This window comes from Triticum urartu, chromosome 4 (genome assembly GCF_003073215.2).
Source record: "Triticum urartu cultivar G1812 chromosome 4, Tu2.1, whole genome shotgun sequence".
Lineage (NCBI taxonomy): Eukaryota > Viridiplantae > Streptophyta > Magnoliopsida > Poales > Poaceae > Triticum > Triticum urartu.
The window spans coordinates 527,816,535-527,888,424 of NC_053025.1; the positions used below are offsets into that span (position 1 = coordinate 527,816,535).

Consider the following 71,890-nt stretch of genomic DNA (forward strand, 5'->3'; position numbering starts at 1 on the left):
CATACATTAACAGGTTCAAACAAGCATGGAAAAAATGCATATGGTAAACAGATTTCAGACTTAGCGAAATTAACACTTGTCTGGAATTTCAGATCAGGTAGCACACTTCAGAGCATGAAAACTATATGCTACAGGACCTGAACATGGCAAAGTAAAGCATGGCATGGAGCTACTCAAAGATCTTAACAAAAGTCCCTTAGTGACCTTGATCCAAAAGGGATCAGAAAATACAATTGCAAGCATGTGAACATGGCAAAAACATAATCAGTTCTCAGACTTGGTGAAAACTGGAGCATGCTGAAACAGATATCAAGTAGGCATGTTTACGAGCTCGATGCACTCACTACAGAGCAAGGCATGACAATCTAAGCATACACCCATCAAGAATACACAAAATGCAAGCTAGACATGGCAAGAACAATAGCATAGCATGCACGGATCAACTACAACATTCTCGGCAAAATCGCTAACAAGTAGACAATCTGCCCAGATTCACGAAATGACAAAAGTAGAGCTCGATTGACTCAAGCTAGGGTGCTCCATAATTGCAAACAAAGGCATGGATGGAAAGAGCACTACAAGATTAACAAAACATACTTACTGATCATCCTCAAAAGAGGCACGGATCACTAGGAAACAACATGAACATATGGCATCATGAAATGAACAGATCAAGGACTTAGTGAAATGCTAAGTCCCTGAAATCAGCATTACCAAGTGCCTCACTTTGCAAGCTTGTGCTAGCCACCACACACATCACAAAAATACATGGGTTTCACCTCTGGATAGATGGCAAAACCCTTAACAAAACATATGTAGAGCTCAAGGGCATATCATGCACACAATAATCATGGCAAAAATGACAAATATCTAAATGGAGCAGCAGATCTGACAATTAACTCAAGTAGCACTCTTCTAACAGCATTTCGGGCATCAATATGAGCTCAAATGAAAATGATGCAATGGAATGAAATGATGTACTCTCTGAGATGAACATTTTGATATGCTATATGCACAAATCGGAGCTACGGATCCAGAGTTACGGCACGATGAACAAGGGCATATGAATCTGAGAATTTCGGGGACTTAGTAGAAATTACCACTCCGAGACAGATCTAGGGTTTGACCCGGGTGCACGCAGATCGAGGCAGGGCCGGGCCTGCGCCGGAGTAGTGGTCGTCGGTGCTTGAGCTCATCGGAGGAGAGGGCTCGCCGGCCGGGGAGGAAAGAGGTGGCGAGGGACGGCGAGGTGGCGGTGGTCGGCGCCGTAGAGGGCGCCCGGAGCATCGACGAGGCGGGGCGGCGCTCGCCGGCACGGGGCGGCGCGACAGTTGAGAGAGGCGGCGCGGGTGGAGATCCGGGCGGCGAGGCAGGTGCGCGAAGCGCTTGGGCGGCGGCGGCCCGATCTGGCCCGGGGCGGGCCCGATCTGGGCTCCCTCGGGCCCGGTGGCAGGGAGGAGAGAGGAGGAGCGGCGTGCTGACGTGGCAGGCGGGGATTGGTCCGGCGCGGCGCGCGGACATGTCCGACGAGAGGGTGGACGTGTCCGTCGGCGGGAGGAGGAAGAAGCTAGGGTTTCGGGGAAAGATCCGAAAACGAAAAAGAAGGGTCTATTTATAGAGGTAGAGGGAGCTAGGAGAGTCCAAATGAGGTGCGGTTTTCGGCCACACGATCGTGATCGAACGACCGAGAAGATGGAGGAGGTTTAGGTGGGTTTTGGGCCAAAATGGAGGGGTGTTGGGCTGCAACACACACGAGGCCTTTTTGGTCCCTCGGTTAACCGTTGGAGTATCAAACGAAGTCCAAATGGTACGAAACTTGACAGGCGGTCTACCGGTAGTAAACCAAGGCCGCATGGCAAGTCTCGGTCCTATCCGGAAATGTTTAATCCCCACACACGAAAGAAAGGTAGAAATGACCACCGGAGGAGAACAGAGCGCCGGATTGCAAAACGGACAACGGGAAAAATGCTCGGATGCATGAGACGAACACGTATGCAAATGAAATGCACATGATGACATGATATGCAATGCATGACACGCAAGCAATGACAAGGCAACAACAACGAATAACTAGAGGACACCTGGCACATCGGTCTCGGGGCGTTACACATTCATAGCTTAGGATTCCCTTCGTGCCTACATGAGGGGGCTGCTAGCTACTTCTTACTTTGCTAGGTGAACCTCGATTGGGGGGGAGGGGGCATTGCATTCATAGCTTAGGATTCCCTTCGTGCTGACACGAGGGGGGGTTGCTAGCTACTTCACACTAGGTGAACCTCGTTTGGGGGAGGAGGGGGCATGCATTCATAGCTTAGGGTTCCCTTCGTGCCGACACGAGGGGGGTGGGGGCAAGCAATACCGTGCGCTTTGCGAGATAGGTGCCACATCGAAGTTGCATTTGGTATTTTAAGATCAAACCACCCTTTTCATACATAAATTTGGTCCACATGCAAGTGTGTTCGTGTTCTGACCCTCTCCCGCATTATTTTTCGCCAAATTTATGAACATTAGACAAGTCAGATGACGCAACAGACATGATTTACTCAAACTAACCGTGTGGATTGGGCTCCACGAGGCTTCCCCTCTCAAAAATATCTACCTGCCTGCACCTTTTTTCTATTTGACGACACACGGTTATTGTGTTCTGACCGTGTGTGATGTTTCTTGTTCTCAATCCCGCCCGCATCCCTCGAAAATATCTGCCCGCCTCTAGGGTTTTTGTGTTTCATAACACATGGTTGTTATCTCCGGACCGTGTGCGTTGCACCATCATCAAAATTTTCAATATCCCCGGCATTTCACTCCCGCATTTGACTCTCACGTAGTAAAATTTTCAGTACCCGCGTCATTTCCTCAAACACAACCCCCCCCCCCCCCCCGCCCCTCCCCTCCACACACACACACCAAAACCTCCTTGAGCGTGCGCGCACACACACACCCTCCCTTGATCAAAACCCTAGCAAGGTCCCCGCCACCGCCGCCGCAAGGCCTCCATTGTCAACATCTGCCGATTTGCCCGTGCAGCTTACCCGCCGATCTTCATACCCAGGTCGCCCTGAGTTTCTTAGATGACACCTGCCAAACGCCCCCTTTCCCACAGATCCCCATCCGCTACTCCAGAGCATCACAGCCTAAGCCTGGCTACGCTTCCCGTGGAGCTCGAGGAACGACTGGCCCAAAAGAGGCGTATCGCGGCCTCTTCGCCCGACGTTGCCGAGGAAGGTGACGACTATTACTGGTGGCAGGCACTCAAGCAGCGGGCTAGAGTATGCGGGCATGTCTCGGCCACCGGCTACGACAGCGAGGTCATCAACAGCAACGGCCTGAGGCGGGCTATGTCACAGGTTAAGTGGCCCACCCCCAAACCCTCGGGTTCAACCACCGTCGATCTCATCCATGGCCCCGCCGCTAATCTCCTCTGGCTTGCTGTCAACAATTTGCCATCCTAAATCGCCATCGAGCCCCTTTTGTCATTTATGAAGAACACGTTCTGCGAGGCTGGCTTGGGATCCACAGCTTCCAAGTCAGACCTCATCAACGGCGACAACGAGGAGGGCACCCTCTCCAGCTCTTCCAAGGGGAAAGAGCCAATCTGCTCTTCCAAGAGGAAAGCGGCCGTCCGCGACGTCAGGGAGGACACCCTACAGTCGTGCTCTTCCAAGGGGAAGGAGCCCATTTGTGACAACATGGAGCGCATCCAGGGCCCATGCTCTTCCCACGGGAACAGGCCCATCTGTGACAAGTGAGGAAACCCATTATTTGTTTTGTCGTGCCTCTTCACAGGGGGAAACCCATCATTTGTTTTGTCGAGTCCCTTTTGTAGTGTAGTGAGAATATGTCCAGTTTTAATTGCTATATCTGGTTGTTTGCAGTATGCCTTGTTTATTTCAGTTGTTCACAATGTGATGCTCTATATGTGCAATTATTTATTGTGTAGTACATTTCATCAATCCAGTTTTAAACATACCGATAGGAATGCATATATTTGCTTGCTGTTAAACCTGTTATAGCTAGCATATGTCTCTTTTAAAAAAAATGATTGTTCAGTTGTTCGTAGTTAGCATATGTCCAGTTTCAAATGCTAACTTTGGTTGTTCATATTATGCCTTGTTTATTCCAGTTATTCACAACGTGATGTTCTATATGTGCAAGTATGAACTATGCAGTTCAATTTCATCAGTGCCAGTTTCAACAATACCACTATGAATGACTACATTTAGTTGCTGCATCTGGTAGTTAACATGCCTTTCCATTTTTATTTAACTATAACCAGTATACTTAGACCGGCACAATACCAGTTTGAATGACTATGTTTGCTTCTTGTTAAATGTTAGGCATGTTGCAGTTAACACACCTTTCCACTTGTTTTGCTTTACTAGCGTGCTTAAACCTGTACACTGAAGCTATCTTTTGGAGATTATTTTGTCTGCCATGGATAATTTTGGTTGATGTTTAGCCTGTTGTGCTTAATATGCTTCTCGATGTACCTACACAGGATAATTTTGAGAACGACTGTTGTTTTCCATCGAGGTTAGTTTCATCCCATGGCTTATATATGCTCACTGTTCAGGATATCGGTAGCTGGTACCATATAGGCCGGGGGCTGATAAGGGACTAATCGGTGAATCAGACTTTTAACTGAATATATCTACAACCCATTTATCGTTAGGTTAACTAGGGACATATGTAATATATCTGAGGCTACACAGCAACATGCACTATACTTAATGTCTAAACATGCAATCCTAGGCTACATAGCAACAAGGAAGAGTGTTACATTAATATTCTGATGATGTCTAGATATACATAGAAGGGCAGCAACAACAACAACATAGCCCTGTTTGGATACTCAACTTAGCTAGAGGTTAGAGTTAGTTTCTAGCTCATGACTAACCCTGAACTAACTCCATCCAAAGAGTTGTTTGGATGGCAGAGTTAGATTGACAATAAATGCACTAGGAGAACTAACTCCAATTGGCACCTCTTGGGTTGGATAGTTTTTTTGGGTGGGTTATAGATGCAACTAGATCAAACTAGCTCTCATGTTTAGATATACTTTAGGGTTATTTGAGCCCAAACTAGCTCAAACTAACTGTAACCCATGGATACAGCAGCAGTTAATCAGCCGATAATTTGTAAGAATGCACTAAACTCCTTCCGTCCCATAATATATATAAGATGTTAATTCATCTAATATGTGAGTATATTGGATGTTATAAGATATTATAAAAGAGTAGTGTACTACATCATTGTGCAATTGTTGTTTAGCTTCTAATATTAACTTGATGCTTTTAGGTACATATGTCATTGGTAAATATCCGCGCTTCGACCCTTTCTGCGTATGGGGCAATGAGATATCGATGAACCTGCATCAAGTGAGGAAGTTGATAAAGATTGTTAGTAAAATAGGTCCAAAGATGGCAATTAAACTATTTGTTTACACTTTATCCAAGACAACAGCGAACTGCAGGATGGTAAGTAAGAACTTTGTAGCCTTCTTTTTACTGCCCATAATGAGTTGTGTTAGATGACAATGTCTGAATCTTTTCCTTTGCAGTGGTTGCCAAAGCAGTTTACTCAAGATTACCTCTCAAACTACATGATTGTTGGGCAGGCAAATGTTAAAGTATTTCTACTAGAATACGATGATTATCTAGATATTTTCATGAAGACCGTGAAGGATGGGCGGTCGGCCATCACAAAGGGTTGGACTAGAGTCGTGCGTACCTTCTGCATGGAGGAGGGCACAATATGGGCATTCCGCTTCACCTTGTCCAGCAATCAGAATGTATTTCGCCTCTTTCTTTATCGTCTTTAATAGTACAAGTATACAACAGTGGTTCATCATTTTTTTATTTGGTTCTTATGTAATTCTTGAACATATGTACCTATGAATCGAATAATGCATTGATTGTTTGAATCTGATGGATATGAATAAAGCTATAACATACATTCAAATTCAAATCCGGTACAATTTGAAATAGTAGCAATTAAATTACGGTGAAATTACGCTCTCCAGGTCGTTATGGCACACATAGTTGGTAAAATACAAACGTTTGTGATATACACCATAATCCGAGACGGTTCACAGAGAGGAAACGTGTGCAAGCATGCACACAGTTGCCGTTGGCAAAGCGTGTGCGATGTCAGACAATATCACAAATGGTGCGGGCAAACTAAACGTTTGCGTTAGTTGTCTTATCATACATGATTCGCAACCATGAATTGTTTTTGATGAAGTATGCATCTTAAACATTGCACCACAGAATAGCGTGTGCGGTAGTTCTCGTGTATGACGATGTTATGACGATTCGACGTTTCGTAATCCTATCCGACACTCGTACGACGATTAGCTAATCTTCTTAATTAATTATTGCATATGATTTGATAAAAGCGAATGTGTGTGATTGTATGCTTATGATACACGTTCTATCATAGTGAACCGTTTGTGATGGGTCGTGCATCGTAAACGTAGCACCACAGAATACCGAGTGCGATGGCAATGCGAGCACAAACGAGTAGGAGTATTGTATATGCATCTTGGCTCCCTATCCCCGACAGTTTCTGGGTCGTGTGGGAAGGACCCCCTGTCGCCGTCACTCACTAGGCGAAGGTTCCAAATGTCGTCGCGGAAAGGGGTTAGAAACCGTTTGTATAACATCGACGCATACCAGTGTGTTAAGCAATTTTAAGGACCTACTACAAGTTGCCCTAAAACTACCAAATCTTAAATCTCAAACATAATTTTGCTAGGTTAATCCAATCCCCTTTGGACCATAACCATGATCCCTTGCACTTCCATAAGAACACACTAGTGATATTAAATACCACCAAATCATACATTTTTCCACGTTAAGTGCTTTTTTACTTCTTGTGGTGTCGCATATGCTCTGGAACCAACAGATGTGGTACTAGGATCCTTTTTTTTACACTTAACACACACATTAGCCCCTAATGGTTTGTTACTCGATACCAAAAAATCATGTAGGGACCTCAATGTTCTTTCAGTTCTAGCACAAACTTTGATGTTTATAAAAAGATACCCTATATGATATTAAGGTTATATGAGATATTAACTACCTAGTTTTATTTAAGACACCGGGTTTAATCATGAATACACATTCCTTTTCATTTTAATCCATTAGCTCAACCTCATACACTATTGTAGTTTTAAATTGCAAGGAAAAACGTTGTATCATGTCATTTGGGAAATTAACACATATTGCTCAAATACGTGTGTATCTCATGGTGTGATGTAACTTACTACCCCCTTTATGTTCCTAAAAGTTGGCGTTTTGAACACACCGTGGTCTCCAAAAGCAGGAGTTCGGCCATTAATCTATTCTATGAAGTTTTCAAAACATTACAAAATTAAAGTACCCACCGAGAATAATTTAAAGACGCTATTTTGAAGTATAAACCCTAGATCATTTTCAAGATATATCTAGTAAAAAAATCAAAATCTAAAACTACTTCCATTTGAAGATACATTATCTTATAGCGGGAGTACATTTACAGTCATGCGCGTGAGACTCTAGAATAAGCTAAAGAAGCACACTCAAACGTCGCATTGCTTTCAACAAATCCCTACAAGGATTGAAACTGGGTCATGCCTTCGAGTCATGACTTCAACTATGACGTCCACGTGTTGTAGAAAAATGTGTCCACAAAGATGACATGAAACTAGAAGCAATAATAACCTATAACATTGACATCTGGAAGCTTGCAGAGAGGGTCAAAGGACAATGCATCAACTTAGCAAAGTGGAAACTTGAAAACTTGCTGCAAAGCACTATCATTCAAAATTAAAGTCACAATACTTTCTCAAAGGATTGGAGGAAATATGTATCAATGGAGAAAAAAGGGGTGAAAACTCGTTTTAGAGCACTATCAGTCAAAATTCAAGTCATGGCACTTCCTAAGACTTGATCTTATTCCAGCTTCTATCAAGTGTCAAGATACGTGTTACATGTATTGTGATGTGAGGGTCAAGTTTATATAGGTGTGAACCAATCCAAGACGTAGAGGGTCTTAATGGCCATATTAGGTCGTGCCTCAGGGGCATCAACATATTTTTGCCTATGAAAAAGGCCCATTACCTGGCCCGTTACAACAATGCGAGTGTGATGCATCACTTGCAATGTCCATCTGGTCCCCATTTTTCTTAGGGTTTTTTTACATCTGTGCCCCTGGTTCCTTACCTTTACTCATTCATCCCCGCGCTCTTAACTTTTGCTCAGTTTTCCCCACTCCCTTGCCAGAAACCCTCAGAACTGGTCACAACGGACGTTGCCGTCGGGTCGATGGCTTGATCGTTAACTCTGACGAGTGGGGCCACCCTGGACTGTGTCATCTGTTGGACTTGACAAGTGGGGCCGCGTTGGGCAGTGTTGTTGTTCGACCGTTGGGTCGTGGTTTCGTTGGGCCGTCCCTTGCATTACACGCATGCACACGCCGCCAGGACAGAAACCTGTTATGCATGCACCCAGCAAAGCCTGCCTGCATGCGTCAATGTGCGCCGCCACGATGCGTCGACTGAGCCTGCATGCACCGATGCGTCCGCCACGATGCACTGACCGAGCAACTTTCTTGCACGCCAGCCGCCACGGATGCAGCGACGACCACTACTGCTGGTTCCTCTCTTCTAGCTAGGTGGCTACATATTTGTGGCTTGTGTAAAAAAAAAGTGTTCGTTGTGGCTGCATGCACTAGGTGGTTACTAACAAGGGAACTCTACTAACAAAGCGAGCTCTCTAAGAAAACAATCAACAAATATGTAGTCCCAATATGTAGATAGGGCCAACAAGCCCATAGCACGATCACATAATTCAAACTAGGAAGAACTTAATAATATAATAGATAGAAAACTTAATAATAGAACTTAATAAAAGGGACAACAAGCCCAGAGCAACTCCAACATAGTTCAATTACAACTTAACATAACATAGACTAAAAAAAGATAGATGGTTTAGAACCCTAGCCGCCGCCTTCTCCACCTCGCTCCTCCTCCGGACGCCCTTTTCACTGCTCCTCCGGGGTGTTGTCAATGGGTTACGGAAGAGTGTGCATGCGTGTCGCGGTGGGGAAGATGTTGGTGTACTCCGTGAACCTGTTGTGGGTGGTGAAAGCGATGAACTCGCAGCCACACCAAAACACCCGGCCGAGGAGGTAGAAGGCGTCGAATGTGTTGGTGAAGTGGGCAAGGAGAGCAACCACCACCCTGTTTTGGATGACCTCCTCGATGCGGAACATCGTTGGAGATCCCCGCGGGAGGTGGTGGTAGCCGGACGCAAGGAAGAACTCGATGAAGTTCCTTGTGGTCCTCAACTTTGATATCGCCCACACACGTAGTGTGCGATCAACGTACACGCCGATAGGGGAGAGCCTCTCCGGCACGGTGGGTGGGAAGCGGTGGGTTGGTTCGGTGTACTGCATTGCTGAGGGATGTGCAGAAGAAGGAGGAGGGGTCGAAGAGCAGATGGCAGAGGATGGGAGATGGATGAGGGATGGCAGAGGCAGAGGGTGGCTTAAATAGTCGTAGTGCTACGTGTTATTTGGCCGTGGCAATAACAGGGTCAAATGTGAAGTAGCTTGTTTGCAAACCCACCGCAGCATCGGGAGTGTACAAGTGTGGGAAACTGTGGTTTGAAAAGAAGAAGAAAAAAGCTATTGCACACGTGGGAATCCGTGGTCATATATATTATATGAATAAAAAGAGACAATTTTTGAATAGTTTGTGGCCATTTAGCATGATAAAAATAAATTTGGCCCTTATAAATTTGGTCATTTTGCATTTGTATAGAACAAAAAGAACTAGATTTTCTACGCATTATCAATTGTTGTGTAATTTCAAACGATTTAAAAAAACAAAGCCAACACGTTCACAAAAAATAGAGCAAACGATGCAAAAAAGACGCAATTCGACGGCCCAACCAGAGCTTGGTTTTCTTTTGGGCCCAATAACAATGTTTTTTTGCGGAGTCAGTGGTGGGCAAGCAGCCGAGCACAACTAACAGGATTGCCTCTCGCGGATCGCCCCACGATCCAACGACGCCGAGCCGTCCTTGTGATCCAACGGCGCGGAGCCTGCACGCAGCTTGCCCACCGAATTCCTTATAGAAGACCACATATGAGGGCTATCGCTTGGCGCCAGGGTATGATCAGACGGCTGACGTTGGGAGCTAGAGTTAGGCGAAACCTCGCGGGGTTTAGAGGGGTTTTGAGCGGGTCAACAGGGTTTCCAAGGCTTTGACTGAGCATAACTAATTTAAAAAAATCAAAAAAATATGAAACCTTCACCGTTCGTCGTTTTATAAGACACACTAACGAGGAAAAAAAATACTAAACTTGGTCTATGGTCATTTTCATGAAAAAACCCTAGCTGGCACGATTGAGGTCAAATGAGCATCATTATTTTTTAAAAAATAAATCAATAAAATATAAAACCTGCGCACAATGTTGTCTTATGTGACATGTTACCAACCAAAAATCATAAACCTAGTCTATGGTCATTTTCATGAAAAAACTTTCACACATATGAGCTATCACGTACAAGATTTGATAGAGTTCAAGGAGAGGAGGTAGGGTTACCTTCTGTTTTTGAAAAAAAATAAAAAAAATAAAAAATCACCAAAGCTTTATTTCAAAATGAATAAGAAGGATCTGAACTCAGTTTTCCATTTTCATATTTTAAACGTGTTTTTGATAGTTTTATATTAAAGCATATTTTTCCAAAAGAAAATGTAAAAACATGAAGATTAATTCAAAAAATAGTGAGACTTCGAATCTACACTATATAGATTGAATATGTGTTAATAAAAAACATTTGGCTCATTTAGAGTAGGTCCAAAAAAACTTGATTACAAATGGGCTGTTTACCCTAGCCCGGGAGCTCATTTGGAGCACATTTCTAAAATTCAAATTTCTTTGACCTCCTCTAAATCATCTCAAATTTTGCACACATGATCTCCTACACAAATATAGATAGTTTGCCAATTTTTTTGCATTTTTTTGAATTTATACTGTCCTATCAAATGTCAGTTCAAAATATTGGATAATAAAACATGCTGGTGGGAAAAGGCATGCATTTGATTTGATTAATAAATAGTGAAAAAGCAGCATGTCTGATCAGTGAAGCAACACTGAAACAACATGTGTGATCATTGCAACACCTAAACTCATATTTCACAACATCTAAACATAACTAACCATACACCACAGGAAAATTGAAGGACAAACAAATATAGATAACATAATATATTACTACCATCACCATAGATTCAGCTCATCACACCATAAACAGCCACATTCAGTTTACCAAAAGTAACCCAACTGATAAAGATAAAACATGCTACCACATTCAGTTCATCACATCGTCACATCACACCGGAGTCAGGGCCTTCGCGAGGGCAGCATGCTGCCCCCGGATCATGTAGTCCTCCCCGTGAATCGCTACATCCTCTGCATGAGACACAAGGTGATCAAAATAGGCCATCCTTTGGCTTTGGCTCGGTGGTGCAGTAGGGGCAGTGCCACTTCTTGATCTTGCGTTTGTAGAAGGAAGCAACTCCCTTGGCCTTGATCTTCTCCACCTCCTTCGCTGTGAAGGACGCGACGTTGCCTTTGTACACATCTTCTCCAGAATCATACTGCACACATGAATGAATTATATTAATACATTATAGATTCATATACACCATGTCAAAGAAACTAAATGAACAATCTAAATTTCAAGTAGGCATACCTCATATTCTTCGTCGTCACTAAACTCTGGATCGTACGGGTTGTACTGGGCCAGCTTCCTCTCCCCCAACCATCATCCTCCTGAATATACAATTATATCCATCACTAGTAAATACAGAAGCCAATTGAAAATTTAGATATGCACACATGACACATTGATCATAGGGCTAATATATTCTCAATATACTATGATCCTATTTGCATTTTCCATTGTCATGCACACACATTGAACAACAGAGCTAATATAACCACATGTTGTGGACAAAAATATATACTAATGAATCAAATAACTTCTTAATCAATGGATTCCATTTGGGCATATGACATTCAAAACCCCAATCTGAGTAGCATTCAAAAGCAAATCTAATAGGGACCCAAACTAATAAGCATACATGTCTGTAGCATTAAAAACCCCAATCTGTGAGCATTAAAACAAATCTAATAAGCATACATCTGTGTAGCATTGAAGCACATATATCCCTATCTCTCATACAGATCTATCTAGCATTTTTGCAACGAATGTAATCCAACGAACCCTAGTACAAAACCCCCCATCCCCCCAAAACAGAAAACCCCGGCCCATCCGTCAAACCAACTACTCTAACCATCTGTACTACCGTATGCATCACAATCTAACCAATGCAACTAACTCTACAAACTAATATCCTAAATATTACAACTAACAAGCAAGTGCAAATACCTCCTGCTCCTCGCCAGGCTGCGCATCGGGGGTATTAGGATTGACTGCGCCGCTCGACACCGTCACTTTCTGCTCCGGCAGCGCTGAGGCGGAGCCCGCCACCTCCTTCTCCACATTCGCAGCGGTTGCGAGTTTCCCCGCAATGCCCTGGATGTTGACAACATCCGCGGCCACCGCGCCCTGCAGCTCCACTACATCTCCGGCCGCTGCGCCGGCGTCGCCACGAGCTTCAGCCATTGGATAGATGGAGGCGATGAAGGTGAGGAAGAGGATGCGGTGGGGGAGAGCGAGACGACGTCGGTGGGGGGAGAAAGACGATGCGGCAGGGGGGGGGTTTGGGGGAAAACCCTGGGGGGAAATGGTAGGGATGATGCACCGCGAGGTGGTTCCCCCTCTTTATACGATGGGATGTTTCGGGCATGTTCCATGGACACGTGCTACCCCCTGTTCAAGAATTCATCCGATTAACCAGTTAACTTGCCGATTAATCCCTACTCATAGGGTTCCCGAGTAGCCGATTACCTGATAAATCATCCGATTAATTGATTAAATGGCAGATTAACTTGCCGATTAGCCTATTAATCCCCTACTCACCAGCCGACCGAGCAGCTACCAGTTAATGATTTCCTCAACAATGGTGCTACCTCACGACCGCGGTCAGTTGCATGCGCCCACGTATACGAATACCACTGTACGGTCAGCATACGAAACCACTATGCGGGTAAACGGTCAAAGGTGGACTCGGTCCTATGCGGCCCCACTCGTCAGAGTTAACGGTCAAAGACATTGACCCGAGGGCAACGCCCATTGTAACCCGTTTTGAGGGTTTCGAGCAAGGAAGTGGGGAAAAGTATGCAAAAGTTAACAGAGTGAGGACGAATGAGTACAACTAACGAACCAGGTGCACAGAAATAAAAGTCCATTTTTCTTATGGATCACACTCCACCGATGTAAAGATGGATGGACCAAGGAAAATTAGCCTTATGCAACCGTGCAGGAAAAAAGAAAAAAATGTAGGCAATATCTATCTTACCATAAACTTGTCGGACCATGACATAACAAATTAGGGATTATTAACTTATCTTTGAATTCGAGGCAATACTAAGTAAACATATTAAATATCATAATAATGAGCAGTATCATGAAGTGCCAAAAAAAGATGGCTAACTGCTTGATACTGAGGTGAAAAGGATGACGAGGAAGAACACTAAGGTATCTATTATGTCTGCAACTAGTGACGGTACATCTCGATCGTGGCATAGGGCAAACCCCTACCAAACCGCCAACAACTAGAACATAAGAAACATGGAAAACCGCGAGCTCCGAGCAGTGACATAGTCGACGATGCCAAATGCTGGTATGGTACTTTTGGCATCAAATTACACGTGCACCATGGCAAGCGGCTACCTTGGCGTCTTGGCACCACCATGTTGATTTGCAAGATAACATGTGAAAGATGAAAGTAAGAGATATATGTTACAATGTTGCGTGATGGCTAAAAAGCTATCTCTTTATTAATCCGGAGTGCCAACAAAGCACGGCGAAATGTTAAGACTGAGCTGAAAAGGAAAGAAGAGTGACGAGAAAAGACATCGGGGTGCACGAGATTGGCGACGGCATGTCCGGACCTGCAGCTTAGGACAAAGTCCTCAGCCCCTCACAACCATCAACAAACAAAACCTTAAGTAACACCAAGAAAACACGACTCCATAAGCAGTACCATGACTTATACATTATCAAACCGATAAAATAATTTTGGTGTAGTTTCATACGGCACGTGCAATTGACGTTTTTGATAGGATGTCTCGGCAGGCGCAACCGCACCGCCGGCACCGTGGGTCCGTGACACAAATATGACGATTTGCAAGATAACACATGTGAAAACAAAAGGCAAGAGATAGACGTTACAAAATGGCATGATTTTGATTGATGGCTAAAAAAGCTGCACTACCTCTTTATTAACCGGGAGGATTGCGTTTTTCTCAGCCGCGATCCTCTCGGGCAACCGAAGATGTTCATAACCGGGAAGAAAATCAATTCACACGCCGCATGATCTCCCAACGCTATCACGAACGGACCTGTTGGACCAGAAAGACGGACGATAACATGAGCAGCGTCCCCTTTTTCGTGGAAAGAGACAGGCTGACACGACCGGGGACCCTCCCTCGCCTCACATACACCCAGTCCACGCGCGCCCTCTCCCTGCCCCGTCACCTGCCACCGCACACGGCCTTCCTGGACCGAGACCACCCAGCCCCCAGCACCCAATCCAATTGCCCGCACGAAGACAGCCAGTCCACGGCCTCGCGCGCGGCCTGGACCGAGCCCCCTGCACCGCCCCGACGCCCGTCCCCACCTGGCAGGGTCGGCTCCACGCTGGACCCGCACCCACGGGAAACAGGCGCCGTTAATGGCCGCCACAACGGTAAACGTTACCCCTGGGAAGCGAAGGAGAAGAAGAGAGCGCCCCGATCCCCTCCCCCTCCCCTCCAGATCACACCACCACCGTCTCCGCCCCCAAATCCATTCCCAGGCCCGCGTCTCTGCTGCCGCGCGTTGCGAGCTCGGGAGCTCGGGCTGGGCTCTAGGGCTCCAGGTCCTCGCGTCCCCGCGCGCTCCGCCTCCCCGGGGTTAGGGTTACGCCGCGGTCGTCGGGGGCCGTCTGGCTGCGAGGCGCCGCGGGCCGATGCGGCGATCGCCGGCGATCGAGACGCTCTAGCGGAGGGGATCTGCTGCTGTTGCCGCGGTTTCTCCTGCGATGGCCGCCGACGCGCTCTCCATCATCCCGGGCGCCGTGCTGCGCAACCTCGCCGACAAGCTCTACGAGAAGCGGAAGAACGCCGCGCTCGAGGTGAGGGATTTCGATTGCTTTTGGGGACCCGGGGCGGGGCCTCGTTCGAGCAATCGCGCGCGGGATTTGAGGCGGAATTTCTTGTTGTGGCCGGGTGTGTTGGTGTAGATTGAGGGGATCGTGAAGCAGCTGTCCACGGCGGGGGAGCACGACAAGATTGCGGCCGTGATCGGGCTGCTCACAAACGATTTCACATACTCCCCCCAGGCGAACCACCGGAAGGTTTGCTAGGATCGCTGTGACTCTTGTTTCTGCTGCCGCTGGGCGATCAGATTTGTTAAGTTCTTTGGTGTTTTGTTGTTAGCAGGGCGGATTGATTGGGCTCGCGGCAGTTACTGTAGGGCTCACCAGTGAGGCTGCTCAGCACCTCGAGGTTTGGCAATTCACCTTGTGACCAAATATATATTGAAATTCCGTCTAGTTTGGTCCAATTAATTTTTTGTGTAGAGTGGTCCAGTTAATTTTTTGTGTAGAATTATTCTGTAATGTCTTGAGACTTCTCTGCCTTGATTTTACGAAATGTCATATAAACCGAGCAATCGTGGGACTGGATTGCTATTGGTGGTACCGCAGTAGCCAGTTGGTTTATTTAGGTTCGCTAATGGTCATTGAAGAATATACCTGGCTTCACAGTCGCAGCTGCATTCATGTGATTAATGGTTAATTTTAGTAAAAATACTGGATGCTCTGATGGCTTTGGCTCTTGTAGTTTTCATTAGCTATTGCTTTTCATTTGCATGCTAATATAGTAGTATCATAGTTCAAGTATTGGGACCAAGCTATTTAGGAATGAAAAATTATGGAAAGCTTTTGTGTGTTCCCTAAAAGAAACCCACTTAGGACTCGCTGGATGGGATTTTATAAAACCCTTATTAGTGCTAAAGTCGAAAAATCGTTCAGTGTGTGGATTCACTATGATTGCTGGGAGGGTCTGCCCATTTTCCCTTTGGTATTAGTTCTGTATCTTTTTTTTTGTTCATATTACGACCCACAGGATACGAGGATATTATAGACATATTAGTGCCGTCTCCCAGAGTTGATAGATTGGATTTGGAAAAGATTATTGTTGTTTCTTGACATCGTTCTACCAAATTTAGGCGCATTAATGGGGTTTAATATTGGATCTGGGAACAAAATTGTCACATGGCACTCGCCGATCCATGACAAAATTACCTTATTAAGTACATTATACATTCCATCAATGCTTGCGCTGCTTACACCTGCCCCCTGCCCCCCCCTCCGTTGGTGCTGGTCTCCTGGATAAATACGCTGCTGTTGCTCTGTGTGTGTGTTGTTGGGGATGGGAGTAGCATTCTGATGGTTGTCACATCTCCACAAAGGTGAAACTTGGAATAAATTTGCATAATATGGTTGCTGTCCTGTGATATTGCATGACAGTACAGCTCCTAAGTAACTTTGCTGGTATTCCAGTAAGCACCATGTAATGTTTCACTGCAGAAAACAGTGTTCTTGTCTTTTGAATTATGTACGATCTTACTGCAACTATCATTTGTACTATGGTTCTGGAAAGTAGGGCATCTGGGGTTTATGTGTTAGCTGTGGGCATGAGCCTGCATACAAGACATACGTCATATGTAACATACCAATTTGCTCGAAACTTAATTTAATTTGACTTCTCTAAGTAACAAGACAGGCAATAGTTAATTGTCAATACCTTGTTCCTTCACTTGGATGTCTCAACGTTATATACCAGATAGATGCCTATAATCTTATATGTGCTTTAATACAACATTCATCTGCAAAAGGACTGGGACAATAATTGGTACTCCCTCCGTTCACAAAGTTTTGGTCATTTCAATATGGACTACGTACAGACTGAAATGAGTTAACAAACACACTAAAATACTTCTATATACATCCGAATCAGAAAAAAAAGTTAGAACATCTTATGAAGTTATAATAGTGAACGAAGGGAGTAGTTTTTATCTTGGATGGTAAACCTACCAAACCTCAGTATATGCATTTGCTAATTCCATGGTTTAACCTGAGGTGCAAAGCATATAGCGTGTTTAAGCTGCTCACTAATCCAGCTACGCTAGGACTGTGATCGATCATGTTTCAGCTCTATATTTTTGGGCTGTGCTATTATTCTCTTGCTTTCAATTTGCTTGCATAATGAGCTTCATTGATATGTGCTTCCAGCTAATTGTACCTCCCGTGCTTAATTCTTTCCTGGACCAAGATAGCAGAGTGCGCTACTATGCCTGTGAAGCGCTATATAACATAGCGAAGGTGAACATTTCATTGAGTAACGTGAAGTAAGTGATATATATGCTTTATGCTAATGTGGTATTTGTCTGTAGGTTGTAAGAGGGGATTTTATCATCTACTTCAACAAGATTTTTGATGCGCTATGCAAACTGTCTGCAGACTCTGATGCAAATGTGCAGAGTGCAGCTCATCTTCTTGACAGGCTTGTCAAGGTATGGCTTAGTTTATATAGACCCCATGTTCACTGTCCTATTTTCTTAATTGTCCCTGATAAAATTATTTGTTTATTACCCAGGATATTGTAACTGAGAGTGATCAATTCAGGTATGCCCTACACCTTCATTCTGTTTTCCAATGTCGGATAATTTGCTCATCTTAATCTTAATAATGCCCATTTCTGATTGCTACATTTATCTTAATTTTACTTTTTAGCATAGAAGAATTTATACCACTCTTGAGAGAACGCATGAATGTGCTGAATCCTTATGTGCGGCAATTTTTGGTGGGGTGGATCACGGTTTTAGACAGTGTGCCTGATATTGACATGCTTGGTTTCCTTCCTGATTTTCTTGATGGTAATGGCTCTCTTTTCCCTCAGTACATTACTTATGTTGGCAGTTAAACAAACCTTGTGCTTTGGTGGCCCCCTGCAGGTTTATTTAATATGCTGAGTGATTCCAGTCATGAGATAAGGCAGCAAGCAGATGCAGCACTTTCAGAGTTTCTGCAGGAAATAAAAAATTCACCAGTAAGTCTATACTTAGTAAAACTGCTTATGCATTTTTAATTCTGTACCACTCTGTAAACAGTGTAAATGCGATAGATGTCTTGCCTTATAGTTACGCTTTTTATGTGATGTTGTGATTTTGCCTTTTCATAAACAAGCAAAGTATTGTTTTCATTCTTTACTCTTCCATTGCTGATTGTCCGCCCTTAAATGAGAAGAATGTAGATTATGGTCGTATGGCTGAAATTCTTGTTAGGAGGGCAGGCTCTCCTGATGAATTCACTCGTTTGACATCTATCACATGGGTAATTCCTGTCTTGCAAGTTATCAGGAATTTAATCTTTAGAATCTTATTGCAGTACTATTACATTCTGTATGCTTGAAAGTGCAGATCAATGAGTTCGTGAAGCTTGGTGGGGAACAACTAGTCCCTTACTATGCTGATATCTTGGGAGCTATCTTGCCATGCATCTCTGACGAGGAGGAGAAAATTCGAGTGGTACTTCCTTTTTTCTGCTTATATTCAGACAATTCTTGAGATGTAGACTGCGTGCTTACTATTTACTTCTTTGTTTGCTAGGTTGCACGTGAAACTAATGAGGAACTTCGAGCTATAAAAGCTGATCAAGCCGAGGGATTTGACATTGGAGCGATTCTTGTGATCGCAAAGAGGTTCTCTATTCAAACCATTGAATAGAATTTTTGATTTCTATGTTTAGTTATGTAATAAATGTTGTTTGTGTTATATTACACAGTATCCTTCGTATTGCCATGTCTTAGTAGGTACCTTGCTGTTCAGTGTTGTAAAACACCCTACATGGCTGCCGGTTAGATGGATACGGTAGACAAACCGTCATGCATATGATAATCAGAGTGACGTCATGGTCCATGAATGTCTTTGTTTAATCAGCTGCATAAATCCATTTAATTACCAAAATTCAGTCCAACCTCTCAGTGGCTTTGAACAGCACAGTAAAGCCCAACGGTATGTTAGAGTAAGTTTTATGCTTCTGGAAACTGGCAAAATGCAAATTATAGTCATTTTTTGTTTGGGAAATAGCAAAGTTTTTAAAATAGTGTTTAAATATCATAGTGATTAGCAAATCAGTTACATACTTATGTTAGCTGAAACAAGGATTTGTCAATGAGTTGAGCAGAGTAGTCGGGGTACCGACTCATAGACTAGTCTAGACTACTCGACATGTATTTCAGCAGTAGCTAGTACCAAAACAGCATAGTACTCAACTATTGATACCTAGTATATACTCCATCCATTCCGAATTAGTTGTCTTAGATTTGTCTAGATATGGATGTATCTAGACACGTTTTAGTGTTAGGTACATCCGTATCTAGACAAATCTAAGACAATTAATTTGGGACGGAGGTAATATTATATAGTATAGGATACAATTTTTTTTTTGAAGGCATGGGAAGTGGATGAAAAACCTGAGGCTGTGCCAATTGTATCCAATGGCCAGGCCCTCCAGTTTTCCATGAGTCAGCAACCTACAGAAGATCAAACAACTCAGATTTGCACTATCAACGAACTAGTCGAGTTGAACAAGCTAGTTGACAGTCAGGTTGCGACTCATAGACTAGTCACGCGACTAGTCATTCAACTCTCAATCCATGACCTCGAATCATTAGTCACAGCATAATTCTGATTACTCATGCTTCTTCCAGTTAATCGCTTTGCACTACCCTGTCCAATAGCTGTATTTTGTTTCTTTGCAACACTTATAAATGTGTGAAGTCACTTGTAACTTGAGATGTCTGCCTGCTTGGGATTTGTGATGTGGCTGGCCTTTTCTGTTTCAGAGAATTGAATAGCGAACATGAAGCCACTCGGATTGAGGCATTACACTGGTTTTCCACTTTACTAGTTCGAGGTCGTGCTGAGGTACTAAAAAACTATGCAAATGTTTTGGATTACGTAGCACTATAGTCAACAAGTTGATGCTTGCATAATACTGTATGTCCTAACTTTTGAAGTGCTACTTTTATCTCCTTGAGTCTGGAATCAACATATCTGCAAATCTATTCTATTACAATTGATGTCTTGTATTTATGTGGAACAGTTCTCGGCATACCTCGATGGCATTTTTGAACCACTTCTAAATGCACTCTCCGATCCTTCAGATGCGGTAAGCTGTTCCAAAAAGCCTACCACCTGTGTACTTGTAACTTGAGATTATGATATAACTGTGTCACATTGTGTCTAGCTAATATTACTTTGCTCTATGTATGGTTATCTGTAGTCAAATCTTGGAAACAACTAGCAATGTGCTTGTGCATTGCAACGGATGCAAAGTAGAATAATACATGTTCACAAACTTGAAAGAAAACACTCTAGTTTTGGTATATATATCACTAAAAATATACTCGTATTAGGTTTCACCCAAACTATATTCCTCATGGTTGTTTTGATGAGGTGGGGGAGGGATGTGGTTGGTTTCAAGGTACTAAGGGGTTTCTGCAAATTGGAGCAGAGAAGTGGGGTCTTTGTTGCAAAAATGCCACAGCTTACGTCATAGTTGTTAGATGCAGATCTGATGGTCAGAAATGACGGATGACAGACACACCATCATCACCAATTGAGTCTTTTATAAAAGTATAGATTATTGCACAGTTTGAAACAGTGTAGTGTATAGATTAATTTGTTTCCTGAGTGGAGCTAAATGATGAATCATGGTTCTATGCTTTCTATACTGATATTGTACCAAGGGGACAAAATCACATTTTGATCGATTCTTGACTTCTTGGACTTATAGTCCCCATCTAACTCTCTCAGCCATTTGATTCTCCAAAGCATTTATACATGGGAGTGAGATTATATGCTTGCACTATGGTCACTGTAATGGGATCGCCATCCACTATTATTATGGTTATCATTGCCATTGTGATAGAGTACCCTTGTTGTGATTGCCCTTGGCAAGTCTGAAATGGTGATGTCCTTTGCTCAATGGATCTTGAACTGGATGTCTGGACCCAGTTATCCATTGTTACCTTGAAATGACATAATCAAATATAGCTATATACTCCCTCCGTTCTTAAATATAAGTCTTTTTAGAGATTTTAATACAGACTACATATGGAGCAATATATTTAGGAACGGAGGGAGTATGTGATTGGAACAAATTTCATGCTAATTCATTGTATTGTAAAACAGTCGTTCCATAGAACTAGCTTCCACTAGTGTTTTACTTCTTTGGTAAAAAGAAAACGCTATCGCAGAAGCAAGCTTGGCAGTTTGGTCACAGCATTTTTACTTGTGCAGGTTGTCCTTTTAGTGTTGGAAGTTCATGCACACATAGCTGAAGAGTATCATCACTTCCAACATCTCATGTCTTACTTAATCCATACTTTCCACAACAATCATGTTCTTCTGGAGAAGTACGTACATTTTGCTACTCTAGAGCTGATTCTTTCTTCATGAATTGTTGTGGTTTAGGTTAGATACTTCAATATCTGGTTAATGGCATGCAAATAAATGTTCTATTGCTACTTTGTACAGGCGTGGTGCTTTGATTGTTCGTCGACTTTGTGTTCTTCTGGGTGCTGAAAAAGTTTATCGAGAGTTTTCTACTATTCTTCAGACTGAAGGTGACCTTGATTTTGCCTCCACCATGGTTCAGGTACGTTCAGTTAGCACATCTTTCAACTTGGATGTTTTAAATGCAACATCTGTATAACTAAGCATTTTTGTGTGTAGGCATTGAATTTGATTTTGCTCACATCTACTGAACTTGCGGAGCTGCGGTCTCTTCTTAAAAAGTCATTGGTGGATACTTGTGGGAAGGACTTATTTCTATCTTTATACGCTTCTTGGTGCCACTCTCCAATGGCTACAATCAGCTTGTGCTTACTTGCTCAGGTGGTAATGATGGATTTTATATTTGTGTTGCTTACTTGGACTCTACTGATATTTGATCTTATCCAATGTGTATAGGCATACAATCATGCGAGTTCTGTTATTCAGTCTCTGGGAGAAGAAGACATAAATGTGAAGTTTCTGGTGCAGCTAGATAAATTGATCCGTCTATTAGAGACTCCAGTATTTGCTTACTTGCGTTTACAGGTGAAGTCGCCTTTTATGACTAACTAATCCGTTCCAGCATTTGGATGTGTCTGTTTCTCTTTTTTTGTTCTCCTCTTTTAACGGTTTTGTCATTTAATCATCCTACTTCGACTTCTGGCTTCTGTTAATCTACTTCTGTAACACAACACAATAGGTCCGGATGCATCTTTGTAAATTACTGTATGTCCATGTCTTCTTTTGGTCATACTTTTCCCCAAAGTTTGATGCTCTCTTCTAGGGATTTCACATTCAGATAAAATACTCTTAAGGCCAACACAAAGATAAGCTATGAAAATTGTGATGGCATGCCTTACATTTTGCTTGTTTATACATTTAGACCTAATATGTAAGTTCTGTTGTTTCAATGTTGGTTACTATTTTATATGGTATGCCACTCTGCTGATGTACTATTTTATACATGCAGCTTCTTGAGCCTGGAAAACACACTTGGCTTCTGAAAACACTTTACGGTCTCCTTATGCTCTTGCCTCAGGTATGTTGAAATGTGATTCCTACAGCCTTCTTCAATAGTTCAACAAATATGCTGTTTCCAAATTGTGAACTTGGAGACTTCAGATATTTATAGAAAAAGAAGCCATATAGATAAATATGCAGTGGACCCTATTATCGTTATTGCCTGAAGGCTATATTTTTCCGTAGTTGGAACACGCATGTGTTGTACTAAGGTGCATATTGCTCACACCAGACATGTACCATTATAATCTGCCTCTTTACACAGTTTATTTAGAACTTTTTCTATCAAAGTCCAATTGGAAATCCCTGGATAGCTGCAGCCATCTTGCACTATGATAGGTATCCCATGAATGGCCTTTACCTTTCCACTGGAACAGGATTTTCTACTCGCATAGATATTCTTCCAACTTCTGTGTGGAAATAGGCATGTTGCTTTTGCGCCATCCCTTCGAAGTCTTATATCCATGTCAATTCCCTGAAAGTACTGGTGTTAGCTTATGATGTAAAAAATGTTGCTCTAATGGTTCCTTTGTTAGTTCTGCATTTTGGCATTTTGATCTCCATTTCTTTGAGCCTTGTACTGTTAGGTTCCATGCTAGTTTGGAATGTGGTCTTCCATTTCTTCTAGAACGAGTATTTTTTGGCGCAGGGACTGTTGACCTTTTCACAAGTTCCCCCTTCTGAATTGTTTACTTAAGGGAAGTTTTAACTATTTAAACTGTCTATAATATATTGTTTATGTTCATGCAGCAAAGTGCGGCCTTCAAGATCTTGAGGACTCGACTGAAGACAGTGCCTTTCAGTGAAAATCTCAAGCGCACATCTTCTGCAAATCCATACTCTCAGATTCTACAAGTGACAGAAGATGGCAATCGAAATCAAGATGTGCCAAACTATAGCGCAATCGATTTTTCATCTCGTCTCCAGCAATTTGGGAGCATGCAGCAGCAGCACCGAAACCATTTGAAGAATCAACTGCAATCTCGAAAATCCGCTTCAGCAGCAGTATTATCGCAGGTACTGTTTTGCTTACATTCACGATCTTACCACTATCTTCATTCTTAGGCATCTTGAAGGGCGTGCAATGAAACTAATCTAACTTTGGCTACTAATTAATATATGAACACTATTTTGATCAAAAAGGTGAAAATGATATCATCAGATTCATCCAAATAGTATAACAATTTTGTACTGTATTTGTTATTCAAATTCCTACTATTGGAACTTTTGGCCTTGCTGCTCTTGGAAAATATATCTATTCGAATCCAGAAATGCTGACCCTTGATCACTGACTGGTTTTGCACTGGTGTTCTTAATCACCTTCCTAACAGAATATGACTGCATCTTTATTTAACTATTTATTTGTGTAAACCCGCCTTTCCTCCAAAGGATGATTGCTAGGGTGGTAAGCATTTGTGAATTCCATGCAGGAGATTCAAAGATATGAAGAATCACAATCCTCCTCAACACCAGAGATAAGCAGGCCCCCATCTAGAGCACCCAAAGCCATTTCATGATGCACATATGGTTGCTTGTGATGTATGGTACGTTTGCAGGACGCATCGTCACAAATTTGTTGGGGCTTGGTTGGTCTCCTCTAGTTTTTTCCAAAGGAGGTTGCATAGGGGGGTACATAGAGTGTAATCTTTTTGTTTGGTTCCTAGATTTTGTCATGGGATGGCAATTATTTGTTGGAGAAAGCTCGTTTCCACTCTCCCTTTAGTGATTCTTATTTTTTTTCTTAGATGTTCTACTGCTCATCTGGTTTCTGTAATTTTTCAATTGAAGGCCATATGAGCATAGTAGTATCTGGAGATATGTTACAACTGTTCTGCCTACCAATCTCCAATAAATTTAGCGATATGCGGTGTAAATTTCTGTTTCTACCTTCGTGGCCTGGTATATGTAGCCTTTTGCTGTTAAGCATGCATTTTTTGGACCTTGTCCATACATCGGTTTACATGTTATATTTGGGAGCAAGATCTGCGCTTAACCCTTTGTATCAACATATTAGTTCCAAACTGCTCTCGAAATGATCTGTCCCGTGTGCTGATTAGTGTCTCATGTGGTCACGTGTGGGCGACCTGAGTGGGTTTGGTTTCTCATTGTTGATTTACTATTTGGGACGCCTCTGTGGTCCGGGCGTTTGACTGCCCGCTGAGGCCTGCTTCAACAATCAGATTTCACTGAATTTTTGTTCCGAACACAAAAGCTGTAAACGTACAGGCTCACGAGGACAGATTCAGACAAAAGTAGTAACACAGAAGGAGCCTCGTACTCTAAGAATTCTGATTAGCATATGAAATGAGCCTTCCCGCAAAAAAAAAGAGAGAGAGCATATGACACGAGCCTTGAAAATTTTGAATTTTTCACTTTGGCATCCTCTTTTCTTTACAGGCTCGGTGTGTGTGAGGTGTAACAAAATGACTCGACGTGTGCAGGCTGTGGTTAAGCTTTTGAGGAGTTCGGCCAGAGATGCTCTACGACCCGACGGCCTTGTGCAGCGACCGGTGGTTTCTCATGATACGCAGGGAATATATCCCTGATATCAATTTGCGGACGCTCTACTAGACCAAGTAAGATTATGTACGACTGGTCCTAATCCATCCGGCCATGGGGCACATTTCTATCCAGTCTTGTCAGCAAAATCATGCATTGGGGATCTGGTGGTTCAAATAAGCCAGCTTCCTTTGTGCGCCTATCTTTGCCAATCCTCCTACTCGCTTTACTGTTACGGTGCCCGCTGCCCCTCCTTTCTGCACACTGAAACACACACCAAGGAATTTGTGCCCGATGCCAATTCGATACCAGTTGCTGGTACGCCATGTGTGATTGCCAATGTGTTTGCACATGACTTGGTGGTGTTTCTTGCAGCTGTTTTTTTTTCCAAAGCTGAATTCGATGCCAGTTGCGCTATAAGAGCATGGTTAATAGAATAGCCAATTGCGGGCTATATGATGTTGCCATGTCATATATAGTCATCACTTATAGAAAATATACATTTGGCTCTTGGCCTCCATGGAGGCCTTTTTTGAAAACAAATCAAAATTCAAACTTTTCGGTTTCAAAAAAATCTATAAAAATAATAATGCAAGTAAACAAGGATGTTATGTGTATGTGTGTAAAATTTCAGGATGAAAAACGTTGAAATACGACCTGTAAAAAAGACAAATTCATGGCCTGAGAAGATGAATAGTATCATGTGTTAAAAAACCTAGATTTGTCTTTTTTGCACAACCCTCATTTCAACGTATTTTGCCGTGAAAATTTACACATATGTGTGTTATGCCTTCATGTATATCCGTGTTTTCTTTTTCAAAACTTTTTGAAATGCAGAAAATATAAATTTGACGAAATTCAATTTTTTCAAAACCAAGCTCCATGGAGCTCGGCCTCCAAAGACAATATTCGTCACTTATAGTCACTCATATAACAAGGTTGACTATAAGAGACTACTTTGTTTCACCTTCTTCCTATCTCTTTCTTCATATTTATTATATCTATCTAGGAGCACGCATATAGCTAGACTCTTGCATGAGAGCCCACTCCCCTCACTTTTTCATGTCTCTCTCCTTCACATAAGCAAAATTGCAATGTAAGCGGGTCTGCTATTGTACTTGCTCTAAAGAAGAGATAGAGGATAATAAATCAGACTCTTTCTTGCAACCATACCCAATCCTGAATATATATATATATATATATATATATATATATAGTGTTACTATTCATCACCCAGGTTGCAGAATAAGTTATTCTTCACCCAAGGTAATCTTACGATCATTTCATAATTAAATTATGTTTCGAATTCAAATAGTTACATTCCTATTGATTAATTACGTAAAATTTGACATAAAAATTAAAAATATAGGTCATAAGACAAGAAAATTTGCAGTTTATGTGTATTTTAGACTATGTTTTTACGTTTGTAATTTTACATAACACAAAATATTTTTTACGGCGATTATATATTTTCTTACGGTCCTTTTTTGCGTCGGAAATAAGACAAAATTTATGGAACGTAAAATTATGGTGCATTGATAGTAAAATAGAGGAGGATGAAGAATAACTATTCCTCACCCAGGGTGACGAATAGCGCGACCCTATATATATATATATACATATACATACATATATATATATATATATAGATTTGCAGAGCATAAACTCTAGGAGAACTTTAGGAATAAAGTTATTTACGTTAAAAAAACTCTATATATATATATATATATATATATAGATTTGCAGAGCATAAACTCTAGGAGAACTTTAGGAATAAAGTTATTTACGTTAAAAAAACTCTAGGAGAACTTTCCTGGAAAAGAAAAAAATCTGGGAGAGCTTATGTCAATTTCCCATAATTTATGGGGTTTTTGCTGTAAAACCACATGCGCTCACACACAGACTCAACCCTTTGAAAGCAACACAAACATCCTACCCTTGTGAGCACCTTTGTGACACCGAGTTGACGGATCTTGAGATCAACAAAGTCATCATAGACACCTCATCGTCGACGGGGACGTCGTCTCCCACTGAAGAATACTATCTGCCTTGATTGACACCCACCCAAAACCATCATTTGATGTAAAACTAACCCGGACCTATACTTGTCAGGTCACGTGACGATTTGGACTGAATTTTGTCTGAAAAATGATGGTCACGTGACAATTTGGATCGAAAGTTACCAGAAAATAAGCTGAATTTTTGTCTGATTGGTAATTCAAAATAGAATCGTCCTTTTGAAGATTATTTTCCCCAAATCTGATTGGTAATTCAAAGTTACCAGAAAATCATAAATACTTGATGACTATTTTGAGAAAGTTTTAGCTCATTTGCAATTTTCTTGCATTTTTCTCTAGGGGCCGGACCAGTTAGTTTTGACATCATATGATGATTTCGGGTGTCGTGCAAATCATTAGCACACAAGTTGTGATTTCACAACAAATGATCCAAAGTTGTGCTGAATCGATATAGTATCCCTGACGCTTTCTCGGCGAAATTCAGTCATATATATATATACATACACAAATTACTCTCATGAGGGTGGGTGCTCATATTTCTCAACCACTCTATGAATGATCCAACCTTGAACACGAGTCTCTGAACCACTCTATGAGACATGCTCTCTCCTTCTAAACACCGAGAAATGGGTTTGTCAGGACTTGGTGGTGTTTCCTTGCCGACCAGGTGCGAAATCTGAATTATGGTATCTCATGTTTGTTATGTACTTTAATCAATTAACTTTTCATTGGGCCCTCTCCGGTTGGACTAGTTTTTTTCATTCTCTTATTCAAAACATTCTACATGACTAATTAGTTGTACTGAAGCAAATGGTATATACTTCCACCGATCCAAATTAATTGTCGTGGCTCTAGTACAACTTGTGCCGAAGGGAGTACTTACTACTTCATTTTTTTTTTAACCGAAGGGCCACACCGAAATGTAGTTGAGGTAACATGTACCAGATGCGCGGTAATCTAACAAGTCGGGGCATCTGTGACGCCCCATGACAGTATCACAGGTTGAACGGAAGAGTACAAACATGTTCTTTTATCATATTTTTCAAAAGATGACAGCGGAAGTTGTTGAAAGGCTCATAGTTTTCTCATTAATTGATCAGGATGGAAGAGTTGAGAAACAATGGACACGTTGAATGATGGTTATGTTTACATGGTCTTGATGCGAGAGATAGTACATGATAATGAGTATCTTGGTTGACCTTTCTTCCATAAAACATAATTTTTTCCATCCAGTGTAGTACTACAAGAGAGTTTTTATACTTCCATTGTGCTGAGAATAGATTCGGTGAACAATAGTACAAGCCGGTGATGCGACGGAGATGCAAGATTCTTCACAGAAAAATGGGTACCAAACTACAAATTGAGTTCTTGGAAACAAGTTAAGAAACGTAAACCGGCCAGTCGGTTCTTGGGGGAACAAATGGGACACACTGGCATGACTTTTATGAGCCTAAAGGGACATCATGGTGAGATCGTCTGTCGCACCTCAACCCTCAAGGGTTGCACTTGGACTACCCCTATATATGAACACATGGACGGTCGTTGGTTTGTTGCATACTATAGTGAAGATAAAATAAGAAAATATGCAGCAGGGCATACAGAGGAGTTACCGAGAGAGCATGATATCAAAAATTCAGAATAAAATTAAGACATTGAACCATCTGGCCGGCAAAAAGATTTGATCCTGAAAAGAAAAAGGAAGAATGAAAGTTAAACATTCTAAGGATCCCTGCACAAGAATCCTTCTTCAAGTACACACGTACCTTGAAATCGGCGAAAATGTCACCTGCCTTAACCTCCAATGGTTGGAGACATGCAGAAGACATCAAAACAGGGGGGCAATGTGGTTAAAACACAACGAGTTTGTCAAAAAATGTGTCCATCAAATGACGATCTTCCATGCCATACAAAAGTCAATATCTTACCGCATGAAAAGGACATGAGAGAAAACAAGGCAGAACAATGCAGATGCAAAGTCAACCAACAATGCGGTGAATGGAAGACGTTTAAGATACCAGAGGGGTATGTTCCAACACTGCCTTCAATTGGCCCTTGGTATTCCGTTGTTTAGAATCCAGTAGCTGTAGACAACATTATTAGAATCAACGAGTCCAGGTTAGCTGAATAATTTGGACAAACTAGGGAACAAAAATACGATTGGCGGAGGCGAAAACTATAACGTGGGAATCTTGAAGCAAAGAGAGGGCTCACTTGTTTATCCCTACGAACTTCAATCATGTCATCAAATAACAAATCCATATTGTACACTCGCCCTCCGATCTAAAAAACTTGCAAACTGGCGAATCGTCGTCGAAAACTCAGGAATGCGGCGTAACAGCGGATGCATTGTTCTTGGGATAGCCGGCCCGTTTCTTGTCGGTTTTAGCAAAATGTCATCGTCTATGCTGGAGGATGGGCCAATCCATGGCTTTTGTACCGAAGTAGACGAGCATTTTAAAAGGGCTCCGTGTGGATCAATTTGGCAGTCTTATCCTTGGCTGATGTTTCATATTGAAAGCCTGATGATGGCCTACATGACGCCTTCCCATCGCCATGAACAGAGAAAGGTAACGGCGAGAGAGAGAGAGAAAAAATGTTGCTGTTTTTATGTAGTCCACCCGTTTTGGGTAGATTGATGGCATCCGATGCCTAGCAAAAGTTTTTGCCATGTACTTCCTCTGTTCCCAAATGTAAGTCTTTTTAGCGATTCCAACAAGCGACTACATACAAAGCAAGATGGTGAATCTATACTTTAAAATATGTCTATATACATTCATATATTGTAGTTCATTTGAAATCTCTAAAAAGACATATATTCAGGAACGGAGAGAGTACAAGAAAAGCCAATGCCTTTTTATTTTGTCATGTGCAATACAGGCAATTAACCAGAAGCATGGTTCTTGATTGGTTGTGGAAGTAGAAGCTGACAGCTCACATATAGTTCCGGCAAAAAAAAGAGAAAAGATAAGTCACATATGGGGGAAAAGCCAGAACTTGCACTTCTTATAGGAGGAACTTGTTGTTTACTGGTGATGGCAATTAAAAAAAAAACTTGTTGTTTACTGGTGATGTCAAAAAAAAAACTTGTTGTTTACTGGAGGTGATCGGACCGCAGAAGCAAGGTCACGTCGGTCGCTTACCAATTCCGGCTCCGAACAGTTAACATCCTACGGGACAAGGGCGAGACAGCACGAAAGTGAATTCCCACACGAAATACCCAACTTGGTTCAGTTTAGCAGCTCTACCACCACAGACGTGTGACGCTACCAAAAATCATTGGCAAAATGCACCCTTTTCTGTATTCTTTTTCGTTTCTTTCTCAACAAAATACACTCCAGATATTTTAGCTTAACATCGGAACATATATTTGGCCGATCGACTGACAAATTACAGTCGTACCATGTTTGGCTATATAGAGGATATTCAACACATATTGAGGAATTTTTGCCTCCTAACTGTGACCCTATAATTATGGAATAAAACTTCTATTTTGTGTAGAGCTACCGACAGATCGGACACAATTATTGGGTTGATATGGCTTGGAATGGGACACTACATGCTCTACCCCTTTGTTTCTTAGGTGGTGGTCACATGTGTGTCTCCCACTTCTCATTCAACGTGGAGTCACAAAACTTTGTGCCATGGGCTATTTTTGGGAGGTGCGTTCTACCTCAGGCTCTGCACGATTGCTTAACGTGTAACATAATTTATGACTCCACATGTAAAAACACTCGATGTTAGGGAGAATGCTGCTTAGAGCATGTGAGGGATTGACGTCGCTGCCATGCCACCACACCTCTTTTACTTGGATCCTCACATGGATGATACATTTGTCACTACGTGAACCAGTAAGCACAAGTGGCTCCGACATCAAGGACATCGCCAATTCGCCATCATCTAAGTAGGGTAATGTGGCTACGGTGTGAGTCTGTTCCACCATCCAATTGCAGAGCATATGAGACTCAACGACGTGCAATATTGCTGGAACACCGCTAATATTATTGGTCATAGCTGGCTGAATATGAAGAAATTTAACTACATCATTTGGTTAATGGTAAACTCAAAAGTCCTCTGTGAGAAATGATTGATCTAAAGATGCAAAGCTTTTTTACAGTTGTTTTTTGATATGGTCACCTTTAGCTTAAAGCAAACCTAGACCTCATCCCAGTTATTTGCAAGAATTTATTTTATTTCTCTAGCGACTAGGAAATAATTATGTCCGCTGACAACTATCCAATTTAAACATGATATACATGCAAGTTATAGTTATTCCCAATTCAGAAACCGGTCCCTTACATTTTGCTCCTTTTAGTTAAGGTCATTCTTTTTGGCAATACGATACTCGCACAAGCTGTGTTTTTTGGAATGTCTGACAATAAGTTTTTCTTTCTAAGGCATGGATTGCATAAGTCAATATTTGATTTAAAAAAACTGAACAACATAAAAGTGTAGGGGCAAAATTATACATCCAACTCAAGTTACCATGGCTGATCCTTACCAAAAAAAGGATCTCCTCCAGCTAGACAAAGCACCGACCAACATACAGCCAAACCCATACAACTCGACACCACAAGACACACACTCAAGGCAAGCTCATGGGTGTTGAGAACAACTACATTGCGCCATATAACTCCAAGCCACCTACAGGTACGAAGAAAGGGCACCGCTGAAGTCACTGAAGCCCTCAACCGTGAACGAGTCACAAGGAAGAGTCGAAGTCGTGCACGACGAGCCGGGTAATCCAATATTGTGTCTTCAGAAAGGACCCGACATCGGAGCGCCACCACCACTCGATCCAAGGATCAAGGTTTCCCTAGAACAACAAGGAGGACGAAGAGGAACCGCGACGATGCCTTCAAGAAGGAGACAATCCCATAAGCGATGCCGCCGCCGTCCTGGCAGAGCAGAGAGGTTTTCACCCTCGCAAGCCCTCTCCGACTTCGAGATGTAATGCAACAAGCTGCGGGGACGCCCGTTGTACCACTATTATTGATCATCGCACACTAGCTACCACGTCGCCTACGTGACCATGGTAACCAACCAACATCTGAGCCACGAGGTCCGCCCACAAGCACCATGGATCCCATGACCAAGACGGCCCTCAATCAGCAACACCGTACACGAACACCGTCAACTGGTTAAGGGGTAGAAAAGACCCCTCCTTCTGGCCCAAATGAGCCCCTTTGGTAGGGACGGAGCCGAGCCGGCTAGATCCGGCGAGGGGAAGTTGACGACGATTGCCAGCCACTCGCCACGCCCGATCTGGCACCTTCAGATCCCGACGACGTCGATTTCAGGAGACCCCTGCCTCTTTCCTTGAGGCGCCCCTGCCAACCACTAGCCAGCCATCAACGCATCACACACATCGAACCACCACCTCCAGCCCAAAAAAGGACCGCCACCAGCTGCCGAACGAAGTGCAACCACAAATAGAGAAGAGGAGGTCGAGCCACCACCACCCCCGCCACCATCGCCACGGTAGCGACGGCCGCTGCCACCCGTGTCGCCCGAAGGAAAAGATTGACCGCCCGCCTCCGCCGTCCTAGGAAGCCACCACCATCGCGCCGCCGCTACAGCTACAAGCAGCCACCACACTTGAGTGTCGTCATGTCGTGACGCCTGGCATCCGTGCCACGCCCTGGCCCGGGGGTGTTGGCCCGCGCCAGCCCCGCCACGCTAGAGAACGAAGAGTCCCCGCCACCGCCGACGATGACCGGGCTTCGCCTAGCTGCGCCCCTTGGCGGCGGCGAGGGTGGAGGAGGGAGGAGCCTGGCGGCTTGATCTAGGGTTCCCTCCCCGTCGCCACACGGGAGGGGTGGGGCGAGCTTTTCTCCACAAAGCAAACAAAATCTGGTTGATACCACGGCTGATCCTAACAGTTATAACTTGTAACCAGATAATTTTCCCCATGTTTCTTACACGGCCTCAAAACTTAAGCTAGTTGCCCTCTCAAAAATAAAATAAAATTCAGCCATGTGCTCGGTCAATTTACAACCACGGTCTGGTTACGTGTGAGCCCCCCTCAAGCTGAGATGGTTACTTCAGGCTCTTGCAACACACACACACACACACACACAACCCCTGTGGATCCTTCTTTCTACAATAAAAATAAACAATAAAAATAAGGAGATAGACAGAGTATCTTTTAAACGTCGCAAAACAAGAGAGAGAGAGTATCTTTTGAAACTGAAACAGAAAAACGAATCAATACGGGCAGTTGAGAAGAGAAACTTGGCACCGTAGCCCAGCGAGCTTCGCGCTATAAATACCGGCCGCGCCTCCCGGCTCTCTCCTCATCCCCTGCTTCTCGAGCTGCACACCTCATCTCATATCATTGCCATTCCCTCCTTGCGAGTAGCACCGGCAGCAGCAATGGCCAGCCTCGCCGACCTCGTCAACCTCGACCTCAGCGACTGCACCGACAAGATCATCGTCGAGTACCTCTGGTCAGTTACCTACCAGCCTCCCCTGCTCCCCATCTCCTCCTGATCTTAGGAGGAGGAAGAAGAAGCAAATTCTGCAAGATCGTCTTCTTATGCTACTTGCATTCTGCACCCATCGTTTTTTAATTTCTGCTACAGCTCGAATTTTTCTGTCAAGTTTTTAAAATAAATTCTGACGAATTTTATCTGCGCGATCTCTTTTTTTCTGTCTCTAATAAGTGCTCTGTTTGTTTTGCTCAGGATTGGAGGATCCGGTATCGACATCAGGAGCAAAGCAAGGGTGCGTGCACACACCTCTCAACTCACCGAACTCTCTCGTTCTTGGCTGATGAAGCTCGCTGAATCTCACTGAAATTTTCTGTTTCCCTCTGTTGGATGGAGCAGACGGTGAACGGCCCCATCACGGACGCGAGCCAGCTGCCCAAGTGGAACTACGACGGCTCCAGCACCGGCCAGGCTCCCGGAGAGGACAGCGAAGTCATCCTCTAGTACGATGATCTCGATTCTCTCGCCTTCTCTAATGGTTTTATTTCACTTATTATTACAAGTATTTCTACTTTCCTTGTTTGCTTACAAGCTGTATTTTCTTTCTTTTTGACTCTGATGAAGCCCCCAGGCCATTTTCAAGGACCCGTTCAGGAGGGGCGACAACCTCCTTGTAAGTCCTTGCTGCTTTTTATCCTCCTTGATTCTTTCAAACTTTTTATGCACCAAAGATGCTGGATGCCATAAAGTAGGAAAAGTAAGATGCAGATGGGTCTTTGAAAAAAAAATCACAGGAAACATAGTTTCTGGGCATCACTAAATTTTAAAAATAGAAAAGCTGAATTTTGTGGCTTAATTTTAAAAGTAAAAACTGGATTTTGTGGCTGTTTGATGTGCTTGGACATATGTGTGATTTGGTGGACAAAATAGCCAGGTGTTTGCGCCCTGTTGTATAAACACACTAAAATTGCACTGGTTGACCTGCTTGGCTCATAATTAATTGCTTATGAGACTGTCTCTTCAGAGAAACAACTTGGCCTTTCAGACAACTGTTTGACCAGCACAAATCTTAAATACCTGAACTGAGAAAAGTTCCAGCCAAATCAGAGGCCAAGTTTCTACTGTATTTGGCGCAAAGTCGTCGGTTTGTTGATCTTTTCCTATTTATTACTCCTTGTAGGTTATGTGTGACTGCTACACACCACAAGGTGTGCCAATCCCCACCAACAAGAGGCACAATGCCGCCAAGATCTTCAACACCCCCAAGGTTGCAGCTGAGGAGACATGGTACGAATACCTCCGTCGATGTTTCAAGTTTTTTGTTGCTGCAGTGTTTCATCTAGAGTTGTAGCGCTCTTGCGTAAAAAATACATACACACGTGAGAACACAATAAGTTGTAGTACAATATAGATAAGTACCACACCACACTTTGCATCGGATGGAAAAGAGTTTGGAAAAATAAGTGTAAAATTCATGTTCCTGGAATTACAGATTTATCTACTACTCTAGCAGATACAGACAGAAAAGCTACCAAAATGGGTTGGCGGACCACAAAATTTGGAGGTTTCCACATTTGTATCCTTATCTGCTTACGGTTAGAGCACTGATTAGGCTTATCTCTGAACCCAAACAGGTATGGAATTGAGCAGGAGTACACTCTCCTCCAGAAGGACGTGAACTGGCCTCTTGGCTGGCCCATTGGTGGCTACCCTGGTCCTCAGGCAAGAAAATTCTCAACAAATTTGTTATAGCTTATGCATGTAAAACATAAAAGAAATATGTTTTTGAACTGAAATTTGTCCACAGTCCACTGAAGGTAGTAGGTTTTCAGATGATATTGATTGTGTGAATTTTGTGCAGGGACCATACTACTGCGCCGCCGGCGCCGACAAGGCGTTCGGGCGTGACATCGTGGACGCCCACTACAAGGCGTGCCTCTACGCCGGGATCAACATCAGCGGCATCAACGGGGAGGTCATGCCCGGCCAGGTACACAACTTGGTTCCTCTCTTGTCAAAAGAGCTCTGCTATCTAGGCTTGGGTGTGCGAATTTCTGAACCTGATTCTCATCTTGGTGACATGACACTGACAGTGGGAGTTCCAAGTCGGGCCGTCCGTCGGGATCGCCGCCTCAGACCAGCTGTGGGTGGCGCGCTACATCCTCGAGGTCCCTGCCCTCCCCTGCTGATACCTACTGCAATGTATTATTCGAGCCTCGTATCGCAACTGACTGAATCTGGTTCCAATTCGATCGGTTGATGCTGCAGAGGATCACGGAGGTTGCCGGGGTGGTGCTGTCCCTGGACCCGAAGCCGATCCCGGGCGACTGGAACGGCGCCGGCGCGCACACCAACTACAGCACCAAGTCGATGCGGGAGGCCGGCGGGTACGGCGTGATCAAGACGGCCATCGAGAAGCTGGGCAAGCGGCACGCGCAGCACATCGCCGCCTACGGCGAGGGCAACGAGCGCCGCCTCACGGGCCACCACGAGACCGCCGACATCAACACCTTCAAGTGGGGCGTGGCGGACCGCGGCGCGTCCATCCGCGTGGGCCGCGACACGGAGAAGGACGGCAAGGGCTACTTCGAGGACCGCAGGCCGGCCTCCAACATGGACCCCTACGTCGTCACCTCCATGATCGCCGAGACCACCCTCCTCCTCTGAGCTCTGAGCGACCAGCAGCCAATGCCTACCACACCGCCGGACGACACTTAGGCTCTCGACCTTCTCGATCGAGGGTGGCCATTGATTAATTTCTGCAAAATGTTTCGTGTTTTCCGTTTCTTTTGCAAGGTCTAGTCTGTTTTTGGGGCGTGTCTTTCACTTCACTCGTTCAGATAAGAGTAAGAGTCCTCAGTGTGCTCTGAAAATAATGTTGTTTCCTCATTCCGATAAATGAAATCATGGAACCTTGTGATGTGATTCCGTTCGATCACATGTCATGCATACAGTACACGGTTCCATGTTCTCCACTGCTCTTTCCACGTCACCCTTAGCCTAAGCCCAACAAAATTGACGTTGCAACCAAACCGGCCGTGCTCCGTCCTTGTCCGTCTCTCTGCGTTTTGAGGCAAGCGTCGCTAGCTGCTGCGGCCATACTGTCTTATGTGCTGCAACTTGTTGCGGCCCAAGGCATCTTATCTTATCTTCCCTCGCTCGCTCACGCGACAACTCGACGAATATGATCTCTGGCCCTCTTTGATGTTGGGCCATTCTTTTCTCGCACACCTTTCTCTTTCCGGACGCGGCGTGCCGCCATTCCTGCTTTTTTGAGGCGAAAAGTTGGAATTTCAGCTTCATGGACGGAACAAGGAGCGTTCAGTCTGCTTCCAGCTGATCTGCGGGTAGTGACACTGTGGTCGATGCTTCTCCATCCGGGAATGGGAGAAAAGGGAGGGGAGAAAGCGAAATGCTCACGGCGCATCGACATTGATGGATACATCCACCAAAGTTACCGCCAAAGTGGTGGTCCTGCACCATTGGATTGGATTGGATGATGAAATTTATTTTGTCCGAGCATCTTGTAAAGTTTTCTGTTTGCTAGTTACTACTACTGTGAACCATACTCAGCCTGCTTCAACATACAAAACGTCAACACCAAAATTGTGTCTGGATCAAACTGAAAGCATGTGGCATAGGCAGCAGATCAAATTAACAGTGAAACGATTCAACAGATGCCGGTTGCTCAATGTACTGCGATAACAAAAGTGGACCCAGATTTTGGCTGGTCCTCAAATTTGACAAGGATAAACCATTATTATGGTGAATTCAACCAAAATTAGACGTTTAAAACACACGCTGTGGTTGACAGTTGCAAGATGGCCATATGCACCCTTTACCGCATAAACAATATCAGGGCCACGAAAGAATGGAACATAGAAAATTCTTCATGTTGGCACTTCAAAAGCGCAGAGGGATCCTGTGACAGCAGACGATTTGTATTAGCCAAACCAAATTTCAAATTTTCAATACTCGTAGGTGCAAAGGCTCAAAGGCTATCAAAAAATTCAGGTAGTTCAAACAGTTAAGGATCAGCTTCACAGGTAGGAAAATTGGTTTTGCAATCTACACCACATGGAAAGAATTTCAATCTACTATAGTTTAGGCGAAACTGGACTTAATGAACTAGCACACAGGGAGGGATGCACACCTGGAAAAGTAACTAGGGACAGGAGATGGTAAGAAAATTATTGATTTAGTTGAGAATGCAATAAATAAGCTCCAAATGCATCCATGACAGCTTTCTATACGTCCAAAATGGTGTTAGAGCTCTTCACAGGAAGAAAATCCCGGACATAGCCAGAGCCTTCGACAAATGTCTCCTGGGAATACCTTCTCGAGCTGCTCCAAGCATTAGGTTTTTCTGCTCGATGGAGGGACTGGATCTCTCTGCTCATGTCCACTGCAAGCTCCTCCTTGCTCAACGGTTTTCCCGGACATCAGATCAGACACAGCAGGGGGCTTGGGCAGGGCGACCCACTCTCGCCATTGCTCTTCATCATCGCCGTTGATCCATTGCATCGCCTGCTTCAGAGAGCTGCTGAATTGGACATCATCGCCCCTCTGCCGGGTAGAGAATTATCCATGCGCATCAGTCTCTACACGGATGATGCTGTGATTTTTGCCAATCCGGTGAAGGAAGAAATAGAGACTCTCATGAGCATTTTGCACGATTGTGGTGAGGCATCTGGGCTCAAGGTCAATCCCACGAAATCCACGATGACGGCAATTCGCTGCGACGATGTCGATCTGCAGCATGTCCTTCGGGGTTTTGGTGAACAGACAGCAAACTTCCCACTAAAATACCTCAGGCTCCCGGTCACCATCTCCAGACTATGTCTTGTTCACATCCAATTCATCCTGGACCGCATCAAGGCTACATTAGCAGGCTGGGAAGGCAAACTCATGTCGATCGCTGGTAGAAGGGTGCTCGTCAGAAGTGTTCTCAGCACGCTGCCATTGTTTGCACTGACAGTGCTGAAAGTTCCAAAGAAATTCTTTGCTGAGGTGGACAAGGCTCGACCACGTTTTTTGTGGGCTCAGGAGGAGTAGCTAGCCGGCAAAAAATGCAAGGTCAGCTGTCCAGTTGTGTGCTCACCGATCGACAATGACGGCCTTGGGATCCATGACCTGCAAATGGCTTTGGCACGCCTGGACGAGCCTTGAGAGACCACGGATTGGCACACAGCTGCCGTGAGACACGGCGACAGGGACCTATTCAGCGCGTCCACCACGGTGAACCTTGGAGACAGTGCGACGGCCACCTTCTAGAACTGCTCCTGGACAGACTCTGTCACACTGAGGATGGTCTTCCCCTCGCTGTACAAACACTCCCGAAGGAAAAACAGAACTGCCAAGGCGGACCTCGCAAACAACACTTGGATCACCAACCTCGCGCACGGCAACACACAGCCGCTCTGGTCGGAGGTGCTCAGACTACGGCGATGGCTTCGGTCCAGGAATATTCAGCTTAGCGACCACTGCCGTGACACAATCAAATGGAATCACGAAGCTTCAGGCGTCTACGCTACAAGCTCTGCTTACAACTTTCAGTTTCAGGTTTCGATCAAGTCAAGATTCAGACAACTTTTCTGGCAAGCTTGGGCGCTAGGACGCCTCAATTTTTTTGCCTGGCTCCTGCACAAGAACAGATTGTGGTGACCGTCTGCAAAGAAGAGGATGGTCAAATAGCTACTTCTGCCAGATGTGCCTAAGAAACCCATAATCCTCGGAACACCTCCCACTTCTGACCGCCCTGGCCCACCAAAACCCCTCCTCCCTCAGCCGCACGCGTTCCTGTCCGGCGCCAGCTGCCCGCATTCATGCCGCTGTAGAACGCACCGCTCAACATTGAAGACGGTTCAGGGCGGACGCAACCTCTCACTGCCTCTGCCATTGAAGCGACACGCCGGCCGATGGCGTCGCCTGCGACGCGTCTCCGAGGTCCGTGCCTGTTCAATGCCGGAGATGCATGACTGGACGGGACGGATATCTACCACGCCCGTTCAATGCCGTTGTCCGTCCGTATGCCGCCATTTAAGTAGGCTAGTCGGCCGAGAAACCCACTCCGGCGCCGCGCATTGACGCACCCGGACGCCTCGCCTCACCGAAATCCGCTGTATAAAGACGGCCACACCCGGCTAACTACACAACACAACACAAGCCCCTCCCCACCCTCCTCCTTTGCACTGCATCTGCCATGACTGCAGGCGGCGAAGCTGTGTGGGAGAGCCTTTCCACGGAGATGAAGCCCGCCGTGGCCGCCGCTTGGCAGAGCCGCCGTGCAAATCTGACAGCTTGCAAATCCTGAAAAATATGAGATGAGTGAGATCCTCCTTCCTCAGAAAGTCAACCTTATAGAGATTGTGCTCCAATTGCACCACAGCCCAACGAAAATCGGCTGACACAAGTCTCCGTAGCTGCTGTACCACCCGCTCCTCAAAAATCCTAGTCCTGCCTAATCCGAGGTTTGCTTGAGCTGGCACACTGACTCTGAAAGTATATCAGCCTGTCATCGCAAACCCCATATGACGTGACCACCGACTTAGGCTGAGATAGCAACGGGCACCCATGAGACGGATGGCCTAGCTTAACACAATTATCACAATGTTCGGTCGTGTAGTCAACCGCATAGTGACCACCTTCACCGCACCTATAGCAATAAAACTTTTTCCTTTTTCCTCACACCCTTACCAGCGTGGTCTGCCTCCGAAGGCTCGGTGCGGTGAAGGCGGTCACTGTGCGGTTGACTGCACGACCGAACATTGTGATAATTGTGTTAAGCCGGACCATCCTCATGGGTGCCCGTTGCTATCTCAGCCTAAGCCGGTTGTCACGGCATCTAGGGTTTGCGTTAACAGGCTGATATTCTTTGAGACTCTGTGTGCCAACTCAAGTAGACCTTGGATTGAGAGTGCCAGGACAAGGATTGTGCATGTGACCGGTGGTGTTTTGTCTAAGGAGCGGGTGGTACAGTAGGTGTGAACACTTGTGTCACCCGATTTCCGTTAGACTCTGGTGTGATTGAAGGACAATGTGTATAAGGTTGACTTTCCAAGCAAGGAGGACCTCACTCGTCTCATGTTATTCAGGATTTGCAAGGTTCCAGACAGCTCCTTTTTCTTGGAGTTTGATGAGTGGACGAGCTAGTTGCAGGAGGTTTGGATAAGGTTCCATGGAGCCCCGTCTAAGCCCCTTAGAGCATCTCCAATATATGATGTACATGCAAAAATAACTAACTTATACATCTCCGAGGCCCCAAAACCCTCCAGCGGATGATGTACAATTTTTTACATCTCCACCTCCAGGAGATGTAAAATACAATACTTGGAGATGCAAATTTTGTAGTGACCCGACCCGGTAAGGATCGGAGTCTCTGTGCCAAAAGTCCAAGGGGGTTTGGTTGTTTGGGTATTGAAAACCTAGAAGAAAAGAATAAATGCCTGCCTAACAAAACAAATGGTTATTTCGGATATCCTTAGAGGAGGAAGGGGCGTGGTTACAGTTATATTGTAACAAATACCTGCATTCTAAAACTTCACCACAAATTACGGTGCAGCCGAATGATTCTCCCTTTTCGAAGGGGCTCACTGAGAACTAAGGGTAACTCCAACCGGGAGATCCATTTCGTCCATTTGGGTCATCCGGACAAAAAACTTGGCCCAAGGGAAAGACCCATTTGGACAAATTGTCTGCTTGGTGTCTGTTTGTTGTCCGTCCTGACCCAAACTTGGCCCAAATATGGGTCAGAAATGGGTCTCTCCAGATAGAAGTGGACACTTTCCGCCATTCGTTGTCCTTCATTGGGCGCCGGCTCGTGTCCACCTTGGCCCATAGGTCAGCGACCGCACGACTTGGGACTCTGCCTACAGGGTGGATACGGCATGTGCTCAATCCCCACCGCCGCGTGCACCGGCGAGGCCACCGGCTGAAAGTGCAACTAATCCCCGGGTGGTTTTGGTAATTCATAACAACATATAGCTCATTAAACTAATATCCATTCAAGATAAATATTCAGGATGTTCAATGATTGGCATGACATGGACTAGAGATGTGGACCTCTCAAAATGCGAAGGACAAAGATTAGCAAAAACTCAAGACTCGTCATTTCTATTTAAGTGATTCAAGATCACATTGAGCCCATAGGAAAGCCAATACTATTAAAAGGGGATGAGGTGTTGCTTAATGGTCTACTTGCTCAAAGTGCTTAGTAATATTGCTCCAAAACCCTCGGCCACTTTCTCCATTCGAATATGTCCAAACCCTAATTCCAAACTCGGCCCCACCGATTCTTTTTACCTGGAGCCATCGAGTTCATTTAACATAGCCACTGCCAAAAACCATAACGATTCGGTCACACCGATAGGGATCTTGGTCCCACTGAATGGCCTTGCCAGCGCTCTGTGATCTATTGCATTCACTTCGGTCCCACCGAGTTTATGCAATCGGTCTCAGCGAGTTGGCTTGACAGATTCTCTATTGCTTATTGCCTCACTTCGGTCCCATCGAGTTGATGCAATCGGCGCCACCGAGATGATGTTTGCCCTAAGCCCTAGCACATCGGTCCCACCAAGTTGTTTCAATCGGTCCCACCGAGATTCCTAACGTTCATATTTTTAAACAGATTGGTGCCACCAAATTTCCTAATCGATGCCACCAAGATGAGTCAAAGGTGTGTAACGGTTGGATTTTGTGTGGAGGCTATATATACCCCTCCACCCCTTTCTCCATTTGAGAGAGAGCCATCAGAACATGCCTACACTTCCACCATTCATTTTCTAAGAGAGAACCACCTACTCATGTATTGAGATCAAGAGATTCCATTCCAACCTTTTGAACCTTGATTTCTAGCCTTCCCCAAGTTGCTTTTCACTCAAATCCCTCTTCCACCATAGCCAAATCTGTGTGAGAGAGTTGAGTGTTGGGGAGACTATCAGCACAAGAGCAAGGAGTTCACCATCTACACACCATCTATTACCTTTTGGAGAGTGGTGTCCCCTAGATTGGTTAGGTGTCGCTTGGGGGCCTCCGTTGTGATGTGGAGTTGAACCAAGAAGTTTGTAAGGGCAAGGAGATCGCCTACTTCGTGAAGATCTACTCGAGTGAGGCAAGTCCTTCATGGACGATGGCCATGGTGGGATAGACAAGGTTGCTTCTTCGTGGAACCTTCATGGGTGGAGCCCTCCGTGGACTCGCGCAGCCGTTACCCTTCGTGGGTGGAGCCCTCCATGGACTCGCGCAACCGTTACCCTTCATGGGTTGAAGTCTCCATCAACATGGATGTACGATAGCACCACCTATTGGAACCACGCCAAAAATCTTCGTGTCTCCATTGTGTTTGCCTTCTCCAAACCCTTCCCTTTACCTTTATATGCAATGTTTTACTTTCCGCTGCTATACTCTTAGAATTGCATGTGTAGGTTGATTGCTTGACTTGTGCTAATTGGTAAAATCTACCCACAACTAAAATTGGGAAAATGCTAGATTTTTATTTGGTCAAGTAGTCTAATCACCCTCCCTCTAGACATACTTTCGATCCTACACCGGCTCAGGCCGCTGCCACGACCAGGAAACTGAGCAGATCGGCTGTGCTTGGATCTTACCGGCGAGCTCCACCGTCGTCAGGGGTGGGGCTGCCGGCCGGAGATAGAGCTCCCGCCCGCGGGAGGCCACACCCTCCAGGGCACGCGCGAGCATGGGTGTGCCAAGGGCCTCCCGACCGACCGTTGTGGCGCCACCGACTACCATGTAGAGCAGCTCTCGCGCCTTCAACAAGCACCCATGGAGCTTGGCACCGTCGCCACCCAAAGACCCACCCCAAGAGCCTCTCTTCCCCGCCGCCGCCGCGCATGCGGCCTCTCTTCCCCGACGGTCGACAACAGCTCATGTACCAGCTTTTTAGTAGCGAAAAAGGAAACAAAATCGGACATGTTTTTGTCCAAATAGTAGCGCCGTTGGGTGCACCAACCGGACGCGCGTGTCCATCTGTGCAGACGGCGACCCAATGGACAAAAAGCAAATAAAATCTGCGTCTGTTTGGGTCCGTGCGTTGGAGTTGGCCCAAGGTCACTTTCTTTAACAGGAGTAAATTTATCATTGGGAATGGGGCCACTACTAGGTTATGGGAGGATGCTTGGCCGGGGAATATTGTACAGCTTAAAGACACTTTTGTGTGTAATACTAGGTTCGGTTCCCCTAAACATTCAGTTTAATTGGGCACTAGTTGGGGAACGATGGGATAGCTGGCTGCATTTAGTACGTAGGTTGATGGAGGTCAACGTGTCTAATGAGCCAGATGTACTGATGGAAACTTTCAGTTTCAAGCGTGTTCTCTGTCAAATCTATGTATGTGGACTTGATTAATATTGGACCAATCCCACAATCTATTCATATATGGAAAATAAAGTTGCCTTTAAAAATCAAGATTTTTATGTGGTTTGTGCACAAAGGAGTGATTTTGACTAAGGACAATTTGGCGAAACATAGGTGGGGAGTAAACCTTATAGATCACAAGGAAACGATTCAATATCTTTATCTCACATGCCCACTAGCCAGGTTATTATGGCGAAAAATACATGTGGTCTTTAACGTATCTCCACCTACTAGCATATCCAATCTGTTCAGTAACTGGTTAGGTGGGGTTGAGCCTAATACAGCGGCACGAATTCACGTGGGAGTTGCTGCATTACTTTCGACTATTAGGAACTATCAGAATGATGTCGTATTTAACAGGAGAAATATCACAAACTTTTTGGAGGTTATCTACCGGGCGTCTGGATGGATCTGTATGTGGTCAATGACAATACTACACCGTGCGGAAGTCAGAGAGCTTATGGCCATTGGGTGCAACCGATGGGAGACGGTAGCATGTGCCACATACAACCGGTTTGTATGGCGGTCCAATAATATCATAGGTGTTTAGGCATTGTGTCCTATTTTTTGCCAGTTGTGGCTATTTGTTTACTGCTTTGATTTTGTTTATGTAAATGAGATGAGATTCATACTTTGGTACTCTATTTGTTTAAATAAAATGGATGTGTGCAACGCTTGATGCAGAGGCCGGGGATAATCCTCTTTATTTTTTTAAAAAAAGTGGAAGATGATAACCTTTTCAGTCGACACAGCACATCAGCAGATCCTTCAGGAAGATCGTCTCATGTATTGTACAAAATTTTAACCCCATCATTTCCATCACCAATCCCTCTGCCTACAAGCAAACACAATCCAATACATCAATTAAAATCTGAAGGAAAAGTTAGATCAGTCCACCACTATACGCTTGTATAGCCGTGAGTTTGGAGATGCACCCTAAAAACTGGAATGGCGGAAGTATAAACGGGAGTTGGTGATGGTTTATCCATGTTTCTAACCACGCTACCCAGCGTTGCTAAAAATCTCTAAAAAAAACTAATTAACGGAGACACAATGAAGCTCTTCCTTTAACAAGCTAACTGAAACCGCCTTCTGAATATCCCTAGCACAGACTATGGCACATTCCACAAAGAAGCACAACTAGATATGATTGCGAACCCAAGGGCATGGTGTGTAGTCCGAACGCAGACGTTAATGCGTGGCGCTGTACTAGATAGAACTCTAATGAGCGAGCTGGCAAAGTGAGATGATGACTATAGCTCAATGTGATTGTATATTTATTTCGATTCATAGCAAAGCACGAGCAAACAATCCTTAAACGACACGAACAATGTTACAGACACATACCAAGAGCTGGATTGATTCTCAAAAGAGCAAGTGAATTACTGTGTTACTTATGCGATGTAGAGATGGGGCATTACCTGCAGTATAGAAATTTGTGTAGGGATAAAAGTGGCTGTGACGTATTCCAGAAATACTTCTGAGTTGCATCAACTCAAGTTGGTCCAAGAAAGAACCGCCAATATCCATCGACAGAAAGATTCCAGAAACCTGTATCTCTCAACGATCCTGGTGGAAGGAGCTTGTCAAGTTGGATGATCTGCTGAAGCACCCATCCAAGGGCACCATCAGAATTGAGCTTCCTCTCCCATATTTCCATGCCCATCTCTGTCCACATGGCAAAGCCAAGCCTACTTTCATGTGTCCGCAATATCTGAAAGCGGACGCACCAGACTACTAATGGTCTCTCGATCACCACTAAGCTCTGCCTCTCAAAATCAAATTTGAGAATTCCATCCCCAATAAGCAACCAATGAAGTGCATTCCCAACCAGGACGCTGGCACGCATTGCATAAATAACATGTTGTGCAGTCCCTGCTGAGATGATATTTCCCCATTCACCGGATTCTGAATCGTAGATGCAAGCAAATGCAGAGGGCTCAGCATTAATGCCGACGCCCACCAAGACCAGCTTGAAAGGGCGCGAGCCCCAGTCGTGGCCGTGCACGTGGTCTGTGCCGGAAGGGCAGAGCAGCGCCGCGCTTCGGACCCAATGGTAGGTGTGGATGCCCGGTGGAAAGGCCACGCAGCGCCGGTGGCCGGTGATGGAGTCCCAAACGACGGCCTCGAGACGCGTATGGTTGATGAGGAGGGCGAGGCCGTGGCGGCAGCCGACGAAGGCCTAGCTCTCCCCGCGGCTCTGCGGCAGCGAGAACCGCGCCGCGGGGACGCGGTAGGGCGTGACCAGTGTGGGCGTGAATGAGGGCCCGTCGATGCCTCTGACGAAAAGGCCTAGGAGCGGGGGGTTTGCAGTGGTGGGCGCGGAAGCGACGGAGAAATTTGGGGTCGGAGACGAGGCCGCGCCAACGCTTGCAGACGAGGCAAGCTCGGGGGAGCGAGGATGGTAATGGAGGGAGGCGGAGCAGGATCTCTAGGAGAAGATTTTCGTCCTCCAGCGGCGGCGCCGGCACCGCCGATGTGGGGAACAAGGGGCGGCGGCGGCGGTCCATCTAGGCTAAACCGTGCAGAGTTTTTGTCTCTGAAACGGCGATGCGGGGATCGAAGGGCGGCGGTACGACCTAGTCAAGGCTGGTGCTGGTGTGGACAAGTCGTCAAGTTTACACGGCACAATGAGACACGTTTAACCGATCTGAGCCGTGGATGACTGATCAAACGACAACAGACTAATTTTATGTTTACGCGAATACGCAAAACTTGCGTATCATCTCATTGATAATGTTAATACAAAATTGAGTCATCTATTTTAAAACAGAGTGAGTAGAATAAAATAAACAACAAAACTCTTAAAGCTCAAGCTCTAGTCGGGAAGGCAAAGAGGCAAGATACATGGCATTTAGACCGTGTCATGGCCAATGCTTGGAACCTCCGTCCCATGACCACGACCCTAGGACTGACCAGATCAATGTACTTTCCACCCTCAATTCAAGTGCCTAGAGGATCGACAAGTGGGTTGCGCAGACCGGAGGGAGAAGCCATGGAGGACGATCTAGTGCATTATGCCCCAGATGCCCACACCATAAAGAGCGGCCCAAAACCAATGTAGCTTCCAAAAGTCTTCAAATCCAACACCGACCATACCGCGAGCAATGTCGAGACGCCACCGTTGTCCAATCCGGCGAATTGGACCTAGAGTTTCCTCCAGTACTTGAAAAGGGGCACGAAAAGCAGGCCATGGAGTCGCCTCCATGAAGGAGACGACACCCACAAGTGTCACCATAACTAGCATCGGCAAGCCGACGCCCGCCCCCCAAAGGCCGCCGGATTAGGAAGCGGAGATGTGAAAATCATTGCAAGACAGAACTGCCACAACAGGAAGGAAGGTCGCACCCGTCACCAAGGAAGGTGATATCGGGTGCCGCCAGGCACATCACCACGAGCAACCTCCAGCAACGCTAGAAACCACCACGGGTAAGATCTAGGCGGGGGAGGCCCGGATCCATTGCCAATAGCACCACCACAACCAACCCAATAGGAGGCGGGCATGGTCCGGCCTAGCCGATGCCGTTGGGAGGACACCGAAATCGAGGCAGCCAGAGGTTCAGGAGGAAGGGTGGGAAAAGCATGAGGAGGCGGATCTTGGGCACGCCGCAGTAGGCGACTGCCCGTGACGGCCGATGGGAAGACATTTTTAGAATGATGAAAATGATTAAAAAATAAAAAGAGTATATAGATATACTCCATATTGCATTTTCAAAAGTTTGTTTCACCGTGCTAAGCTGACTTATAATCTGTTTCTACCCTTAAAAAGACAATGAAGACGAAAGGAGTAGAGACAAACATAAGGTAACTGTACATTTTACTATGTGATATTCACATTTCACATTCGTTTTTTTAGGGAGGGGGGTGGGGGGGGAGGGGGTTACATATGGCATTGCTTATTGAAAGATAGTCCGCAAAAAAAAGTTGTTTTCAATATTCCTTATTTGAATATTTTGAGATTCATTTCAAGAATACCTTGAGAACTAGACCCAAAATTTCCTTGCAAAAAATGAGAAAACTAGGCCCAACATTGACGGTTTTTTGAGACTCTGTGAGTTATTGTGGTGTTTCATTATTCCTCCATGGTGATAGACAATAAGCCCCACGGTCATTGAAGGAGACATGTTCTTCATTCCTACTTTTGTGCATGTGTCCGTTTTTGTCGAGGGTGTGGTGTTGCTAACTTCTTGCTGTTGGCGGCACCGTAGATGGTGATCCAACTATTTGTGAGTGCATCCCAATATAATAGCTCACATCCTATATACCTAAGGAGGTTATCCCGGGTAATTTATTTATCTCAACATGGAAGCATGTCATATCATTCTATAAATATGAATAGTATAAGGCCTACCTCAACATTCAATCATGCATGCAAAAAAATTTCCATTCAATTATTCCACTTATATTTGATTAAAAAATTGCAACAATACATAATCAAATATAATGCCATATGTATTCCTAATTTTTGTTCTTATTTTATCAACGAAAATTTTCATCAACCAATTCCCGTCGCAACGCGCGGGGTATTCTTTATGTTTTTGCCACCCAATAACCATTTTACACCAGTCATTCTATCATAGTTATGATTTTCTTCTCTGATACTTATCCAACTGGGCCAGTGAAAGATCATAAATAGTTATGCATTAAAGTCCTGTGTCGTGAAAGGAAATGGTGAAAAGGTAATGAATGCATATTACCCGCAAAAAAAGAAGTAATGAATGCATATTTTTGAAACTCAAAAATGTGATTTTTTTTTATAAAAAGGGCCATAAACAAACCTCCACCAACAGAGTTCATACTGGGTCAGGAGGACAGGCCCAACACAACCCCAGGATGAAAAACCTCTAAGCACGGTTGGTTATTTTAAATGGCACATCATGTTAATCAACATTCGTGGTTTTTCCTACTTGACTTTGGATTATCTGGTCTGGTGTGAAGAAAACAATTTTAGTTCTTGACAAAGAGTGCGTTTTGTAAACTAGACATGGATGCATAATGACAATCAATCTGAGTTGGGGATAGGTGGTGGGGTGTCAGGTTTTATGAAAAATGAGCACATATCTCCTGATGTATAAACGGTTATGATAGTATATAGAAACCCACATAGCAATCATGCATTTTTGGGCGGAGAACTGAAGAAACCAAGAGACAGAATTTTTGTGATCCCCATTTTCCAGATAATGGTGATTGTTGCAAGCAAGTGGGCCAACACACAACTCAATAAACTTTTTTTTACGGGTGAATAATGTATTACTCAATTCAAGAAGTTCATACAATCAGTCGTAGCAAGCTCCGTAGCAGCCGCAGGACCCAAACTGATCCAAGTCATGGTTCTGCCTTCTAAATGAGCAAATCTAGCTATGCTATCACTAACTTTATTTTGGCTATGATTAACATGAGTAATACACGAATCACGAATAGACATGAGATATCTAATCTCCTTAATGAGCGATGAATAAACTGATCTATCCACCTTCTTTGCCTGGATCAACTTTACTGCAACAATAGAGTCCATCTCAATCTCAATAGGAAGCTCACTTTTCTGGATCGAAAACGACAACCCTTCCATGCATGCACATAATCCCGCTTCAAGAGCGTCTCGACATGAAAAAAGTTGCCTACAAGAGGAAAAAGTAATCTCACCCTTGTCATCTCTCAACACCATGCCAGCGCCTGCTGAGCCATCTTCTGCATAAGAACCATCAGAACTAAGTTTAACCCAGCCAGCCTTGGGAGCACTCCATTTAGGCCTCGTCTCTCTTGTAAATGCAGTTGACAGTTAGAAAGATTATCATAAGTGACAAAAGATTTCCCTTTGCTTACATCCAAGGACAGGTCAATCTTAATACCGACAAGAGAATCAAGATAGCTCACCAAAAAACGCCTCGAGGCTTCCATAGGCGGTGGCGGTTTGTAATGGACCACCTCGTTCCTAATATGCCACGCCCGCCACAACAACATTAGTAGCATGGACCTTTCAATATTCGAAAGAGGCTGTAACGCATGTAGCAGCCATTCTTTACCAATGTTTTGCATGGAATTAATACTAGGCAAGGACCAAACATCTGTCATTGTATCCCGAAGCATCCTTGACAGTGTGCAGCGGCAAAGTGCGTGAAAACTGTCTTCAGGTTCCATAGAGCACACAACTCAATGAACTTTGAAGTTTATTCTTTTGGCAGCCTCCGATGTGGTGTGGGCGAGGAGACATCCTCTTTAGCGCTACACGTGCCAGGAAGATCTAGAGCGCTCATGCGAAATTCGTGCGGACGCGGCCCATTAGCACGCTGCCTCTTATATCGCGCGTTCGGTCAGCTCTACTATTGCTCATTCGCTGGTTTAGCGTTCGCAACGACCATTAGCTGTTGACCAGGCCATTGACCATTGACTTTTCTGAAAAGTCCATGAAATTTGAAAAAAAACTCAAATTCGGAAAGAAATCTTTAGTTTGAAAAAAGTTCACGAATTTAAAAAAAATCATGGATTTGAGAAGCTTCATAAATTTAGAAACAAGTTCATGAATTTGGAAAAGTTCACAAAAATGAAAATTTCATGATTTTGAGAAGAAGTTCACAAAAGTTTGGAAAAACTTCACAAATTTGGGAAAAAGCACATGATTTTTACGGAGGAAAAAATATCGCTATAATTAAAAAAATTCAAAACAAAAAAATTGAAAATAAGTCAAAAACTAAAAAGAAGTTCACAAATTTTTTAGAAAAAGTTCACGAATTTGAGTGTTCACACATTTGATAAATACTACTCCATCCTTCCGTCTATATAGGGCCTGATGCATTTTTTAAGAAGCCTTTGACTATTGACAAGATTAATAGTACATGAGATGTATAATGTGAAAATTATATCATTGGAAACTTCTTTCACATGCGAATTTGACGGTATGCTTTTGTGTAAGTTGCATGCCATATATTAGTGCTCCAACATTTGGTCAAAGTTAGCCCGCATTAGGCCCTATATAGATGAAGGAGGGAGTAAGAAGAAAAGGAAAAACAATGAGGAAAAACAGAGAATAACTGACCAAGGCCAACGCGAAACACATAACCACCTAAAAAACCACTATAGTGTGTTATATGGGCCAGACCGTTAGTTCCTAAGAGGTGCGCTAGTTGCCAATGGCCTTTATTTGACGCTCAAGGCATCAAATAGGGTTTGGGGTCAGGAAGGTGCCCCATGGCTTGGAAGAGGTTATGTAGGCCTTTTGACTATGGTGGCCTAGGTATTGTTGATCTAAAAAATAGTCGGGCTCTCTAATGCAGATGGTTGGGTTGGCGTGGACAAATGTGGAGAGGCATTGGAAAGATCTCCCTCTTCTCATGGATGAGCATCTTGTTTCTCTGTTCCAAGCTTCAACAAAAATTGAGATTTGGGATGAAACTAAGATTTTATCTGGGATGATAATTGGTTGGGTTATGGTGCTCCGAGGAAGTTGTTATCAGACTTGCTTTCTCACATAAAGGAAAAAGAAGCACTCACTCTATGATGGCCTACTGCAAAATGCGTAGATCTCCGCGATCAAGCCTAGGCCAGGCCTCAAAGTATTGCAGGACTACTTTCAGCTTTGGAGTGTCACGTAGGATATAATGTTGTCGCAAAGACATGATAAGATCGCTTGGAGATGGACAGTAGATGGCTCCAACTCTTTGGAATCCGATTACAATATCCAATTCGTTGGTAGTTCTCCATCCGACCTTAAGGCCCTTATATCTGGAAGGCCCCGGTGCCGCCGAAGCTGAAGCTCTCTACCTGTATGCGTCCAAGAGGAATTGTCTTACCAAGCGTCGCAAGAAGCATGACCCTCTTTGCCCCTGTGCTCTAGCGCTCTAGACCTGATGTTGCACATCTTCATGCAATGCCCTTTCTCCATAGGGCTGTGGTACAGGTTGTTCGACCTCTTCAGTATCCCTTTGAACCTCGCTCTCATGGTGGGCACGGTCTCATTCAGAGGTTCATGGTAGCCGGGTTATGATGTGGCTGCCACCTAGGCGCGCAAGGAGAGATGTTCGACTGATGTAACCACTGTTTCGTGGTTCATATGGATTGAGCGGAGCGCTCAGGTATTCAAGGCTACTAAGCAAAACTATTGATGACATAATATATAAAATTAGAGAGGAACCGTCAGATGCCAAGAATATTCACTCCAGATTCCAGAAGCCCGCAAGAATATTTCATCCTTTGTCTCCCCAGTTATGGTTCATGTGCATGCGATTAGTACCGATAGTTTTATTTTACAGTTTTGCTAAGTCTCAGCCGACTGAGACTTTGTTATGTCTCAGTCGATACTATATTCTTTTGATTTTGTATGGAGATTCATACATAAATTTTCTTTTCAGTTTTTTTCCTTTTTCTTCTAATACTATATCACGTGACTGAGACTTTGATTACGTCTCAGTCGATTGAGACCTAGCCATACCCTTTATTTTTTTGAACCAATTAGTATGATACTCCTTCGGTCCTAAAAGAAGTGTCTCAATGTTTAGTACAAAATTATACTCTCTCCGATCCATATTATTTGTTGTTCGAATGAATGTATTTAGTTGTATTTTAGTGTTAGATATATTTATTTAAACGACGAGTAATATGATTGAGAGGGAATACTAAAGTCAAGACACTTGTGTTGAGAAGGATGAAGTAGTTAAAAACTTGTTCTCGACGTTTCCAAAGGAAAGAAGCGGTCAGTTATGAAGTTCAGAGCTCCGGGGGACAGACATATGTTGCGCTTGGAAGTAGTAGACGTCAACAAAAACCTATGCAAACGGTCATGTGGAGCATAACCTCGGAATATCGAGAGGAATATCTTCCGATCCGCCGAATGTGACGCAGTTGAGCGCAAACGGATGACGATTCGTTATTGAGCGTAACGGAAAGTCCACATCAGGTCTCCCGTTACGCGGCACCCTCTTTTTCTCGAGCACAAGAAATCACCTGCGGCGGAGGCGCTTCCAGACCGGCGCAACCGGTTCGCCGTTCGCTCGCCGCCACACTCTTTTTCTCCTCTCCCTTATCGTCTTCCCGTACGTCCACCTACATTCCACAGATCCATGGAGATAAACCGCATGGATTTCCTGGCGCGGTAGGCGCAGTCCAGTTGGCTAGCGAGCGACCATGGCAATCGCACTGGCAGCCTTCCTGCTGCTGCCGCTCTTCTGCCTCGGCGCCGTCCTCGTCCTCCGCGCGTGGAGGGTCGTCAACAAGAAGGCGGCGGCGCAGCGGCAGAGCGCGCCGGGGCTGCTGCGGCCGTACCCGCTGCTTGGCCACCTGCCGCAGTTCCTGGCGAACCGGCACCGCATACTGGACTGGCTCACCGAGGTGCTCGCGCGCCAGCCCACCTGCACGCTCGTCTTCCGCCGGCCGGGCGGCATCCGGGGCGTCATCACCGCCAACCCGGCGAACCTGGAGCACATCATGCGCGCCAGCTTCGACAACTACCCCAAGGGCCCGCGCTTCGCGTCGCTGCTCCACGACTTCCTCGGCCGCGGCATCTTCAACGCCGACGGCGAGGCGTGGCGCGCGCAGCGGAAGGCGGCCAGCTACGAGTTCAACACGCGCTCGCTCCGCCTCTTCGTGGCGCGAAGCGTGCACAGCGAGCTCCATGGCAGGCTCCTCCCGCTGCTGCGACGCGCCGCCGGCTCCGGCGGCCACCTCGACCTACAGGACACGCTCGAGCGGTACGCGTTCGACAATATCTGCCGCGTCGCCTTCGACCACGACCCCCGCCAGCTCCCCGACGGCGACGCTTGCCCGGAGGTCGAGAGCACCGGGACCGCGAGCAGCAGGTTCGCCGACGCGTTCCGCGACGCGGCCAATTTCAGCGCCGGCAGGTTCCGGTACGCCGTCCCAGGATTCTGGAAGATCAAGAAGGCGCTCAACCTGGGTTCCGAGCGGCGGCTGCGCGAGTCCATCGCCATAGTGCATGGCTTCGCCGATCGCATCATCCGGTTGCGGCGGGAGGAGATGAGCATGGGATGCGAGAAGCACGACCTCTTGTCGCGGTTCATGGTGAGCCAGGGCGAGAGCTACACCGAGAGGGCCCTCCGCGACGTGGTGATCAGCTTCCTGCTCGCCGGACGGGAGACGACATCCTCCGCGCTCAGCTGGTTCTTCTGGCTGCTGTCCTCGCGTCCGGACGTGGAGCACCGCATCCGCGACGAGGTCGCCGTCGTGCGCGCCCGCCGAGCGATCGGCGATCTCGGCAGAGCCGGGTTCGACCTCGACGAGCTGAGGGAGATGCACTACGTGCACGCGGCCATCACGGAGTCAATGCGACTGTACCCGCCGGTGCCGGTGAACTCGCTGCAAGCGAAGGCCGCGGACGTTCTTCCGGACGGCACGGCGGTGGGGGCGGGGTGGTTCGTGGCGTACAACTCGTATGCAATGGGACGAATGGAGTCTGTGTGGGGCGCGGACGCGCTGGCGTACCGGCCGGAGCGGTGGCTGGACCCGGCGGAGGCGACGTTCCGGCCGGAGAGCCCGTTCCGGTACATGGCGTTCCACGCGGGGCCAAGAATTTGCCTGGGAAAGGAGATGGCGTATATCCAGATGAAGTCTATCGTGGCATGCGTGCTGGAGGAGTTCGAATTGGTGGTAGACGGCGCATACCGGCCGCGGCAGGTGGCCTCGCTGACGTTGCGGATGGCGGACGGGCTCCCGGTGACGGTGAAGGCTAGAGAGAATTGAGTACGACGACAAGATGACGGAAAATCTGCTTTGGATGATAACCGTGTAGAAGAATGCCAGTCAGTGAATCATGGATTCACCGGGGCCGGATGGTTTCTAGGGCGTTTCGACTTGGTCCGTTGGTCCATCATCTAGACCAGAAGAGTTGGACGCACTTTGCTGTGCCGTTGTTATTGTTAGAATTCTTAAAAAAATACTCATTCTGTTTCAAAATACAAGATGTATTACTTTTTCGAAAAGTCAAATCTCTTTAAGTTTGATCAAATTTCTAGAGAAATATATGAAAAATCTATAATATCAAATCGGTGTCATTAGATTCATCATGAAATGAATTTCTATATTATTTTTTTGGTTTAATTAATATCGTGGATGTCGATATTTTTGGCTCTGAACTTGGTCAAAGTTAATGAAATTTGACATTCCAAAAAACTAATAACCCTTATATATTGGAACTGATGAATATCTAGTTTGGCAGATGAGGAAGATGATGCAGTGTGTTTTATGTTTATTTATAATGCGGTTATTTGTTGGGCCTTTCGTGGTGTGATTTTATGTTATCCGCTAATCAACCCATATTTATATGGGGAAATTTCTACGTAGCTGCATGTACTATATTGGTGCTATAGTATCACATGGTGACACTTCTTTTTTCTAGGTGGTGGAAGAGTGCACAGGGTTGATATGTTTTTATAGGTCAGTTGCTGCTAACTGGTTTGAAAAATCATAGGCCCGATAAAAATCATAGACCAAATCCAAAATTGAATACCTCAAACGAATGAAAGAGTTTCAAAATGAGGGAACATGTTGATTAAAATAATTAAATGAGAGAGCTCCTTGAGAAATTGTTGACCCGGTGAAAATCGGGTGAGCTAGTTCTAAATTGAAGACCTTAATTAATAGCGAGACCTTAAAAATTAGGAAGCATAGTGTATAATATAAAATAATTAAATGAGAGAGCTTTGAGAAATTGTTGACTCAGTCAAAATCGGATGAACCAATTGCAATTGAAGACCTCAATTAATTATGGGGCCTTAAAAACTAGGGAGCTTTTGTGGTGGCTTTTCACGCTTTGACTCCCAAAGACTTCCATGGATTTAGTGCCATGGAAAAACAGTGATGGAGCCAGGATTTACACATAAGGAGACCAAATCAAGTTGATAAAATAATTATCCAGTGCAAAAAAAGTACAATATACTAATATTACAACAAGGTTTTGCTTGGGCGCTATAGAAACATCATTACATTTGAATTAGTTCAAATTTGCCTCCATGCTTCCAATAGATCATGTTTTCTATTAATTTCATCAGGAGGTATTTTAGTTGCTAATTACTCCCTCTGTAAACTAATATAAGAGCGTCTAGAAATTTTAGTGTTTTAAACGCTCTTATATTAGTTTATAAAGGGAGTATCTTTCAGTGTATATTACCATGCAATTGAGAATTAAGTTGTCTCAAATTCTATTGCAAAGACGTGTCTTTGAATTTTAATAGTTGAAAAAAAGTCGCTTTGCGCTCGCCATTGAGACTCGGAGAATTATATCTAGTCACAACAACATGCTTAAAACATGAATTAATCTTAATGGTGTTTGGCTGCGCTTTTCTCTTCATAGACTTTGAACCGCGTCACCAAAATAGCTATATTGCATAAATTCACAATATAAAATCTTCGCGTCATTGAGATGAACTAGTAGCTGATAATTTGCATCAAAACGATTCCTAGAGCACGTACAAGATCGAAACTCTTCACATCATCACAAATCACACAATCAGTAATTAAAACATGAAGTATAAGTTTGACACAGTCACCAGTTCACATAGCTCAACTTTATAGATAAAGTCATCTAGCAACGATCACCAGTTCACATAGATAAACACCCACAGGGGTGGGATACATGAATAAAGTGTACAACACATGCAACAATAACATAAAAATACGACACACCAGCCATCAACCTACGCACAAAAGAACGACCAACTCACAGTGCACCAACTACTCCCTCTATTCCATAATATAGTGCGTGTGCGCTTTTCAAGATTTAAGTGATCATAAATTTAACCAACATAAAAAACTGCGGCGGACACACTACATTGTGAAATGGAAGGAGTACATCCTAAGGCACATGAACTTGATCAGGTTGTCTCCAGCTTTAGTCAATGGTTTCCACTAATGTAAAAAGGTAAGAAGTTTGCAAAGGCAGTCACGGGCTTCTTAGGAAAAGAATGTCCAATCATGAATTATTTCTAGTCGTCCACAGCACCCGGCACATGGCAGAAAAAACAAACTAAAATAAGGTCCCGAAGAGAGGACGTAATTCAGCAAACGAAGTGGGAGCCCAAATCACACCCAGTCATGAATGGATGCAACTCGAAAACAAAGCAGCCGAATCACACATGAACAAGATGTGGTCAGTGTCTTCCCACACAGCAGAAAGCGCACAAAACTCACATGTTGGCCCATTTCGTTTGCGAATTTGGTCCAAGGCCGGCAACCTACCACACATGGCTTGTCACATGAAAAAATTCAGCTTCAAGGATTCCGGCACGCCAGATATCCTTAAACTTGTTGGCAATAGAACCCTCAACATTTCAATAAGTCTAGAGTACATCGACTTAACCGTAAAGGACCCAGATGAAGAATGGGGCTAGGTCATCAAGTCATCCATCTTCGAAAGCACAATGACGATGACAGCGAGACGATTCCACTCTTACAACTCTACAGGAGACAGAATCCAATGGAACTCAAGGTCCCAATAATTGTGAGAGAGCTCCAAGATGCAAATCCCCGAGGAGTCACAATAGGAAAAAAGCACAGGGAGGGAAGAGCTTAAAGAATTGTACACCACCACCACTTTGAAACAGAGAAGCAAAAAATATCATAAATCATTATTTTCAACCAAAATGATCGGGACGATTTGCAGACTGTGAGCAATTTCGATGTTCATGAAACTTCTCCATTAATCAATGGTTTAGAGGCAAGAAATACGTACGTGCTAAAATACATTAGATTTGGTGAAAATTTATCCTTCAGAAAAGAACTTTGATAAGAGTGCGTACCATGTGGAGGTTGCAGCTCTAGTTGAAGTTACATGATGCATGTTGATGCCTTGCACGCCTTAGAGCATCTCCAACACCAACTCTCAAATCGTTCGCATGCGTTCGGACCTTACTGTTCAGACGTGTTGTGCCATCCAACGCGGGTCTGTATTTGTTCGCTGAGCGGTCCGAACGCACTTTCTCTCACAAAGTGGAAGTAAAGTTAGGAGGGGGGCTTTGCAGGAGTTCGGACAGCAGCCACGTAGGACACCGACACTCCTGGCCCACTAAACCCCTGTCCTGGTCTCATTTTCTTCCAATTTGCCCCCCTGCTTTGCATCCGCACTCTCCTCCTCTTCCGATAGTTTCTTTGTACCTCTCCAACCGGCACACAGGCGTTGCCGAACCTCCGCAACCAATCAAAGTTTCAAAAAGGCGCGCAGAAGCATGGGGCGATGGCCCAATGCTTCGCGTAGGCCATATGCGCTCGGAAAGGTGTGGGCGCTCGTACGCGGAGCTCCTTTTCTATTCTACACGATTAGGTGCGTGGACTTTGCGCTTAAGCGCGCGCTGTGCCCTGGAAAAGTGGTGTATAGGGAGCAGCCTGAATCGAACAAAAGCAGCGGCACGGGTGGCATGAGAGAAGGAACCGACCAAAACTAGACATCATGTGTTAGGGTTAGGTCTGGGTGCTCTCCTCGCGATGCTGGATCTCAGCTCGCGCCGCCAACTGCTAGACTCGCGTCGTGGGGTCTTCTTATCCTCTTCTCGTCGGCAACCACCTCGAGCTCCTCCTCCTCCTCCTCCCGCTTCCAGCCACATTGAGTTTCATCTCGGCCTTGCTCCCCCAAACAGGTGACTAGGTGAGCCTTGGTTGGTTCCTCCTCTCCTGATCTGCCCTCGACCCCCTTGTTCTCTATAAGGGCTGGTGCTTTGCTGCTGCTGGGGATGGTGATGTTCTGTTGCTGGGGCTTGGGGATAAACCTGGGCATTAGCCGGGCCGGGCTTTCCAGAGCCCGACCTCAATATCCCAAGCCTGAGCCCGGCCCGAAACATGTGAACAGTGCAATTTTTTAATTAACATGATTAATTTTGGGATATTTAAATGATATATTATACCTATATTTCTAATAAAATAGTCATTTATGCCATGTTCAGACTTTTTTGGGGCTTTCAGGCCGGGCTTCGGGCAGAAAAGCTGAGCCCGAGCCTGGCCCGGGTGTCGAGCTTTCAGGTCGGGCTGTCCATGCCCACGTGTACTTGGGGATGGTGCTCTGCTGCTGCTGGGGCTTGGGGTTGGTGCTCCGCTGCCATTGGCGGCCGGGGTTGGTGCTCTGCTCTCAGCTGCTGGGGCATTTTTCTGAACCTAATAGTAGTACTCAAAGTATGCTCATGTGTGTGTGCTAAAAGTGTTGATGTTAGTGTTAGTAGTAGTACAGTAGTGTTAGTACTTATTGCGTTGTTGCTGCTGTTAGTGACTTAGTTTTAGTACTTTGTACTTTTGTAGTTAGTAGTTTACATTCTAATACTATTTTAGATAGCAATCTGCTCTTTGTTGCCCGTCTTCGTACAATTGTGTAGGAAACGCCTAATTGCGCCTAATCACGCCTAAGCTATAAAAGCGCAAGTAGGTGGCCAAACGCATAATTAACGCCTTCGCTTTTTCAAACTTTGCAACCAGCGCTGGCGCATCATGCTCGGTAGGCGTTCGGTCAAATGTCATTGAGCTTATTCTGAAAAGTCATGTCGTTTTTTCAGAGTACAAATAATGTCGGGTACTCGATCATGGAGGATGAGCTACGTGGTTGTCCGTATCCGTGGATTTCGTAGGCAGGAGCAAAGGGGGCTCTTCTGGCAGCGCGTGCATGTTTCGTTTCACGCATGAAAGCACATTGCACACTACGATAAGCACATCATTCAACAACCCAATGTGAGGTCGTTACCATATCGATGGTACGCCATCCACACCACCGTCATCAAGTTTTGTGGCGGGTTCATATGCTGGAGGCAAGGTGACCATTATGTGCGTCAGCCGAGGAGATCGTAAGTTTTGTTTCTTCTTATTCAACTTGTCGGTTGATTGAATCATCCATTCAATGTTGTTCTATACATTATTGTGTAGCCCGTACGCGCTACCGTGACGTACAACAGAATAGAAGGACATGCTGGACAGCCATTTACGCACATACATTGTTGGATGAAGCTGAAGGGGCAGTGTACGTGTGGGATGACATGATTCGTTCATGAAAAACTTGTTGAACATTCGGTTAATCTCGTTGAATTTGAACTACTGTTGTACTAAACTTATTTACATGCTATGTATAGATGATTTGTGTTATTTTCTCCCCGAACTATGATGAAATCCGTCGTGTTTGCATGAGTTTTGTCTGGTTACTTCAAACTCGGCTTGAAATATATGCGGGCAGTGTTGGATGGCCGCATCCCACATCCGTATCCGCGAACTGATCCTCCCTATCCGCGGACGACGGATGAGCAAATTTTCCCTCCAGTGTTGGAGATGCCCTTACCTACTACCTCCATCCGGGTTTATTAGGGCCCATTGTATTTTGGGTCCAACTTTAACCATATACTTTACTAAAAAAAGTAAAGTATATACTACAAAAGGTATATTGTTGGATTTGTATTTGAAAGAGGTTTTTATGACATAATTTTTATGATAGATATAATTATATCTTATAAGTTAAATTTATGATCAAACTTTAGTTTAAAATAAGCTCAACAGAGGGAGTACATATCAAGCAAAGAAATATGGGCTGCATGCATAAGAGCAACTCCAATGGGGCGACCCATTTCGTCCGCCCGCGTTCGTTTGGGTCGGCGCGGACAAAAGTGGTGGCCCAACGCGCCGACCTAAACTCAAATCGTGTTTGTCCGGCGTCCGCGCTGACCCATTTTCAGCCCAAAATTGCGCCTGGAATGCGTCGGCGCGGACGCGAAGCGGACGCGCCGCGCGTCTCCTCGCCGTCCGCCGCGTCCCCACCTGGCGGCCGTCCAACTACGATGGTCAACATAATTTATGACGACCGCCCACCTTGGGACCACGCATCAGCGATGGCGGTCGTCCTTTTTTAAGCTGGGTGTGCGGCGGGGCCGTCCTCATCCACTACCACTCGCCCCCGTCCCCATCTGGCCACCCCTGCCCCCACGCCGGCGACAACCCTAGCCACCGCCAGCATGGGCTTCTTCTCCGGCATCGGCAGCAGCCGCAAGGGCAAGGCCCCCGCCCGCCATTCCCCCTCCCTTCCCGCCCTCCCCACGTCGCCGCGCGCTCCCCGACAGAGGCAGCGCATCAATGTGCCGTTGCACTAGGCCGAGTGGCACATGCACCACCGCGTGCCTCTACCGTACCCCGACGTGACGCTGCCGCATGACTGGCATTTGGCTCCGGAGAGGATCCCAGTGTCGGGGGTGCCGCGGACGGCGAGGGCCCATGTGGAGGAGGTGCTGCCCGGCAGGCGTTGCTGACGCCGAAGTGATAAATCTCCAACGTATCTATATTTTTTTATTGTTCCATGCTATTATATTATCCATCTAGGATGTTTTATATGCATTTATATGCTATTTTATATGATTTGGGACTAACCTATTAACCTAGAGCCCAGTGCCAGTTAATTACAGAAAAGGAATATCAAACGGAGTCCAAACGAAATGAAACCTTCCGGAGAGTTATTTTTGGAACGGAAGCAATCCAGGAGAGTTGGAGTAGACGTCAGGGAAGCTTCGAGGTGGCCACGAGGCAGGGAGGTGCGCCTGCCCCCTGGGCGTGCCCCCACCCTCGTGGGTCCCTCGTGGCTCCCCTAACCGACTTCTTTCGTCTATATATGTCCATATACCCTAAAAACATCGGGGAGCAGAATAGATCAGGAGTTCCGCCGTCAGAAGCCTTCGTAGCCACCGAAAACCAATCTAGACCCGTTTCGGCACCCTGCCGGAGGGGGGAATCCCTCTCCGGCGGCCATCTTCATCATCCCGACGCTCTCCATGACGAGGAGGGAGTAGTTCACCCTCGAGGCTGAGGGTATGTACCAGTAGCTATGTGTTTGATCTCTCTCTCTCTCTCGTGTTCCTGAGGTGGTACGATCTTGATGTATCGCCAGCTTTGCTATTATAGTTGGATCTTATGATGTTTCTCCCCCTCTACTCTCTTGTGATGAATTGAGTTTTCTATTTGAAGTTATCTTATCGGATTGAGTCTTTAAGGATTTGAGAACACTTGACGTATGTCTTACATGTGCTTATCTGTGGTGACACTGGGATATCACGTGATCCACTTGATGTATGTTTTGGTGATCAACTTGCGAGTTCCATGACCTCGTGAACTTATTGTGACGCCCGGGTAATTAAGCTACAGTAATTCCACGCTAATGATTCCACGTCACCTCGGTTATTGTTGTTAATCTCGCGTTATTTTGAAACCCATTCAAATTCAAGTTTGAATTAAAGTCAAACGATAAAAGTTCACAAACATACCAAACTAAAATGTTCCAAGTGTGGCAAATATTCCATAATTAAATATGGTGGTGAACCAACAATTTTGTAAAGTGTTTAAATGTCCTATAATAATTAAAACAGTGAATAAAAACAAGTATTAAATGCTTTAATTACTAAGAAAATACTAAACTATTTAATTAAAGTGCCAAATAAATTGTGGCAGAAGCCTAATTATAAATAATAATTTAGGGGTAGTATTATATTTTAAAAATCTAAAATTAAAATGAAACTAAAAGAAAATAGAAAAGGATAAAAGAAAGGTAAAAGACAAAACCAAAAAAACATAAAAGGAAAAGGGGGCAATGCCCCCTGCGTCACCCCCTTGACCTAGCTCACTTGGGCCGGCCCAGCCGGCCCAGCTCCTCGCACCGAACGCGCCCCTCCATGTTCCTTGGTTGCGCGCCGCTATAGGGGCGCGTCCCCGCTGGAAAGCGTCGCTGGCGCTGCCTCGAGGGGATAAGGGCAACAACCGTGCCCCCTTGATCCCCTCTCCCACTCGGTCCCTGCTCCTCTCGCCCTCTCCTGCTCCCTCTCGCCCCCGCGCTCCAGATCCGCCGCAGCCGCCGCGCTGTCGACATGGCCACCGTCGCCCTCGTGCTCCCTGTCGCCCCCGAGCCCCACTAGTGCGTCCAGGTCATCCGCCGCGTTCTGCTACGTCGTCTGCGATGAAGAAGGCGAACCGGGGGCCCTCGCTTCGACCGCTGCGACCTCTTCTTCCCCCTCCGCTCCGTCGTCGACATCACCGGGATTCGCCATCCTCCGACCATCGTCGGCTTCCTCGGGCCTTCCCTGCAACGGCCGTGAGCTCCTCCCTCTTCCCCCTCACTCCACGCGCTCGATTGCGAGCTCTAGCAACCGATCCGCCGCCGGCCGAAAACTTGCTCCACCGCTCACCTCGCCGTCGCGGCCACAGCTCACGGCGCTGGCGTCTGAGCACACCACTGTGCTCAACATCTCCATAGGATGCCGTAGCACCCACTAGTTCTTTCCCTCGTGCCCCCTTGCGTCTACCCCGTCGGTGCCGTGCTCCGGCCGCCGTCTCGGCTCATCGCCGGTGCCGCTCCCGACCACCCATGCACCTGCAGCTTGCCCCATCATACGCGCGCGAGCGTCAGCTCACCGTAGGACCTAACCGCGCCCAAAATGATGCCCTGTGGGCGATTTCCGACGATGCCTGAGGACGCGCCGCCACGAACGAGCTCACCGGCGTGATTCCGACGAGTCGCCGGCCGTCGCTGAGCTGGCCTGACGCGTGGGCCCCCTTGTGTCGCTGATGGGTGGGCCCCGTTGACCCATTGACTCGGTCAGCGCTGACATGGCTCCCTTGTGTCTATGACATGCGGGCCCCAGCCATAAACGAAAAAAAATTAAGTAGATAAATTGCTAATTAAAACCTTAATCTCTCACTGGCTACTGGGCCCCACCCGCTAATTAACCCATTTAGTTAGTCTAAACCTCCTGTTAGTGACCCTGACAATGACATGTGGGTCCTAATGGACCCACCTGTCTAGTTTGACTGGTCAACCGACCAGTTGACCTGCTGAAGTCACTTTGATGTCATGCTTGCGTCATCGTTCACTGTTCTGGATAATGTTAGTTTTAAATTAATAAATAAATTCAGAAAATTAATAAAACTTTAGAAAATCATATCTTTTAAACCGTAATTCGGATTAAAATATTTTGTACATGAAAGTTGCTCAGAACGACGAGATGAATCCAAATACGCAACCCGTTCATCTGCCACACATCCCTAGCATAGCGAACATGCAACTTTCCCCCTTCGGTTCATCTGGCCAAAAACGCAAAACACCGGGATATTTTCCCGGATGTTTCCCCCCTTCACCGGTACCACCTCATATCGCGTTAGGGCACTCCTAGCACCGCTACTTGTCACGTCATGCATCACTATGCATCTGTTTGCTTAATATTTATTGTTTCTTCCACCTCTTCTCTCGCTAGACACCGAGACCGATGCCGTTGCTACCCAGTACGACTATGGTGTTGACGACCCCTCTCTCTTGCCAAAGCAACCAGGCAAGCCCCCCCCCCCTTGATCACCAGATATCGCCTACTCTCCTCTATACTGCTTGCATTAGAGTGTGTAGCATGTTACTGCTTTCCGTTAATCCTATTCTGATGCATAGCCTATCATTGTTGCTACAGCTGTTGATACCTTACCTGCAATCCTAAATGCTTAGTATAGGATGCTAGTTTATCATCAGTGGCCCTACATTCTTGTCTGTCTGCCGTGCTATACTATCGGGCCGTGATCATTCGGGAGGTGATCACGGGTATATACATACATATATACATACTATACAGGTGGTGACTAAAGTCGGCTCGGCTCGTTGAGTACCCGCAAGTGTTTCGGATGTGGGGGCTGAAGGGGCAGGTGGTTCCATCCAGGTAGTGGTGGACCTAGGTTCCCGACGACCCCCGACTGTTACTTTGAGGTGGAGCGACAGGGCAGGCGGAGACCACCTAGGTGAGAGGTGGGTCTGACCCTGGTCGGCGTTCGCGGTTACTTCAAAATAACACGCTTAACGAGATCTGGGTATTTGATCTGAGTCTGGCTACTGGCCTATACGCACTAACCAACTACGCGGGAACAGTTATGGGCACTCGACGTCGTGGTATCAGCCGAAGCCTTCGTGACGCCAGCGACTGAGCGGCGCGCGCCGGGTTGGACTGGAACGCCTGCTCTTGTATAAGGGAGGCTAGGTCTGCTCATCGGCCGCGTACGCAACGTGCAGGTGTGCAATGGGCGATGGGCCCAGACCCTTGCGCCATAGGATTTAGACCGGCGTGCTGACCTCTTTGTTGTGCCTAGGTAGGGTTGCGACGTGTTGATCTTCCGAGGCCGGGCATGACCCAGAAAAGTGTGTCCGGACAAAGGGGATCGAGCGTGTTGGGAAATGTGGTTCACCCCTGCAGGGAAGTTAATCTATTCGAATAGCCGTGATCTTCGGTAACAGGACGACTTGGAGTTGTACCTTGACCTTATGACAACTAGAACCGGATTCTTAATAAAACACACCCTTCCAAGTGCCAGATACAACTGGTGATCGCTCTCTCACAGGGCGACGAGGGGAGGGTCATCGGTTAGGATTATGCTATGCGATGATACTTGGTGAACTTACCATATTCTCTCTTCTTCTGCTACAAGATGGAGGTTACCAGAAGCGTAGTCTTCGATAGGCCTAGCTATCCCCCTCTTATTCCAGCATTCTGCAGTTCAGTCCACATATGATACCCCTTTTCCATTTGATACCAATGCATACATATGTAGTGTAGCTCCTTGCTTGCGAGTACTTTGGATAAGTACTCACGGTTGCTTTGCTCCCCCATTCCCCCCCTTCTATACCCGATTTCTGCGTCCAGACGTTGGAGTCCAGGAGCAAGACGCCACCGTTGACGACGACTCCTACTACTCTGGAGATGCCTACTACTACGTGCAGGCCGCTGACGACGACCAGGAGTAGTTTAGGAGGATCCCAGGCAGGAGGCCTGCGCCTCTTTTGATCTGTATCCCAGTTTGTGCTAGCCTTCTTAAGGCAAACTTGTTTATCTTATGTCTGTACTCAGATATTGTTGCTTTCGCTGACTCGTTTGTATTCAAGCTGATGTATTCGAGCCCTCGAGGCCCCTGGCTTGTAATATAAAGCTTGTATTATTTTAATTTATGTCTAGTGATATCTTCCCGTGAGTCCTTGATCTTGATCGTACACATTTGCGTGTATGATTAGTGTACTATCAAATCGAGGGCGTCACAAGTTGGTATCAGAGCCGACTGCCTGTAGAAATCCCCCTTCCACACTCCTTGGCCGAAGTTGAGTCTAGACATTAGAAAAACTTTTACTAACATGGCTGTGTGCCTTACGGGCCCACGTCGCCATTTGGGTGGTATTAGGATCTTTTACTCCTCGATCCTTACTCTGGGACTCTGAATACTCTTCTATTCGGGTTAAATGATTTTACTAAATCTGACTCTAGGTTCTCGTAACTACTTCTCCCGGAGAGCCCCTGATGACCCACAAGTATAGGGTATCTATCTAGTCCTTTCGATAAGTAAGAGTGTCGAACCCAACGAGGAGCAGAAGGAATGATAAGCGGTTTCCAGCAAGGTATTCTCTGCAAGTACTGAAATAAGTGGTAACAGATAGTTTTGTGATAGGATAATTTGTAACGAGCAACAAGTAACAAAAGTAAATAAAGTGCAGCAAGGTGGCCCAATCCTTTTTGTAGCAAAGGACAAGCCTGGACAAACTCTTATATAGAGAAAAGTGCTCCCGAGGACACATGGGAATATCGTCAAGCTAGTTTTCATCACGTTCATAAGATTCGCGTTTGGTACTTTGATAATCTGATATGTGGGTGGACCGGTGTTTGGGTACTGTCCTTACTTGGACAAGCATCCCACTTATGATTAACCTCTATTGCAAGCATCCACAACTACAACAAAAGTATTAAGGTAAACCTAACCATAGCATGAAACATATGGATCCAAATCAGCCCCTTACGAAGAAACGCATAAACTAGGGTTTAAGCTTCTGTCACTCTAGCAACCCATCATCTACTTATTACTCCCCAATGCCTTCCTATAGGCCCAAACAATGGTGAAGTGTTATGTAGTCGACGTTCACATAACACCACTAGAGGGATGACAACATACATCTCATCAAAATATCAAACCAATACCAAATTCACATGACTACTAATAGCAAGACTTCTCCCATGTCCTCAGGAACAAACGTAACTACTCACAAAGCATAAACATGTTCATAATCAGAGGGGTATTAATATGCATACAGGATCTGAACATATGATCTTCCACCAAATAAACCAACTAGCATCAACTACAAGGAGTAATTAACACTACTAGCAACCTACTAGCACCAATCCCGGACTTGGAGACAAGAATTGAATACAAGAGATGAACTAGGGTTTTGAGAGGAGATGGTTCTGATGAAGATGTTGATGGAGATTGCCCTCTCCCGATGAGAGGAGCGTTGGTGATGACGATGACGATGATTTCCCCCTCCCAGAGGGAAGTTTCCCCGGCAGAACAGCTCCGCCAGAGCCCTAGATTGGTTCCGCCAAGGTTCCGCCTCGTGGCGGCGGGGTTTCGTCCGAGAAGATGGCTTATGATTTTTTCCATCGAAAGACTTCATATAGCAGAAGATGGCCATCGGAGGGCCACCAGGGGCCCCACGAGGTAGGGGGGCGTGCCCAGGGGGGTAGGGCGCGCCCCACACCCTCGTGGGCAGGGTGTGCCCCCCTGGTGAACTTCTTCCGCTGAGTATTTTTTATATATTCTGAAAACGTCTTTCGTGAAGTTTCAGGACTTTTGGAGCTGTGCAGAATAGGTCTCTAATATTTGCTCCTTTTCCAGCCCAGAATCCCAGCTGTTGGCATTCTCCCTCTTTATGAAAACCTTGTAAAATAAGAGAGAATAGGCATAAGTATTGTGACATAATGTGTAATAACAACCCATAATGCAATAAATATCGATATAAAAGCATGATGCAAAATGGACGTATCAACTCCCCCAAGCTTAGACCTCGCTTGTCCTCAAGCGAAAGCCAAAATGGAAAAATATGTCCACATGTTTAGAGATAGAGGTGTCGATAAAAATAAAATACGGACATGAGGGCATCATGATCATTCTTAGAACAGCAACTTATATAATTCTTGTCATATAATTTCTTATGCCAGAGTAATAATTCAATCACAATTTCAAGTATGAATCGTAAACTTCATTGACAACTAACAAACTATAATCTCAGTCATTGGAGCAATTGCAATTTATCATAACATAGAAAAGAGTCAACATATAAGAGCTTTTCAGCAAGTCCACATACTCAACTATCATATAGTCTTTCACAATTGTTGACACTCACGCAATACTTATGGGTATGGAGTTTTAATCGGACACAGAGAAAGATAGGGGCTTATAGTTTTGCCTCCCAATGTTTTACCTCAATGGTAATGTCAACACTAATAGTTCATGAAAACTCACATCCAATTAGCCATATATACCTGGATCTTTCCAACATATTGTGCTTGCCAAAGGATAAAATGTAAAAAGGAAGGGTGAAGATCACCATGACTCTTATGCAAGGTAGGAGATAAAAGTAAAAGATAGGCCCTTCGCAGAGGGAAGTGGAGGTTGTCATGCGCTTTTATGGTTTGATGCACAAAATCTTAGTGCGAAAGAACGTCACTTTATATTGCCACTTGTAATATGGACCGTTATTATGCAGTCTGTCGCTTTTATTTCTTCCATATCACACGTTCGTATAAAGCTTATTTCTCCCACGCTAATAAGTCATACATATTTAGAGAGCAATTTTTATTGCTTGCACCGATGACAACTTACTTGGAGGATCTTACTCAATCCATAGGTAGGTATAGTGGACTCTCATGGCAAAACTGGTTTAAGGGTGTTTGGAAGCACAAGTAGTATCTCTACTTGGTGCTATGAATTTTGGCTAGCATGAGGGGGAAAGGCAAGCTCAACCATGTTAGACGATCCATGACAATATAATTTATCTCAGATGTAAGAAAACATAACCCATTACGTTGTCTTCCTTGTCCAACGTCAACTCTTGTAACGCCCCGTATGTAACTTGCCATATTTGTATTCCAACTCTTGCCATTTTCGGCTCTAAGTTATCATATTCCCTCGTGGTTGGGTTTTGTCTTCGTTTTGCATTTTGTCCATGTCATGCATCTCATATCACGTCATCATGTGCATCGCATTTGCATACGTGTTCGTCTCATGCATTTTCCCCGTTGTCCGTTTTGCGATCCGACACTCCTATGTCCTCCGGCGCTCCCTTTTGCCTCTTTTCATGAGCGGGTGTTAAACTTTATCAGATTGGACCGAGATTTTCCAAGCAGCCTTGGTATACTACCGGTAGACCGCCTGTCAAGTGTCGTACCATTTGGAGTCCGTTTGATACTCCAACGGTTAATCGAGGAACCATAAAGGCCTCGTGTGTGTTGCAGCCCAACACCCCTCCAAAGTGGCCCAAAACCCAGCTAAACCCCCTCCATCCTCTCGGCCGTTCGATCACGATCGCGTGGCCGAAAACCGCACCTCATTTGGACTCTCCTAGCTCCCATAATCTATAAATAGGCCCCCCCTCCGAAATTCCGGGTCCCGAAACCCTAACCTAGCCCCTCTCCGCGCCGGACACGTCCGCCGCCGCGCCCCGTCCAATCGTAGCGCGCCACATGTCACGCACCGCCCGCCTCCGCCGCCGGCCCGGCAAGCCCGGATCGGGCCCGCCCGGCCCATCGCCGCCGCCAGCGCCCAACGCCTCCCCGCGCCCGCGACGGCCGGCGCGCCGTCCCCATCACCAACTCCGGTCGCCGCCCCGCCGCCTGCCGGCCGGATCCGCGGGCCGCTGCCCGCCGGTGCCTGCGCACCGCCGCTCCGCGACTCCGGCAACCGCCGCCGAACCTCGACGGTGTGCGCGCCGCGCCACCCGGTCTCCTCCACGCTGTCCTCCAGTGGGATCTCGCTGCCCCGCCATCTCCCTCCTCTCCGGTGGCTCCTCCGGCGCCACTCCGGCGAACCTCGGGCTCTGTGCCAGATCTGGATCCGGAAGGTTGACTCCCCCCTTTTTTCTCTAAGTCCCTTTTCTGTGGTATTTTTAGCCCCTGTTCATCATGCCATATCTCCGCATCCATAGCTCCGTTTCGTGCGTGCAATATATCGAAATGTTCATTAGGATGTGATCTTCATTTTGTTCCATTGCACCATGCTTGTCTGAGTCCATCTGGATGCCTAAAATGCTATTGCAAGAGTGCTATAAAATGTTAGTTCCTGTTTCTTATCAGATTATGAGCTTTTGTCATTTTTGCCATGATTATTGTGTGCCTCCTATGAGCATGAGCTCTACATGTGTTTTGGGCTATGCCATGCCATCTTTACAGGGGTGTATGCCATGTATTTTTGTGATCAATGTGGTGACTAGCACAATCATGCAAAGTAGCTCTCGTGATGTTGCTGATTTCACGGACTTAGAATTTCACTGTCATGTTACTGCTGTTATTTTTATGCCATGTATTCTTGTTGCCACAGAGTGATCCATGCCTCTTTTGAGTTTGTTCAGTAAGGATGATTTGGGCATATGATTGTGCTCTATCCATCCATGTCCTTGTTTGCATTTATGGAGTACCATAGCATGACTCAATCTTGCTCTACTTTTGCTATAAAATGTTCCTGGCAGATTGTGTACATGTTAATCAATTTTGCCAAGGTTGTTGTAGTTGATCCATGCATGCTATGAGATTGTTCTTGCCATGGTTAGCTTCTTGAACATGCCTTCTTGATGGGTGTATGCTTAGTTTTTCATGCAATGCCTTGTGTTGAGTGCATCGAGCTCGCAAACGTGCCTTCGTAACTCTATTTTTGCCATGTCCAGTTTTCTGTTAAGTCTGAATCTGTTAACGAAACTTGCTATGTTTACATGGGTGCCATCATATCTTATGATCCTTTTTGGATTATGGTCAGTAAGGGACTTTTGTTATATGCTTTGTGTAGATTCATGCCATGCCTTGTGTTGCTATGATCTGATCCTGTAGCATGTTGATATCTTGCTATAAACATTGCTTCCTGATGTTAATTCCTGGCATGTTGTTATTTTCTCTAAGACTGTGAACCTGATATCTTTTGCACTTTTGCCATGCTTGTTTGAACCTGCTATTGTGTGATTTAGCCGTAGCTCAGTGTTCATCTTTTGTCAAGCATCTTGAGTATATCACTGCCATGTGCTTTTTTGCTATGTTAGAGTGCAGTAGCTTAGTTTCTTGTTGCATTTTAGATGGCATCATGCTGTTAATCGCAGAATCGTGCCATTCTTGTTTTGCTTGCCATTTGCAAACCGTGCATCCGATTCCGGTGATTTTTATATCGATTTAGACCGAAATCAACTCATCTTTCCAGTGGCAAACTTGGTTTGCCAAGTTGAGGCCTGGTTCAATCTTTCCCTTCCGAAGCACGCATATGCATTGCATATTACATCCCGCATATCATGCCATGTTTTGCATCATATTGCTTACGCATTGCACCGTGGTTAATTGTGTTTCCCTTGCTTGTGTTCTTGCCTTGGGTAGAGCCGGGAGACGCGTACGTGATCGAGGAACCCGTTGAGTACGCTTACGAGGATCAAGCTTACGTCAACTCGGAGAACTTTGTAGGCAAGATGACCATACCCTCGAAATCACTTCTATCTTTGCTTGCTAGTTGCTCGCTCTATTGCTATGCCTATGCCGCGATACCTACCACTTGCTTTATCATGCCTCCCATATTGCCATGTCAAACCTCTAACACACCTTGTCCTATCAAACCATTGTTTGGCTATGTTACTGCTTTGCTCAGCCCCTCTTATAGCGTTGCTAGTTGCAGGTGAAGTTTGGAGTTTGTTCCTTGTTGGAACATGTTTATTATTGGGATATCATTATTTTACTTTAATGCACCTATATACTGGGTAAAGGGTGGAAGGCTCGGCCTTATGCCTGGTG

The 71,890-nt window shown here is 45.4% G+C and overlaps 3 protein-coding genes and 2 long non-coding RNA genes across 6 annotated transcripts; 3 read left to right on the forward strand and 2 right to left on the reverse strand.

The window, feature by feature from the left end:
* Positions 1-14,881: 14,881 nt before the first annotated feature.
* On the forward strand, positions 14,882-24,734 carry LOC125552455 (protein VAC14 homolog). Of its 2 annotated transcripts, none has more exons than XM_048716009.1 (20): positions 14,882-15,293; positions 15,402-15,515; positions 15,598-15,666; positions 17,457-17,546; positions 17,618-17,737; positions 17,821-17,849; positions 17,958-18,100; positions 18,179-18,273; positions 18,471-18,557; positions 18,644-18,751; positions 18,833-18,924; positions 20,071-20,152; positions 20,331-20,396; positions 21,530-21,645; positions 21,767-21,887; positions 21,965-22,126; positions 22,202-22,330; positions 22,755-22,823; positions 23,555-23,821; positions 24,235-24,734. In XM_048716009.1, exons 1-20 carry the CDS (start codon positions 15,201-15,203, stop codon positions 24,319-24,321), a joined length of 2,139 nt encoding a protein of 712 aa, XP_048571966.1. In that variant the 5' UTR covers positions 14,882-15,200; the 3' UTR covers positions 24,322-24,734. The 2 variants fall into 2 exon arrangements, with proteins under 2 accessions (XP_048571966.1, XP_048571967.1); XM_048716010.1 differs by having other exon boundaries at positions 15,601-15,666.
* Positions 24,735-28,442: 3,708 nt separating this feature from the next.
* Positions 28,443-29,396, reverse strand: LOC125554058. The gene is made up of 3 exons (XR_007304305.1): positions 29,085-29,396; positions 28,932-29,005; positions 28,443-28,838 (listed from the first exon to the last, which is right to left on the reverse strand). It is a non-coding gene; the product is annotated as an uncharacterized LOC125554058 (long non-coding RNA).
* A 4,102-nt stretch (positions 29,397-33,498) lies between these two features.
* LOC125552456 (glutamine synthetase cytosolic isozyme 1-2) lies at positions 33,499-36,687 on the forward strand. The gene is made up of 9 exons (XM_048716011.1): positions 33,499-33,767; positions 34,005-34,044; positions 34,149-34,252; positions 34,374-34,422; positions 34,930-35,036; positions 35,384-35,471; positions 35,611-35,739; positions 35,843-35,917; positions 36,018-36,687. The coding sequence occupies exons 1-9, from the start codon at positions 33,694-33,696 to the stop codon at positions 36,414-36,416; spliced, it is 1,065 nt and encodes a 354-aa protein (XP_048571968.1). The 5' UTR covers positions 33,499-33,693; the 3' UTR covers positions 36,417-36,687.
* On the reverse strand, positions 36,552-46,674 carry LOC125552457. Its single transcript, XR_007303607.1, has 3 exons — positions 45,545-46,674; positions 44,859-44,958; positions 36,552-37,671 (listed from the first exon to the last, which is right to left on the reverse strand). It is a non-coding gene; the product is annotated as an uncharacterized LOC125552457 (long non-coding RNA).
* A 6,396-nt stretch (positions 46,675-53,070) lies between these two features.
* Positions 53,071-55,107, forward strand: LOC125552458 (cytochrome P450 94A1-like). Its single transcript, XM_048716013.1, has one exon. It carries the CDS (start codon positions 53,241-53,243, stop codon positions 54,810-54,812), a length of 1,572 nt encoding a protein of 523 aa, XP_048571970.1. The 5' UTR covers positions 53,071-53,240; the 3' UTR covers positions 54,813-55,107.
* The last annotated feature ends 16,783 nt before the right edge of the window (positions 55,108-71,890 follow it).

Bases quoted from the DNA above. Each gene is read 5' to 3' on its own strand.
- LOC125552455 (XM_048716009.1), top strand. From the start codon at position 15,201: ATGGCCGCCGACGCGCTCTCCATCATCCCGGGCGCCGTGCTGCGCAAC. The intron at 15,667-17,456 runs GTTTGGCAATTC...ATGTGCTTCCAG, and splicing joins AGGCTGCTCAGCACCTCGAG to CTAATTGTACCTCCCGTGCT. The intron at 18,558-18,643 runs GTAATTCCTGTC...TTGAAAGTGCAG, and splicing joins GTTTGACATCTATCACATGG to ATCAATGAGTTCGTGAAGCT.
- LOC125552456 (XM_048716011.1), top strand. From the start codon at position 33,694: ATGGCCAGCCTCGCCGACCTCGTCAACCTCGACCTCAGCGACTGCACC. The intron at 33,768-34,004 runs GTCAGTTACCTA...TGTTTTGCTCAG, and splicing joins ATCATCGTCGAGTACCTCTG to GATTGGAGGATCCGGTATCG. The intron at 35,740-35,842 runs GTACACAACTTG...TGACACTGACAG, and splicing joins GGGAGGTCATGCCCGGCCAG to TGGGAGTTCCAAGTCGGGCC.
- LOC125552458 (XM_048716013.1), top strand. From the start codon at position 53,241: ATGGCAATCGCACTGGCAGCCTTCCTGCTGCTGCCGCTCTTCTGCCTC.